Source organism: Bufo bufo, chromosome 6 (assembly GCF_905171765.1).
Source record: "Bufo bufo chromosome 6, aBufBuf1.1, whole genome shotgun sequence".
NCBI lineage: Eukaryota > Metazoa > Chordata > Amphibia > Anura > Bufonidae > Bufo > Bufo bufo.
In genome coordinates, this window is record NC_053394.1 from 320,616,768 (window position 1) to 320,688,856 (window position 72,089).

At 45.6% G+C, this 72,089-nt stretch overlaps 1 protein-coding gene across 1 annotated transcript; it reads left to right on the forward strand.

Annotated features, from left to right (window-relative positions):
- The first annotated feature begins 38,794 nt into the window (after positions 1-38,794).
- LOC121004356 lies at positions 38,795-43,002 on the forward strand. Its single transcript, XM_040436541.1, has 2 exons — positions 38,795-41,354; positions 42,277-43,002. The coding sequence occupies exons 1-2, from the start codon at positions 39,642-39,644 to the stop codon at positions 42,292-42,294; spliced, it is 1,731 nt and encodes a 576-aa protein (XP_040292475.1). The 5' UTR covers positions 38,795-39,641; the 3' UTR covers positions 42,295-43,002.
- Positions 43,003-72,089: the final 29,087 nt, after the last annotated feature.

Here is a 72,089-nt window from a genome sequence, read left to right on the forward strand (position 1 = left end):
TGGTAATTTACAATGCTATTGCTATCATCCCTGGTAAATGACTCTTTATCAATCTGTATTACAAAGATGTTTCACAAAGTTGTATTACGAAAAAATCAACAGATTTTAAATCTATCACTATAAATCCAAAGGGATAATTGATTATGCTACTGTCAATTTTCTAACCAACTCAAACCCAATTACACAGTTTTTTATGTACTACCAAAAATACATAAAAACTTGGAAAATCCCCCATATTGGCCTCCACAAATTCAATTCTTTCACCATTATCTATTAAAAAAAAAAAAAATCCTGACTCTATGCCTTAATTCAACACCATACGGGCATTCAAGTGGTAAATAGGGTACTATACTCCATGATATGCATACAGAGGTAATCAGCCTCTGCCTAGAATTACTTGAACTTGTACTATCCAATAACTTTTTCCTATTTCAGGATGTCTTTTACATACAAAGACAGGGAACCGTTATGGGGTCCAACGTGGCCCCCCCCTTATGTGAATTGTTACATGGATTACTTTGAAAATACTTACCTATACACAAACCCAGCTTACTGCAACCATGTTATCACATGGAAACGATACATTGATGATATTTTCTGCATCTGGCAAGGAACACGCTAATCACTTATGAGCTTCCATAATTTCCTCAATTAGTTTTACCCAGAATTACAATTCACCATTCACCATGACCATACATCAATCAACTTTTTAGATACTATTGTTATAAGGAACAAAAACCTGCAACCTTACTACAGATCTTTACAGAAAACCCACAGACCGCAATAACTTATTATATTACACAAGTTTCCATCCACCCAGTACCAAGAAATCCCTATCAGGCTCACAACTACACAGGGTCCATAGAATCGTACAACATATCTCCACACAGTCACAAAGACTAGAAGAAATGAAGGCCAGATTTCTCGATCGTGGCTACCCATCACATATACTGAATCAACTAATCAAACCAAAACCCACACAACAAATACAATGCATACCATTTGTACACACGTACCCCCCATGTGCCTGTAAAATTCTGAACATCATCCGAGGCCATTGGCACATCTTACAAAGCGTTTACCCACAGATACCAGAATTCATAGCACCCTTTTTACCTTGTAATCGATGGCCTAAGAATCTACGGGACTTACTCGTATGAGCAGATGAAGGACCCTCAATTATAGCACCCAGGCAAACATTCCTACATACACAAAGACGAGGTACATTTCCATGCCTTCACTGCATACAATGCTCACATGTTCTTAAGGGCTCCAAGGCCTTCCATCCATACACGGCAATTCAATCCCAATACGAGAGTTTTTTTTACATGCAACTCTGATTATGTAGTATATTTTCTAAAATGCCCATGTGAACGGATCTGCCAACATAAATTCACGATTAGAAGAAAAAACCTTCTTTTACCTGTCCTGGCCCACTTCGATCATGCTAGACACAATATTGCTCAACTTAAATTTCAAATGGTGGAACACGTTCCCCCCCTTAGACGAGGAGGTGACAGAGCTAAACAGCTAAAAATACGCAAAGCGTACTGGATTCACAGGCTACAGAGCCTAACACCTAAGGGTCTTAACTGGGAATACGAGATACAGAGTTTTCTCTAATCACTGTACATCTGTTTTTATAGCTGCATAAAGAATTTGATTCCCTTTTCTTAAATTTTTCAGGCCTATTAACCATTTGAACGCTTCTATTGCCGCAGCATTATATCCTTTTTAATCACTTCCTATTCCTTGAAGAGGGCACTGGCTATTTGTTCAGTCCCACTAGCTCAACCATCATCCTACCCCCAACCCCACATCCTAACCCAAGAAATAAACACACCACACCACTGCTTGGATTTAATCGGCCACAGCAGCCGTTTATTGAATACATACAAAATAAATAACATAAGTTAACCCCTGACGAGGGAGGTCCTAGAAGCCCCAATAACTCCATAAACACTGGAACACCTGCGTCTCCATCTTGCCCCCAGCCGTTGAACCCAGCTCGGAGGCAGCAACTGATGGAACGCGTAATTAGTTCCTACCAGCTCCTCAATGAGAGTCCAGCCCCTCCCGCGGGGCCCTCCCATCCTCAGGTACCACCATATTCCTCCACTTCAAGGACCTCCCCCGCCTCCACGACTGCCGCGACATATAACACAACAACGCTCTCCTCATTCCACCTCCACTAGGGTCGGGTGTGTGGGCGTTTGTCTCCCCTGGCCGCACTGACCTCACTTCCGCCTCCTTCCTCAGTCACTGCTCCGGCCACGCCCCCCGCCGCCCTGGCAACTCCCGCCTTTCCTCTTACACCGCCCCCACAAACAACTAACCCTTTCCTCACCAGTCCTTCACCGCCCGGCCTCTTCATGCGCGTCCTCCCCCACCGCTGCGCTCCAGTCCGGCCTGACTTGAAGAGGGCACTGGCTATTTGTTCAGTCCCACTAGCTCAACCATCATCCTACCCCCAACCCCACATCCTAACCCAAGAAATAAACACACCACACCACTGCTTGGATTTAATCGGCCACAGCAGCCGTTTATTGAATACATACAAAATAAATAACATAAGTTAACCCCTGACGAGGGAGGTCCTAGAAGCCCCAATAACTCCATAAACACTGGAACACCTGCGTCTCCATCTTGCCCCCAGCCGTTGAACCCAGCTCGGAGGCAGCAACTGATGGAACGCGTAATTAGTTCCTACCAGCTCCTCAATGAGAGTCCAGCCCCTCCCGCGGGGCCCTCCCATCCTCAGGTACCACCATATTCCTCCACTTCAAGGACCTCCCCCGCCTCCAAGAACGCGCAGCTTGACAACCTCAACCCTGCGCGTCCCTCCACACACGCAAAGCAATTTCAACACCACTCTGGAGCCCCAGAGCCCACAAATCCGTACCAACCGCATTCAGGTGCACTCCATCTGTTCTCCAAAATGCACCCTCACCTTTCTCCAACACCTCATGCCGCACCACCACACCGCCATTCCTTGCCATAAACCGGCCAACTGCTCTGTTCACCTTAATCCGCGCCTTATTAAGGCTCTCCACTGACCTCGCACCTCTCCACACCTTCCGCGGCACAATGTCTGACCAAACTGTTATGATCCCCGGAAACAACGCCCAAATCCTGAGCAAGTCAAACTTGACGTCACGGACCAATTCCCTAAAAGGACGCTTACCCAACTCATTCCCCCCTACATGTAAAACTAACACATCCGGAGGACGATCCAATCGCACAAAATGATGCACCTCCCGCAAAACTCCACCCCACAACATACCTCTAACCCCTAACCACCTGACCGTAGCGCACTCCGGACTAAAACCCAACTGTCGCCCACTCGGCCTTACATCTGCTCTGATCGCACCCCAGAACACATAGGAGTGCCCCAGAATCCATACCAAAGCCGCCTCCGTCCAACCTGTGAACACAAAAAAGAACAAATTAAAACCCACCTAACACCAACCGTACCACTACAATAACGCTGGCCTCACATATGATTTGAAACGCACCGACTCCCAACGCCCAATCCTCCTAATCACCTCCTCACTGGCGCCCCACCTGGCTGCCTCAGTTGCCGCGCCAATTCTGAACGAATGACCAGAATACTCCTTGACCAGCACGCCCAAAAGCTTCAAACATTTTTTAAAAACCGCCAGGAACTGAAACCTGGACAAAAAGGAGCCATCCTCATGCCTAAGGAAAGGAACCTCATTACGCGGTAGCCCCGCACCGTAAGACCCTGCACACCGCACCGGACACATACTACAACCTGGTACCTGGAACAACGTAAAACGCTGCCCCCTGCCCTCCTGATCAGTTTTTGATCTCCGAATCCGGACATACACCCTATCCCCTGCTAACTCAACATCTTCACTCCTAAGTCCACCTGCTCTCCTCACACTGTCACACACCAACTCCCCCAAGCGAAAAGCACCGAAAAACGCCAAAGCAAATGCAGCCCTGAACAGCACTAACTCCCAACCAGAACTACAAACACAACTCAACCTCTCACCCATTTTCACCAGCAACTCGAAGGACACCGGCCTCCGATAATCCGGCACCCTGCCTGCCCCCCTACGCCACCCTTTCAACACCTGCCTAACCAAAAAACCCTTAGTCAAATCCGGCAACCCCCGCAACTTAAAGCCAAACGCTACCCCCGCAATCAAGTGGTTCACCTTTGACACCGACCACCCTTCACCCTTCAACTGTCCTAACAACATCAACAACCTCACATCACCATCCCCTACACCAGCCCCCCAGGATCCGTTCCAAGATTCCCAAGTCGCCCACGCCTTACCATACTCCCTCCAGGTACCCGGGCTCAACGAATCCCTCAACATCCCCATCACTTCTCCTCCAGGATCCCCCACAGCCACGGCGGACACTCCAGACCTTCCGGTTCCGCCTCTGGCGCAAGAAGCCGAACCCGCTCCCACTGTAAACGAGAAAGAGAATCCGCCACTGAATTAGACACACCAGCCACATGTTCTGCCACCAACCACATGTTAATCGACAAACATCGTAATACCAGAAACTGTAACAGCCTAACCACCGGCGGGGAAGATGCGGACAAACTGTTGATAGCCTGAACCACCCCCAAATTGTCACAATGAAAACGCACCTTCCTGTTTTCAAATTTCTCACCCCACAATACCACCGCCATCACAATGGGAAAAAGTTCCAACAACGCCATGTTCCTCACCCAACCCCGACTTACCCACGAATCCGGCCATACCCCCGCACACCATTGTCCTTGGCAATAAGCCCCAAAACCCACTCCCCCCGACGCATCAGTGTACAACTCGAACTCCACACTATCACACAACTCCGCCATCACTAAAGACCTGCCATTGTACTGACCCAAAAACTCCGCCCACACCCTTAAATCCCCTTTCAACTCCTTGCGTAACCTGATAAAATGATACGGCGCAGACACCCCCGCCGTAGCCGCAGCCAGTCGTCTACAAAAAATTCTACCCATTGGCATAATTTGACAAGCGAAATTTAATTTACCCAACAATGACTGCAACTCCCTCAGCCTAATCTTCTCCCTGCCCAAGGCCCTATCAATCTCCAAACGCAAATCCACCAACTTATCCAGCGGAAGCCTGCACTCCATCCGCTCAGTATCTATGACAATCCCCAAAAAACACAACTCTGTCACCGGCCCAAACGTTTTCTCATGCGCCAATGGTACCCCAAAACGCGCAAAAACCGACTGCACCGTGTGCAGCAACAAAGAACACACCCGCGAATTCGCCGGCCCTAAACACAAAAAATAGTCTAAATAATGGATAACGGATGAACAACCTGAAACTTCCACCACTACCCATTCCAAAAACGAGCTGAAGGTCTCAAAATATGCACATGACAAAGAGCACCCCATCGGCAAACACCTATCCACAAAATATTCGCCATCCCAAAAACAACCCAACAAACCCATGCTCTCCACGTGTACCGGAAGCAACCGAAAGGCCGCCTCCACATCCACCTTAGCCATCAACGACCCCTGCCCCAACCGCCTCACCCATCTTACAGCCGCATCAAAGGAGGTATATACCACCGAACAAAGTTCAGGATCTATACCATCATTGACCGACGCACCTTTTGGATAAGACAAATGATGAATGAGCCGAAACTTATTCGGCTCCTTCTTAGGCACCACACCTAACGGGGACACCCTCAATCCCAGAATCGGCGGCTCCTTGAAAGGACCCGCCATCCGCCCCAACTCCACTTCCTTCTTTAACTTTTCCGCCACAACCCCTGCGTGAACAAGCGCGGACCTAAGATTCTTAAGAACCGTAGGCCCCGCCGTAACCACTGATGGAATACGAAAGCCAAACCTAAAACCATCCCCCAACAACCCGGCCGCAACCCGATCCGGATATCTATCTAGGAACACCTGCATCTCTTCCACCCGCACCGGCGTCCGTCCCTTTTCCAGCACCATCACCCCCCCTATTCTTACCCCCTTTGAAGCAACGGTTAGCTCCATGGGCTCCCCCACACCCCGTGCACTCGTGCTTAAATTTGCACTTGGCACCAAATCTGCAACTTCCTTCATTAAAAAGGAAGCACAACCCTTTTGCCGATGCTGCTGCCAACGCCCCAGGGGATGACCCCCCGGACTCCCCCCGAAAGGACTGCCCAGCCCTAGGAGGCGCCGTCACCCTCAACCACAACCCAATATCCTTATGATCCCACCGGATATCAGGCCTCACCGCCTTACGCTGCCGGAACTGCTCGTCATAACGGAGCCAGCCCACACCCCCATACACCCTATAAGCCTCCCCTATAGCGTCCTGGTAGCAAAAAAGCGCCGAACAGCATTCCGGCGCCCGTTCACCAATGACACTTGCTAATATGGCAAACGCCTGTAGCCAATTAGCAAAAGTACGTGGAATCAATCGATGCCTACGCTTATCCTCTTCCTCCTTTTTCCCTTCATCCTTCTTACCCCTATCCAGGTTAAACCTTTCCAACGGGAGCAGCGAGAATATCTCCACATACTCCCCCTTCCAGATCTTTTCTCTCACTTCCTGCTTTGAATGAGCCCCCAGCGGCCCCTCAAAGCACACGTACACCTCACCCCGAGCCCTATCATCCAACCTTTGCCCCTCCTCCTCCCCCCCCGCTTGCGTCTCCACTGACACCGACCCTGCCCCTGCCGTACCAACCTGCGTCCCTGACCCTAGCCCCGGCACCACTCCCCACCCCGGCAAAGGAGACCCAGCGCCAGCACCCATACCTGACAACCAACCCGCCAATCCCCCCAAAAACTGCCCCAAACCTTTACCAAATTCACCCATGTTTCCACCCCCCCCCACCCGGGAAACCCTGAGCTAAAACAGATCCCCAACCAATCTCACCAGGCACCACGGGCGCTGTGACTCCCGCTGCCGTAGATCCTGACTCCCGCCGTAATGCCACTTCACCATCAAAGCTCCTGGATGTCGACGGCTGCTCCTCCTGGACCATCTGCACGACCCTCTGCATCACGCTGGCTGGACGCCTGGACGAGACCGCAGCACCCACCACCGCAAGGGGATCTTCCTCCACACTGCTGGAATCTTCTCTGGGCCTGCCCTGGAACTCCTCTCCCCTCAGAGCAGCCCGAGGAACCCTGATGCTATCTGACTGCCGAGTGGACCGCCCGCTTAAGGAAGGCCTGGGCCGGTCCACCGTCCCTGGTCCCGCATCCGAGTCGACTGCTGCAGGGAACGGGGGAAGGGGCGTCCCGCTCCTACCAGGGCCCCGCCGAGAATCGGGATTCCTCCCACGGCGAGAGCGGCTCGCAGGAGGCTGAGCGGCCGCTCTCCGCCGCCGAGGGTCCACAGGGGGGCTCCCTATTCGGCGCCGGGCCCGGGGGGTGATTTCAGGGCTTAGGCGTGCCGGCGGTATACTCCGCCGCAGCCGGGCAGCCCTAGCAATGGGGGTAGCCACCGGAGCAGGCGATACAATGCAGGCGCCCACCTGCTCCTGTAGCCAGCCAGGCCCCCTCACCTCCGCTTCTCGCCTCAGCCTCTCCAGCATCTCCTCCACCGACATCCCTGGCGCCGACATCTTGAGGCCCGTCCTGCTCGTTTGTCTCCCCTGGCCGCACTGACCTCACTTCCGCCTCCTTCCTCAGTCACTGCTCCGGCCACGCCCCCCGCCGCCCTGGCAACTCCCGCCTTTCCTCTTACACCGCCCCCACAAACAACTAACCCTTTCCTCACCAGTCCTTCACCGCCCGGCCTCTTCATGCGCGTCCTCCCCCACCGCTGCGCTCCAGTCCGGCCTGACTGTCCTTGTAGTCTCTTTCTTTGTTTACCATATCTTTTTCCTAGTTTTTTCGCCAGTTTCCCCCCCCTTTTTGTCCCTAATTTCTTTTTTCTTTTTTCCCTTCTGATTTCTCTTTTGCTTTCTTTTTTTCCACTTCAATTAAATTTATGCTTTATTTCAATTCTTCTTTTTATTTCTCTTTACGTCATTTTTTTACGGTCCCCTCTCCCTAAATTTCTACTTCTATTTTTTTCCTTTATTCTTTAATCCTATTTATTTACAATTTATCTTTTCATTTTATATTCTTCATTTTTATCTTTTTTATTTTTCATTTTTTTACCTCCCCCCCTTTTGTCGCTCTTTATTTCCACCCCTTTGTCTCCGATACTTTCCTATATTCATCTCTACTACACTCTCCCATATTCTTTCTCATTCCTCTATCACTTGTTTCTTTTTTCATCATCTTTTTATACTTCCACTACTATATCATTCCCCCTTATTCCTCTGTCACTTTTCATCTTCCTCAGAACGCTGAAGTATCAGTAGAACCACAAACCTTCTCTGTGTGTTCCACAGTGCCGGCCGGTGGAACACACCCCTACTGCACATTACCTCCGTATACGCAGCGCATTACTCCAAGCCGCCCGCTCAGTGCGGCTTCTATATTAAGCTCTCAAATAGCGTACTTCTTTCCTAATATTATTATATCTCTCCTCTTCCACTCCAGCTCTTCTCTCCTATGCTTTCCACATGCCCCCAACTTCCGGGCCTGGTGGAACGCACACACAGGCGCACTGCAAATGGGGAGGTACTTGCCCCCTCTCCCCCTACATAAACAGGCAAGTGTTCTACCAAAGTTAGATGCTTCTCCTGAATACATATGACTTCACATATTTCCATTTGCACCGCGTCCTTCTTGTTCTACTTCATCACTGCGGCATAGGTAAGTACTCCAAATCCAATTAGGCAGAGATAACCATAATATACTTTGGACAATTCTTTGCATAGTGGGCACTTCTTCCTTATATATTATATACATACCTATATTGCAATCAAACATCTGTGAGGAAATGGAACCACACAATACGCATATCTTCCTTGGATTTTTCGTAATACAACTTTGTGAAACATCTTTGCAATATAGATTGAAAAAGAGTCATTTAATAGGATTGCTAGCTCTAGCGTTGTAAATTACCAATACAAATGGTAATGTTACACAAGAATTGGTGAATAATATTATATTATATGAAAAGTATGTTTTTCCCTATCTACTATGACTATATATATATTGTAAAGGGTCACCTTCTTTCAGGGGGTCACTCACCATCACAGATATCTTCACAGGCACCAGGATTAAGGTCCAAATTACGGTTTATTTTCACCAGCCCAAACATGCACAATACAAAATAAACACCTGCCCGTCTAGGCACTTGCTAATACAAACATCATGTCCCTGACTCACCTAAAGAACACAGTTTAGAGTCAGGGTCTCAGGCTCCAAGCCCTCGGTTCGCTCATCAACCAACAGTCCACACCTGGAAGAGATCAGGCTTCACAAAGCCTCGTGGACCCTCAGTCCTCCTGGCTGAGACCACTCAGAACCTCTGCAGGTCTCTGTTCCAAATCACTGTCTCCCCTAGACTGACATAGTGGGAGGTGCTTTATGCCAGCCAGATTACAGAAGGCCTCACCTGCGATCACCTCAGGTAGAAGGGAATATCCGTCCTGGAAGTGTGTGAATTGGCAGATCCCACTTCCAGTTCTATCTGCCAATCCAACTAAAATCCAGCCCAGAATTAATAAACAAAACTGTCTCAGCAAACTATGCTTTGCTGAGCCGACTGCCGCTCTCTGGATTTTAGCTGTCTCACCCAGTTGAGGTACCTGAGAGGGACATACACGCCTTCCAGCACTGTTCCCATTACTACAATGTATATATATATATATATATATATATATATATATATATAAAACAAAGAAAGTTTGCAGCACTCCTTGAAAGATAAAATGTGCTCTTTTATTCACACATATCAAGTGACAACGTTTCGGTTCTCTCACAGAACCTTTCTCAGTCACCTGACTTGAGAAAGGTTCTGTGAGAGAACCGAAACGTTGTCACTTGATATGTGTGAATAAAAGAGCACATTTTATCTTTCAAGGAGTGCTGCGAACTTTCTTTGTTGTCTTCCGTCCTGAGTCGAGGGACTATCGCTGGCACCCTACATCCTATACAGCTTTCAAGGGAGTGCTGCCACAGTTTTCTTATGGATATATATATATATATATATATATATATATATACAGTACAGACCAAAAGTTTGGACACACCTTCTCATTCAAAGAAATTTCTTTATTTTCATGACTATGAATTAACACATGTGGAATTATATACATAACAAACAAGTGTGAAACAACTGAAAATATGTCATATTCTAGGTTCTTCAAAGTAGCCACCTTTTGCTTTGATTACTGCTTTGCACACTCTTGGCATTCTCTTGATGAGCTTCAAGAGGTAGTCCCCTAAAATGCTTTTCACTTCACAGGTGTGCCCGGTCAGGTTTAATAAGTGGGATTTCTTGCCTTATAAATGGGGTTGGGACCATTAGTTACGTTGAGGAGAAGTCAGGTGGATACACAGCTGATAGTCCTACTGAATAGACTGTTAGAATTTGTATTATGGCAAGAAAAAAGCAGCTAAGTAAAGAAAAACGAGTGGCCATCATTACTTTAAGAAATGAAGGTCAGTCAGTCAGCCGAAAAATTGGGAAAACTTTCAAAGTAAGGGCTATTTGACTATGAAGGAGAGTGATGGGGTGCTGCGCCAGATGACCTGGCCTCCACAGTCACCGGACCTGAACCCAATCGAGATGGTTTGGGGTGAGCTGGACCGCAGAGTGAAGGCAAAAGGGCCAACAAATGCTAAGCATCTCTGGGAACTCCTTCAAGACTGTTGGAAGACCATTTCAGGTGACTACCTCTTGAAGCTCATCAAGAGAATGCCAAGAGTGTGCAAAGCAGTAATCAAAGCAAAAGGTAGCTACTTTGAAGAACCTAGAATATGACATATTTTCAGTTGTTTCACACTTGTTTGTTATGTATATAATTCCACATGTGTTAATTCATAGTTTTGATGCCTTCATAGTCAAGAAAATAAAGAAAACTCTTTGAATGAGAAGGTGTGTCCAAACTTTTGGTCTGTACTGTATATTGATGTGTATTCTGGTCAGTACTTTCCTTTCCTTATTTTTCTTTGTTACGGGCAGTGTCTGAGAAAGGCCTGCATGTCGAAACGTCACACACTTGAATATTGCCGTATGTAAAATAAAAATCTCAACTATCAAGATTCAAATCCTGATGCTGTAGTTGCATTTTTTACTATAAACAGGGTTGGAACCCTACTTACAGCAAATCATACAGAGTGCGACAAAGATTTATTGGAAAAATGAATCCAGCCAGCAAAGGAAGCAATATGGATAATAACAATATATTAGTAAGTGCTTTGTATTAACTTTCTCTACATGATAAATGCCACTTACTGAAGTGAGACAACCAATTTAATGATAGATACAATTAAACTGACTTAAATATTGCTGATCTACTGTGTCCTCAGCATAGGTTATCAACATCTGATAAGTGGGGGACTGACTCCCTGCACCCTCTCTGATCAGCCTTCATCAGCCTGTGACATCTCTTTACTTCGTCACATGCCTTTTGTTCAGCTCAGTCCTATTCAAGTGGATTGGATAGAGCTGCAATACCAAGCACAGCCGATATACAAGGTACACCACTATGCTTGATATACTATGAAGAAACCACAATACTCATCCTTTCCAACAGCTGATCAACAGGGGTGCTGGGAGTTAGACACCCACCTATCAGATATTGATGACCTATCCTGGGGACAGGGCTTCCATATTTACAGTAATTCTAAGATGACCACTGAAAGTGCAGCGATGGATGAAAGTTAAAAACCTATTCACTTTGGAGCCATATATGTTGGCCTGCTACTAAAGTCAATTTCAGCTATGAAACAAATGAAAATGCTTTTCTTCATGCACTACATCCAATAAACACTAAATTCAGTCTTGAAATCACAACTTCGAGCAAAGCAAGTCTGCACGTTGGGGTCACTGACTACGCCACTATATCCCTGTAATGTATTGAGTGCATCCATCAGCCATGTTGTTCCAGTGGGCGATATTGCTGGGATCTGGCATTAGTACTGGTTTCCCCCTGCTAGAATACTCACCCTTACTTCCTATGGTTTGTTCACTCCACATATTGTCTCAGCAGGAGACTACGGCAATTTTCCCTGACAACAAGTGTCTTTCCTAATTCCAGCTCCTGTCAATTTGGTCTTATTCAGTAATATATGCTTCTTTCATGGCTGGATATTTCCTGTATAGCATTGCATGATTTAGCTGCCTTGGAGCTAGTGAGCATGTTGTCTAATGCAAGGAGCTTACGAGATCTGAAGAGTGTAATTAATTAAAGCATGTAATTAGCTATCACCCCCATATACTTTACTGTCTAGTGGAGAAGACTTTGCTGTCAATCTTCAAAGCCCTGCAAATTGTTGTATTTTCTTTGTTGTACCTAGTTATCAACAGGGTAAATATCCATACAATCCCAGTCCTTAAATTTTGTGAAAACTCATTATATAGCTAGCACAGTGGAGGGTGACCAATGTAATGAAAGGCTTATTCCCATCTGGACATTTATGACATATCCACAAGATATCCAAAGTATGTGCCCATGAGGGTCCTGTCATACTCTACCTCCGTCATGTTTCCTTAGCATGTTGTGTTGGCCAACAGTGCTAAATACAGACAATGTTCTATTGGCTTTTTTAGTTGTTCCTCCATCCAATCAATGTTTTGCCCAGCAAACAAAGTGCATTAGGAAATAATGTTTAGCATGTCTTAACCCCTTAAGGACATGGCCATATTTCACCTTAAGGACCAGGCCATTTTTTTCAAATCTGAACAGTGTGACTTTAAGTGGTGATAACTTTAAAACGCTTTGACTTATCCAGGCCATTCTGAGATTGTTTTTTCGTCACATATTGTACTTCATGACACTGGTAAAAGGAAGTCAAAAGAATTCATTTTTATTTATAAAACAATACCAAATTTACCAAAAATATGAAAATAAAATTGCAAATTTCCAAGTTTCAATTTCTCTACTTCTATAATACATAGTAATGCCTCCAAAGATAGTTATTACTTTACATTCCCCATATGTCTACTTCATGTTTGGATCATTTTAGGAATGATATTTTATATTTTGGGGATGTTACAAGGCTTAGAAGTTTAGAAGCAAATCTTGAAATTTTTCTGAACTTTTCAAAAACCCAATTTTTAGGGACCAGTTTAGGTCTGAAGTCACTTTGTGAGGCTTACATAATAGAAACCACCCAAAAATGACCAGAAACTACACCCCTCAAGGTATTTTAAACTGATTTTACAAACGTCGTTAACCCTTTAGGTGTTGCACATGAGTTATTGGCAAATGGAGATGAAATTTGAGAATTTCAATTTTTTGGCAAATTTTCCATTTTAATCCATTTTTTCCAGTAACAAAGCAAGGGTTAACAGCCAAACAAAATTCTATATTTATTGTCCCGATTCTGTAGTTTGCAGAAACACCCCATATGTGGTCGTACACTACTGTACGGCCACACGGCGGGGCGTAGAGGGAAAGGAGCGCCGTGTGGTTTTTGGAAGGCAGATTTTGCTGGACTGGTTTATTTACACCATGTTCCATTTGAAGTCCCCCTGATGCACCCCTAGAGTAGAAACTCCATAAAAGTGACACCATCTAAGAAACTACACCCCTCAAGGTATTCAAAACTGGTTTAACAAACTTTGTTAACCCTTTAGGTGTTGCACAAGAGTTATTGGCAAATGGAGATGAAATTTGAGAATTTCAATTTTTTGGCAAATTTTCCATTTTAATCAATTTTTTCCAGTAACAAAGCAAGGGTTAACAGCCAAACAAAATGCTATATTTATTGCCCCAATTCTGTAGTTTGCAGAAACACCCCATATGTGGTCGTACACTACTGTACGGCCACACGGCGGGGCGTAGAGGGAAAAGAGCGTTGTGTGGTTTTTGGAGGGCTGATTTTTATGGACCGGTTTATTTACACAGTGTCCTGTTTCAAGCCCCCTCCTGGAGTAGAAACTCCCTAAAACTGACCCCATTTTGGAAACTACGGGATAAGGTGGCGCTTTTGTTGGGACTATTTTTAGGGTACATATGATTTTTGGTTGCTCTATATTTTATTTTTGTGAGGTATGGTTACCAAAATTGAAATTCTGAAATTTCATCTCCATTTGCCATTAACTGTTGAGGAACACCTAAAGGGTTAATAAAGTTTGTAAAATCAGTTTTGAATACCTTGAGGGGTGTAGTTTCTTAGATGGGGTCCCTTTTAGGGAGTTTCTACTCTAGGGGTGCATCAGGGGGGCTTCAAAAGGGACATGGTGTCAATAAAAAAGGCCATCAAAATCGGCCTTCCAGAAACCATGTTGGTCCTTTCCTTTTGCACTCTTCCTTTTACTGATACAGCAGTTTACGACCACAAATGTGGCGTTTCTGTAAACTGCAGTATCAGGGTAATAAATATAAAGTTTTGTTTGCTTGTTAACCCTTGCTTTGTTACCGGAAAAAACTGATTGAAATGGAAAAGTGCCAAAAATAGCTGTTTTGGCACCGTTTTAAATATTTTTTTTGGACCAGGTTAATCTGGGGGTTAGGTCATGGGGTATTTTTATAGAGGAGATTCTTATGGACCCGGCGATACCTAATAAGTAGGTTTTAGACTATATTATCCTTTTTGATACAGATTATTTTTTTTTATATCTCTAGTCATTTTTTATGATTTTTTTTTGCCGATTTTATTAGGTAGGGGCTCATTTTTTGCGGGATGAGGGGATGGTTTTAATGGCACTATTTTGGGGGCTATATGACTTTTTGATCGCTTGCTATTAAACTTTTTGTAATCTAAGGTGACAAAAAAATATATTTTTTTGCACCGTGTTTTTTTGACCGTGTTAATCTGGGGGGTTAGGTCATTATTACCGACCCGCGATACCTAATTTGTATACTTTTTTTAAATTATTTTAGTTTTACAAACTTTTTTAACAAATTTTTTTGGGTGTCTCAAGTCTGAGAACCATAGTTTTTATCGATTGTCAGTGGCTAAATGGAAAAGGGGATTATAAATTTAGTACACCTTGGAAGTGTGGTACTCCCTGAAGCAAACATCAATGCAGAGGCCCGGATGATTGGGGCACGTGTCACATTGAGTAGTGGTGTCCTTCCGTATCCCCCTCCTGTGACACACTCTGCACTTTTTTGGGGTCCGTCCCTTCTTTCCAGTATGGGGGACCACACCTGGAAAGTGTTGGCCAGGGACGATCTAGGCGCCTACAGTTCCCGAGGTACTCTGGCCTGCTCTTTCCTGGTCTGAAAAGATCAGGGCCTTGAGGACTGCCTCATAGAACTGGAGGAATTTCCCTGTGTTGCCAGCGCACTGGAACAGTACAAAAGAGTTGTACATGGCAACCTGCACCAAGTAGACCACAACTTTTTTGTACCATGTCCGCGTTTTGCGCATGGCGTTATATGGCTTGAGGACTTGATCAGAGAGATCAACTCCTCCCATATACCGATTGTAGTCGACGATACAATCGGGCATGTGGACCGTTGCCGGGGTACCTCGCACAGGGACACGGGTGATGCCGTTACCGTGATTTGTGGACAGTACAAGGACATCCCTCTTGTCCTTATATCTGACCAGCAGCAGGTTTCCACTGGTAAGGGCACGGGTCTCACCCATGGGGATAGGTACCTGGAGGGGGTGGGCAGGGAGGGCGCGTTGATTTTTCTGCACGGTCCCACAAGCGGACGTGGATCTGGCGGCGAGGGACCTGAACAAGGGGATACTAGTATAAAAGTTATCCACGTAAAGGTGGTAACCCTTATCTAGCAGTGGGTGCATAAGGTAGCACACAGGTTTCCCGCTAACACCCAGAGTAGGGGGACATTCTGGGGGTTCAATACGGGAATCTCACCCCTCGTACACACAAAACTTGTAAGTGTACCCAGAGGTACTCTCACAAAGTTTGTACAGCTTCACTCCATACTTCGCCCGCTTTGAGGGAACATACTGGCGGAAAATGAGTCTCCCCTTGAACGCAATGAGAGACTCATCAACCGCGACCTCCTTTCCAGGTACGTAGGCCTCCAAAAATTTGGCCCCAAAGTGATCGATGACCGTCCTGATTTTGTACAGGCAGTCATAGGCAGGATCACCTCGGGGGGGACATGCTGCATTATCTGCATGATGCAGGAATTTCCGGATGGCCTCAAACCGGGAGCGTGTCATGGCTGTACTGTAGAGTGAGGTCTGGTAGAGGACGTCCCCACTCCAGTACAGCCTGCCACTAGGTTTTTTGACTAGGCCCATGTGCAGCACGAGGCCCCAAAATTTCCTCATCTCGGCTGCACTGACCGGGGTCCAGCCACCGGGCCTAGCCAAAAAGGAGCCCGGGTTTTGAGCGACGAACTGTTGGGCGTACAGGTTCGTCTGCTCCACCATTAGATTTACCAGTTGGTCACTGAAAAAATGACTAAGGCTACTTTCACACTAGCGTTCGGAGCGGATCCGTCTGATGTTTCATCAGACGGATCCGCTCCGATAATGCAGACGTTTGCATCCGTTCAGAACGGATCCGTCTGCATTATTACTTAGAAAATTTTCTAAGTCTGAAAGTAGCCTGAGCGGATCCGTTCAGACTTTACATTGAAAGTCAATGGGGAACGGATCCGCTTGAAGATTGAGCCATATGGTGTCATCTTCAAGCGGATCCGTCCCCATTGACTTCCATTATAAGTCTGGACGGATCCGCTCGCCTCCGCACGGCCAGGCGGACACCCGAACGCTGCAAGCAGCGTTCAGGTGTCCGCTCACTGAGCGGAGCGGAGGCTGAGCGCTGGCAGGCGGATGCATTCTCAGTGGATCCGCCTCCACTGAGAATGCATTAGGGCCAGACGGATGCGTTCGGGGCCGCTCGTGAGCCCCTTCAAACGGAGCTCACGAGCGGACACCCGAATGCTAGTGTCAAAGTAGCCTAAAAAAGTCGTATTCAGTGAAGCCCACTGTGTAAATCTGGATTCCTGGTTGTCCAACAAAATCAGGAATCACAGGCTCAAATCGCTCTGGGGTACATCAGCCAAGTTCACCTGCAGGGGGCTCAGGTGGACTGACCTGGTGGGCCGGAAAACTAGTATGAGCCCCAGAGCTGCTCCAACTAGGGTGGGCCACAGGGTCCCTAGTATGGGGGTCCCCTCGATCCGCCGTGGAGGCTCATCATCGCTTGATGATGAGGAGGACGCGGATGACAAAAGGAACGTGGGGTCATCCTCCTCCTCACTGAGACTCTCGGACTCAGAGGCAAGGAGGGCGTATGCCTCCTCGGCCAAGAACGTCCAGCGGGCCATAGGGGAGTGTGTGTCTGCGTGTGTGTGTGTGTGTGCGTGCGTATAAATCTTTATAAGGTGTGCGTGTGTGTGGGGGCACGGGTGTTCCCGGACTTTTCCCTAAACCTAACAGGTAAAAATAGCAAAAAAAAACTAACAAAAAAAAAAAAAAGCCAAAAAAAAAGAGAAAAATTAAAAAAAATTCTAACTCGCAGATTAGCCGTCCGAAGCTGATCAGCGGTGGGGTGGGCGATGCACTAACAGTGGCTAAAGAGTGGCGGCCACTGTTAGTGTACGCAAAAAAATAAAAAATAAAGCTTGCGCCCCAAAAAATAGGGTGAAGGGGGGAGGGGCAAGGGGGCAAGCTGCAGCACCCCTGGGGGGTCTAGGGTCACACAGCTGTGCTGTAGACCCCAGACACCCTAAGAGAATGATGCAACACTAAAAACCTTAACTTTCCCTAAAGTCTCCCTGCCTGAACTAAGCCTTTCCCTACCCTGTCCCTAACCTACCTTTTAGTGCCAGATGACACTGTGGAGGATCGAAAGAGGGGGTGCTAGGCACAGATCAGGGGGTGCAGTCTGGAGATCGGGCAGCAGGCTCCTCTATCTGCGTAGTCCAACGGCCGAATAGAGGAGGAGAGGAGAGAACAGGGGAGTTAACCCCTGCCCGCCCGTGCAGCCAATCAGAAGAGATCCTGTGAGGTGATGTCACCATCACCTCACAGGATCTAAGGATGGTGATTGGTGGTGTATTATCACACCACCGATCACCATCCTGTTCCGGCTTATCAGGTCACCAGAGACGCAGCAAACTGCAGGTTTGAATTGACCTGCGGTTTGCTGTGATCGCCGATGCGGGGGGTCACAGGACCCCCCTAGGCATTGTGCCAGAGTGCCTGCCGAATGAATTCGGCAGGCACTCAGTTCCGATCACGGCCCGCGGCGGTGATCGGAACTACACAGGACGTACGGCTATGCCCTGTGTCCTTAAAGGGAACCTATCATGTGGATATTTGATTATAATCTAACTAATTATATACAATCATTAACTACTAAAAAGTACCTTATATGTATTCACTTACTGGTGTGACAGATGGTTACCTCATAATATACACACAAAGATGCCGCATGCCGCATGCTAATGAGCTGATTTGAATCCAGCGTGATGTCATTGAGTCCAGCGTATATTTAATTAACAGCTATAGCCACTCCCCTGCCCACCTGCTGCTGATTCATATGGAAAAAAAACTGTCATTTAGCAGCAGGTAGGCGGGGAGAGTCAGGAGCTCATGAATATTCAGGACTCATCATTATCAGCTGGAGCTTTTCAATACAAGATGTTGGCAGATTGACTGGTTCAATTAAAGAAAGTGACCCAGCATTTTGCTAGGAGAATCAGTCACTTATTTATGTTGCCCTTAGTTAGGACACTATAAAACTGGTGACAGGTTCCCTTTGAGTACCAGGACATCAGGGCGTACCTGTACTCCCTGTGTCCTTAAGGGGTTAAAGGGGTTTTCTGCAATTACTATGTTTTTTTTTTAACACATATGCTCATGTAGTTGGTGACCTCATCTTCCCCATGCTTTTTTTCAATTTGGACTCCTCTAACCAGTTTTCACTATATAGACAAATCACTCTGATTTGTATACATCTTATTTGTAGCACTTCCTGTTGCTGTATCAACCAGCCACAGCTCCAGCACCATCCCTAACAATGACCAGCTAGTTTATAGCTCCTCCCACCCAACTAATTACATAACCACTCCCCTATCACTACCTTGACACACCCATGGACAGGAAATTCGAAAGAGCTGCATGGACATGGTCATGTGACCGCAGGCCAGAATGGAAGATAGCAGCAATAAAGGTGAAAGAAATACAGTACAAAATTACAGCTACCTTTATAAGCTATTAATGTAAAGGATGCTGAAGCAAATGGGGAAACCCCTTTAAGGATTCCCTAATGACTAATTACAAATTATAAAAATGTCACCCTTTTCATTACATTTCTTACATTTCTTTGACTCTGTATGAACAGTACTGTATAAAACAAGAAAAAGCTCCCAGTAACTTGTGTTCCCCAAACTAATTATGTGTCTTCATACATTCCAGTGAGACTATGTCACCAGTTTCCAGGCCTGTTAAATATAGTAATTCATGTTCTATTTTTTTAACGGCTAAATCCACATCAATGCCAGTGTTATTCTGGAAATTACCATGTAAAGTGAGACTCTTGTATTTCAATATATGTTGAACATAAACCAATAAAGTAACCGCATTCATATTCCAGTCCTCAAAAGCACTTCCTGTCTCCCTCTGTCTGCGCTGCCATGTTCTGTGAGTCATTCATCTTTTCAGACTGGTTGTTATATTTTGTGACAGGCACCACTCGGTGATGTAAACATATTGGGTATGACTCAATATCTCAAGAAGGGGCAGGTCATCAATAGTAAACACCTTTACATATACTAAATATTTCATATATTAGTTTTATTAATTTGCTTCATTTGTGTTTAATGATTTTATTGGACATCAAAAGAAGACTACGAGGTGAGCTTAGCCTTTGGCCCTGGGATTAAGATACCCATACAGCTTTCATAGCTGTTGGCCAAATGTGGGAAGGAACTGCTAGTCAGTGAAGAAGACCGCTGCATTTACAGTATAGGGAGGAACAATCACTAATGCCATCGCTCATCCCCCCAGGAACCATTGTTTGTTGACAGCACCATCTGCTGCCAGCAAGCAATGATTTAGGTGTCCGCATGAAAGATTCTATTACCTGATAAACGAGCGCTTTGTTCGTTCAAAGGGTAATCGACGGCACCTTTACACCATTGGGCAGCAGTGTAAAGGGACCTTTAGTCAGAATAGAGGTAAGTAATCCACATCACTAACACTTTTAGGAAAGTGTCTACTATTGATTACTTTTGCCAGCTTTTAGCAAATGGGGACCCACACAAATACTGTCTCTTGATCTGAGTCCACCGTCTTCTCTTGCAAACACACCTATTAGCATTGAGATACATCTATTATATTCCAATACAATATTAACCTTGTTTGGCCGACTGCCATCCCCTCATACAGGTAGTAGAGAGAGGTGGAGGAAGCCACTGCCAGAGTCCTTTCTTCAAGAAAAAAAGAATTGGGCAGTAGAAAGCCCAACATGCCTGACGCTTTTCTCCCCCGACATCTGCTATCAGGAGGACCCTATACACATTAGATAGCTGACCGATCTTGGCAAAATGTGCAGGTTCAGCTCACATTCTTCTAAGGCCTCATGCACACGACCGTTCTGTTTTTTGCGGTCCGCAAGCCACGGATCCGCAAAAAACGGAAGCCGTTTGTATGCCTTCCGCAATTTGCGGAACGGAACGGGCAGCCCATTGTAGAAATGCCTATTCTTGTCCGCAAAACGGACAAGAATAGGACATGTTCTATTTTTTTTTGCGGGGCCACGGAACGGAGCAACGGATGCGGACAGCACATTGGAGTGAATGGGTCCGCATCCGAGCCGCAAAACCGGTGGCTCGGATGCGGACCCAAACAACGGCCTAATATGTATGGTCAGCTTAATACACCAGGGCCAGGAGCGCTAGGCAGAGGAGGTGGCCATCTAAAATGTCTTTTGGGGGGAAGTCAATTTATGAAGTTTATGGATATTTTTGAGGACATTCATTTTATAAAAGTTACCCACATTCACCAATCAGTGCTTTTTTGTAGAGGGAAGTGGCTGATTTACTAGCATATGCTTTAGGGATTCATAGGAAAAAAGATAGTAGGGAATGATTGTCCATCCGGTAGCTAGTAAATATCTGGACATCCGATACGTGAAACATCCGTGAATTTCACTATACTGGCCTGTTGTCACTGACAAACTAGAAGCATTATCATTATAAAAGGGTTAACATATGGTCACACTCAGCTTCATGGTTCTGTGCTGCTGAATGTTCATTTCCAGTAAGAGGTCTGAAGATGAGCTGCTGTTTTCAATTAAATCTGATTATTTTAATGCAATGTATCACAGCGCTCTCATTACAAGAACCAATGCACCCATTGCATATGGGGCGTCTATTAGAAGGTCAAAAGGTTATAGTGAAATGAAGAGGATCGTTGGTCTGCATGCAGATGACTGAGAAAATGGTCTGTGGACTTTGAAACAGATGGCAATACAATTGGGTAGGAAAAGTGCTTAAAATGAACTCGTACAATCAGTATGGCATCTATAATAAACTGCTTAAGTCACGATTCCTATAAGGATTTTGTTTACTGCACTTGTAACCAAGTGTTACAGAGAGAGAGATGGAACTTTTGAGCAATTTAAAGAATTATATAGGGAATTTTATAAATTGCAGGTTGTGATGGCAACCAAGCAGTCAAAAAAAAAATACAATATCCATGTAACTCCCTAGGGCCTCCAGCGCCTCATCTGTGCTCCTCATCCTTGAATATATGAGTTATTGTGGTAGAATGGAGGTGAGGCACTGCCGTGATGTGAACCAGTAATACGGAGGATCAGCAATATTGCTATGTTTCTCATCAAAGCGACGCACACCAGAGGTGTAGCTAGGCTTTCCAATACCCGGGGCAAGGATTCAGCATGATGCCCTCACTTGCCACTCAAATTTACACAAAGAGGGAAAAGTTCAGCAGCGCGCGTAAGAATTTTTTACACTAAGCCACTCCTCTAACTCCGCCCGATGCATAACTATACTCCCCCAGTCCCACTTACCTAATAAAACCTATCATAGGGTACATTGCGGTACCAATACACCTTGCAATAAATGAAGGAACTGACTGGTCCTAACGCATCCAGGGTTTTTCTGGTGTGTCGGAATGATGTCTACTGGATCCAGAACAAGGACTCTGTGGTGATAAAGCAAAAAGAATAATCACATAAGAAGGGATGGTAACTGCCCCTGTGAAATCCCCAGCAGGGGGCGCTGTGCTGACCCTGTAAGCCATCCCGATGTATAACAGAGTAATCTAGGGTATTGCTTTGCCTTTAGTGCTACTATACAGTACTAATGCCCACATTGTGCCCCTTCACAGTAGTTATGTTTACTTTTGTGCCCCCTGACAGTAGTTATGTCTTTCTTGTGACCCCTTCACAGTAGTTATGCCCACCTTTGTGCTCCCTCACAGTTATGCCCACCTGTGTGCCCCCTCACAGTAGTTATGCCCACCTTTGTGCCCCCTATCAGTAGTTATGTCCTGCTTGTGGTCCCTTCACAGTAGTCATGCCCACTCTTCTGTCCCCTCACTGTGGTTATGTCCTCATATACCCCCCTTTGGCCCCTAGCGTACTCGCCAGCTCCATAAAAAAAAACATAAAAACAAAATGCAAATACTTGTTTCCCTGATGATCGGGCACATCCTGTGTTCCCCAGCAGCAGCGGCAGCATGATGCGCTCACACACACACATCACACTGCTGGCTGTGCAGGAGGCTGATTCCTAGGTTTTCACTGCTCCTCCCATACAACCAGCAGTGAGATGTGCAGCTGCTGGGGAGTGCCGAAGACCAGCGGAAAGGTGAAGAAGGGAGCGGGCTGTAAACGAACTTCCCACCAGGTGCGCCCCCCCGCCAGCCTCTGCGCCCCGGATGTTCCCCCCTCACTGCGCCCCTGATGCACACCATGATGGAACCCTGACAGATCCCATTAAAAGTCAATGGATGTCCTCAAAGGTACTGTTGGTGTCCGTTATGTGACTATCCTGCAATGTGTCATGGCTTCTCATGTGAAGTGGGGAGCAAAAGTGGCATTTATGGAACAGAGCAATTTTTTTTTTCTTATGCCCCACCAGCTATATAGCACACACCTCAACTAACAGTATTTGACTCACAAACAGTGCATATGACCCCTTCATCGGACCACAAAATACATACAGACCACACACCAGACCCCCTAAATAAAAATATACACCTCAGGTCAGAACCCCACTGTATACAGACTCCTCTGTATACAGACCACCTCCTTGTATATACAAACCCCAGACCAGACCCCCATAGCAATGCCATGACAGCCAGATACTCATGATTATTGGAATCAACCCTCACCTTCAGTGCCAAAAGATTATTTGTCAATAAGGAGATTTGGGGCAAAATTAATGGCATAAACCCCCTCCCTCCCAACTAAACATTAATACCCCCTCCCTACAGAGCAGCTGAAATCATCTTAATTGGGGCAGACACCAAACAGTCAAATCGTCTAAAAAAATGGAAAAGGAGGCAGCTAATGAGCTCCTCTTCCACAAAAACATACCAATTGATGGTAGCTGAGGCAGTGGTGGGTGGTCAGGTATATTAGAAGAGGAGAGAAACACAGAAAATATAGTGGCAATTCTGGAGGAGCTGCCCAGCCCCTAACACTGTGGCGTGTCTTTCATTGGGGGAGCAGCCCGACCGCATGTGGACCGCAGCAAAATATGCATACAATGGAGGATGTCGGCGCGGTCCACATGCACCACAAGAGCAAACTACACAGAATGTAGCAAATAATCATATAAAACACAGAGAGAGAATGCACCAAACAGAAATGCTACTGACTATACTGGGAAGTCATAAATGCAGGTATTAAAAGCTGAGACTTTCGCCAATATATTCCAGTCAGGAAAATATCGGAGCCCATCATGCACCACGTCACGGTCCCTCAGCATGGCAGAGGGTCCTACCACTGCTCTAACTATGGTGTGAACAAGGTCTGAGGGTGATGTAATCAAGCTCACAGCCAAGCTTCCACACAACCGCCCAGCAAGAATACTGGTGCAATGTGAACAAATCCATACTGTGAGCCACACCCATATCAGACCATGTGATGGAGGTTAACAGCTGCAAAAGAGTGTTAGAATGCCAGGTAAAGGCACACACACTACATATTAAACAAGACAGAAACACAGAAATATAGTGGCAATTCTGGAGGAGCTGCCCAGCCCCTAACACTGTGGCGTGTCTTTCATTGGGGGAGCAGCCCGACCGCATGTGGACCGCAGTAATCGACTATCCCCAGCAAAATATGCATACAATGGAGGATGTCGGCGCGGTCCACATACACCACAAGAGCAAACTACACAGAATGTAGCAAATAATCATATAAAACACAGAGAGAGAATGCACCAAACAGAAATGCTACTGACTATACTGGGAAGTCCTAAATGCAGGTATTAAAAGCTGAGACTTTCGCCAATATATTCCAGTCAGGAAAATATCGGAGCCCATCATGCACCACGTCACGGTCACTCAGCATGGCAGAGGGTCCTACCACTGCTCTAACTATGGTGTGAACAAGGTCTGAGGGTGATGTAATCAAGCTCACAGCCAAGCTTCCACACAACCGCCCAGCAAGAATACTGGTGCAATGTGAACAAAGCCATACTGTGAGCCACACCCATATCAGACCATGTGATGGAGGTTAACAGCTGCAAAAGAGTGTTAGAATGCCAGGTAAAGGCACACACACTACATATTAAACAAGACAGAAACACAGAAAATATAGTGGCATTTCTGTTTGGTGCATTCTCTCTCTGTGTTTTATATGATTATTTGCTACATTCTGTGTAGTTTTCTCTTGTGGTGCATGTGGACCGCGCCGACATCCTCCATTGTATGCATATTTTGCTGGGGATAGTCGATTACTGCGGTCCACATGCGGTCGGGCTGCTCCCCCAATGAAAGACACGCCACAGTGTTAGGGACTGGGCAGCTCCTCCAGAATTCCCACTATATTTTCTGTGTTTCTGTCTTGTTTAATATGTAGTGTGTGTGCCTTTACCTGGCATTCTAACACTCTTTTGCACCTGTTAACCTCCATCACATGGTCTGATATGGGTGTGGCTCACAGTATGGCTTTGTTCACATTGCACCAGTATTCTTGCTGGGCGGTTGTGTGGAAGCTTGGCTGTGAGCTTGATTACATCACCCTCAGACCTTGTTCACACCATAGTTAGAGCAGTGGTAGGACCCTCTGCCATGCTGAGTGACCGTGACGTGGTGCATGATGGGCTCCGATATTTTCCTGACTGGAATATATTGGCGAAAGTCTCAGCTTTTAATACCTGCATTTATGACTTCCCAGTATAGTCAGTAGCATTTCTGTTTGGTGCATTCTCTCTCTGTGTTTTATATATTAGAAGAGGAGAAGGAGGGAATGGCAGGTAATCAGGCCCTGCAGTGGAAACTTAAGGTACTGCAGGAGGTTGCGCATTAAAAGCAATCTGTAAGCACATTGGCTCACATTTTAGGTACCCTAGTAACTAGAAACAAAACGTTACTGGTGCTACAAAGAGCAGTGTTGGATTTTTTTACAACCATGGCACTTTCACCCTATGGTTACAGGCATATATGTACCACAAAAAAAATCCACAGAAAAAACTAAGATAAAAACATCCTGCACGATATGATATACAAATGTGCGGATGTCCCTGGCCATATTATTGAAGAAAACCACAGAAATAGGATAATAATGCACTTAGTAAAGTAAATGCAAACATTATACATGGACAAAGTCCTCACTCTGATATAATAATATCTGAGACACTTAGTCAATATATTTTGATCAAAACACATCTAAGCCCGCCTACCAAGCGCAAGGTGGTCCCAGGTCAGGCGGGTCCTACGCTAAACCTACCTAAGCCATTGGGCTTCTATGTTCAGGAGCGCAGACGCCGCACATATGGTGTGCTGCTCCTAGTCACTTCCATGTGCATCAAGCAACCAATGGGAGGAGGTGCCAGCACACCTATATGTACCACCTAATCAAGGCGCTCTATTGGATAGGAAGGGCAAAAGTGCAGAGGAATGCTACTCCCAAGATAAAATAGGTGCGCATTCACACTTGAAGGTGCCACTCCCTCAAGCAAATACTACATAGACAAAAAAAATAAAATATATATATATATATATATATATATATATGTACCACAGGTTGAGAATAGGTGTTCTAGAGTCAGCTAGCATCTACAGGCCTGCAGGGAAATGTCAAAGCCCCCTGCAAAATAAAATAAAAACTATGATTTCTGTTGTAGTATTCCTTTAAGAGACAATGTATCAGAATTAACAAGAATGTCGCTAGTGGAACAATCCCCACTAATATGTCCAGGATACTGTGCCGTTCTCATTTCATTCATACGTTGCATGGAAATTCTAAGGGCTTTATCTAACACACATATTCTATTATTGGTGTGCTTGAATCATTGATGTTAGCAGACAAATATGTACTTTGTGCTTTCAATAAAAATGATCTTGTAAAACTCTCATTTGGCAACACCACAAAAGTGCGGTTGGTTTGAAATGATTCACCTCTGAGCAGCTAATCTAAAGTCCAGAAAGGAATGGTCGCATCCTCCTCTGTGTACCGAGGTCACTTCACTCCCCCCGCCTCCTGCAGACCATAGTGGAAGCGCTTACTAGTATTCATTTTATAAGATGCACTGCGTCTTATAAGGCAAAAAATACGGTAACTGGTATTGTGCCAAGGGCAAGGGGGCCCTGTGGATCAGGGGGCTTAGGGGCCTGGTCGCAACTGCGACCAATGCGACCCATATAGCTACGCCACTGGATGTAGTAGCTGGTCACTCTGCTGTAAACGCTGTAGCTTTTCTGATATCTGGGATTTTAGTATTCTTGCAGTCTCTCTGGAGTAGTAGTCTCACAGAACTGGAACAAGAACAGGTCCCTACGACCCTGGCAGTAGGAGCTCTAGTATGTGCTTCCTTACTCCTCACGGTCCTAGCTAAGACTCCCCCTCCTGACAGTTCCTGGGTTTACTTCATAGTGCTCCACAGCCACGACCCTTGTAATAGACCATTCTACATCACTTTGCTAGTGCGCAGGCAGACGTTCCAACCTGGTTTTGCAGCCGCTAATCCTCCTACATCACACATTGCATATTATAGCCACCTGCGCTCTGTACACTGGACTGAACAGGACACACTTGGTGGCTGGTTTTTACCAACTAGCTTTGCAGACACTCCTGTTGATGCTGCTTCTCTGTCCAGAACTCACATGTCACTTCCTAATGCACTGCCAGGCCTTGGGAATGCTCCCAAACCAGCTCGGGGCCATCCACTTATGGGCAGGGCTTACATGAGTCCCACACATTTTTGCCATAAGACAGCATGAATTTACTGGGGCCAACTCTGTGAATTAGAGACTGTCACTGAAAATGTGGGACTGTTGACAACAATGTAAAGGGCTAGAGCCTATACACATCAAAGGGTTTCTCCAGGAATTATTTAAATGTCTGCCATCAACCTGTCCTAGAATGTAAGCAGAACTGGTTGCTACCACCTGCAGAGGTGCCTACACTCACTACACCCTACACTCTGGAACATATAATATGTATTAGTGAGTTTCCCATCAGGCTGCTCAGCCATGATGGCATATCATAGGCAGGATCATATCATTACCTTCTATTGTAGAGCAGTGTAGTGAGGCCACGCCCCCTCATCCCCCTAAGAAACTCTGTAAGTGGTGGTAACCAGTCCTTCTCACATTCTTGAACAGGTGGCTAACCGCCATTTTAAATAATTCCCGGAGAACCCCTTTAACATAAATAACTATTATTATCAGGCATCTCTCCTATAGAGGGAGAAATCTAACAATGCAATATATAGCATAAATACATGTAAATTTCACACAATAAGGGCTCATGCACATGACCATATGTATTTTGCGGTCCGCAAAAAATATGGTTGACGATTGTGTGCATTCCGTATTTTGCGGAACGGAAAAGCTGGCCCCTAATAGAACAGTACAATCCTTGTCCGTAATGCGGACAATAATAGGACTATTTTTTGGCGGAACGGAAATATGGACATACGGAAACGGAATACACCTTCCGTTTTTTTTGCGGACCCATTGAAATGAATGGTTCCGCATACGGTCGGCAAAAAAAAACAACGGAACGGACATGGAAAGAAAATACGTTTGTGTGCATGAGCCCTTAGCGTAAAGTGAACTGTACAATTCCCCAACCTCACATGCACATAATATTTATCACAAGACAAATATTTAGCAGTCAAAAAGGTAGTTTTAATATTATTATTGGTTTCTGTCAAAGGAAGGTCCAACATCATGATAGTTTCTATTTTAGACTAGCCATCTTAATTATTCCTCTGTAGGGAAGTATTTCCTAATCATTCTCTATTTTCTATTGATCATACCCTTCAGTGATATAGATCTCAGAACTTTTGACCTTATACTGGTGTTCCCTACAAAAATATATTCTTAAAATTGATGTGATATGGTATGTGAAATAACAGATTTCTGTAGAATGTATTAGGGAGTTGCCTTTCTACTTTTAGCAAGGAGTCCACATCTTGAAGAGTTTGTCCAAATGATTTGCTAATTAAGACATGTTCTTCCTGCCTTTAATCTGCCTGATATCCCCTTAGGGAGAAGAATATCCATAGTATACCACGGGGAACCAGCTGTAAGTCACCTTCTATATCACTAATGACTTTCTGGCATTTGCTCAGCTTTCTATAGTGGACAGTTTATGTCTATCCTGATATCAATGATACTGTGCAAACTCAGCATATACATATATACATACACAATGAAAGCTGGATCTGCTTGGTATGGCAAACTATATTTACTGCTAGCTAACCTGAAACATTTATACTCAAAATTGATGGGAGTTTAAAACATAATACTTGCACTTGTCATTAGCATGTCATTAGTATGACCCTGTACAGCACATAATATGTGAGATTTATGGCAGTGTTTGTTGTATCAAATCATAATCTAGAGATAGTTGGATAGAACAGACCTATAGGACTTGAATGGAAGCAATTACTGTTGATTGAGTTTCAACATTTGGAGCATGCCTACTAGTGTCAATGTGACTGCACCTAACAAATGCAAGCCCTTTTGGTGGTCTACAATCACTACCATATTGGCAGGAATAGGGGTGGACTAAGCTGTCTGTTATTACATAATGTTCAAAGACTGGGAGATCCTTCTTCCACTATAAATAGACAATGGAGCCCAATTGTGGACCCCAACTGAAAGCCCTTTACACAATACCAAATAAAAAACAAGTAGCCTAGGGACCAGTTCACATTAATGGCTGCTACACTGAAATGGGACAGGTTAAGGGCTCTTTCAGATGGCCATATGCTGTCCGCAAAAATTCTGATCCGTTTTTTTTGCGGACAGTTCAGCATGTCTGCAAAAAAACGGATTGCATTCTGCATTTTTGCGAACCCATAGACTTCAATGGGGCCACATCCTGATATTTACTGACAAGTATAGGACATGTTTTATTTGTTTTGCAGAGCCGTAGAACAGAAGAAAATGGACCCATAGGAGTGAATAGGTCTGCATCTAATCCGCAAAAAAATGTAGACAAATCATTCTAGTTGCGTCTCTGTTCACACTGCCTACAAGGTGGCCCAGCAGAAGATGTCTCTTCCGGATTGAAAGAAACCTTACTTTGCTAAAAGGAAACACAGAGCATGCAGCAGCACATAGTGAGGACCTGCCGATCCGCGTAAGGTTTTATTGTACTTACAAGCAAATAAAATAAATGCACATTCTTCTTATTCTTCTTATGGGGAGTGATTCGTCTACCCTGGTAGATTCCTGTTTTTTGGCCAATGATAAGTGACTTTCTTCTCTATTTATCCAGTACAATGAGCAGTGTTTCATTAAATGGGCGTATTTCATTAAAAAAAGAATAATATATTCAAACTGCACTGCTTAATTTTTACCTGCTGAAAGCGTATAAGGGCATTTTTCTTTAACCAATAGAAAAATATATACGCACCCAGTGGCGTGCCCAGGGTGTCTGGCACCCAGGGCGGGTCATTTCTCTGGCAACCCCCCCCTCCAAATACTTTACATCCAGGGACATCTCCTGTCAAGTAGACCTTCTCTTTCCTCTTCTCCGTTAGACCGCCATGACAAATTCTTTCAGCCACATCTAATCTCTACAGAGTTTGTAACACAGACACATTAGATTTCTAAATTTTTCCATCAACCTCCCCATCCTGGTGTCCCCACAGTGTCATCATGATGCCACCCGCAATAATGTGCCCGTTGTTCCCCCCCAATGCCCCAGGTACTATACTGCTGAAAAAATAGTGACCCCAGTAGACATAATTGGGGTTATTTATCAAACTGGTGTAAAGTAGAACTGCAAATGTGATCGCACACTACATCCAGCATTCTGCCCTGCCTCCATGCTGGATGAGACATTGGTGTACATTTTGGCCAAAGCGTAATAAGCCACTCACCGCATCAAGGTCGTCTCATTTGAGTGGTCCCTAACTCTTGTTCCTACCTGTTTATGGGCCATGACAGCCAGTATATGGTGGGCTCAGCATGCATGTTGGTACTTGCATCCCTGGATCCGATGAAAGCTGTAATGGCACCGGACGGGGTTAAAAGCAGAGTGTACTTGGCTTGCATGCTGACCTGCATTCCCTGGACTTTATGTGGCTGTCATGGCCCATAAACAGGTAGGAACAAGAGTTAGGGACCACTCAAATGAGACGACCTTGACGCGGTGAGTGGCTTATTACGCTTTGGCCAAAATGTACACCAATGTCTCATCCAGCATGGAGGCAGGGCAGAATGCTGGATGTAGTGTGCGATCACATTTGCATTTTCTGTTTGTATATGTATTTCGCCATAGTGATATGCACCTACAGGCGGGTTGTGCGGACTCAACCCCCCACATTTTTTCTTTGTAAAGTAGAACTGGATTTCCAAAAGAGCTGTCAAATATGAAAGGTGGAATCTGATTGCCAGTTTGATAAATTACCCCAAATGTCCCTATAGTGTCTACGACAGCTATAATGTCCCCTAGAGAGCCCCCCGTAATAACACCCTATATTGTGCTACAGGTAATAATCCCTGTATAGTGTCTCCAGAAATAATAGAATTGCCCATACAGTGCCTTCCCAATAGCAGTAATTTCCCCCACACTGCCTCCATACAGTAATTTCCCCCACACTGCCCCCACACAGTAGTGTCCCCCACACTGCCCCCACACAGTAGTGTCCCCCACACTGCCACCCACACAGTAGTGTCCCCCACACTTCCACCCACACAGTAGTGTCCCCCACACTGCCCCCCACGCAGTAGTGTCCCCCACACTGCCCCCCACACAGTAGTGTTCCCCACACTGCCCCCACACAGTAGTGTTCCCCATACTGCCCCCATACAGTAGTGTCCCCACACTGCCCCCATACAGTAGTGTTCCCCACACTGCCCCCATACAGTAGTGTCCCCCACACTGCCCCCCATACAGTAGTGTCCCCCACACTGCCCCCCATACAGTAGTGTCCCCCACACTGCCCCCCATACAGTAGTGTCCCCCACACTGCCCCCACACAGTAGTGTTCCCCATACTGCCCCCATACAGTAGTATCCCCACACTGCCCCCATACAGTAGTGTCCCCCACACTGCCCCCATACAGTAGTGTCCCCCACACTGCCCCCCATACAGTAGTGTCCCCCACACTGCCCCCCATACAGTAGTGTCCCCCACACTGCCCCCCATACAGTAGTGTCCCCCACACTGCCCCCATACAGTAGTGTCCCCCACACTGCCCCCATACAGTAGTGTCCCCCACACTGCCCCATATTGTAGTGCCCCCCAGACAGTAGTTTCCCCCACATTTCCCATATAGTAATTTTCCCCCCACATAGTAATCCCTCCCATAATAATTTGCCCCCACACAGTATCCCACCATATCCCCCCCACATCCTCCTGTGTGCACCCCCTCACGTCCCCCAAAGTTGGCACATAACAACATTTTTTGCCCCAGACAGTATTCCACCATATTTTCCCCCCACACGTCCTACTGTGTGCACCCCGGCCCCTCTCACTGTGAACTGCCGTGCTGCGCCGGAGCTCCGCCCCCATCCCCATTATAGTCAATGGGAACGGAGCGGCGGTCCGGCGGCATCGCGAAATAGCAGCTGGACGGGTCCGACAGGATGAACAGCCTGTCGGAACCGTCCTGCCGCTAGTGTGAAAGTACCCTTAACCAAAAGAAAAATATATATGCACCTCACTGCTTATTTTTTACCGGTTGAAAGCGTTTGCAGGCCTATTTCAGTAACATAAAGAAAAATCCATATGCACTTCACTACTTAATTTTTCCTGGTGAAATCGTATAGGGGCATTTTTCTTTAACAACAAGAAAAATATATATGCACCTTACTGCTTAATTTTTACCGGTTGAAAGCGTTTGCTGGCCTATTTCAGTAACAGAAAGAAAAATCTATACACACTTCAGTGCTCAATTTTTCATGGTGAAATCCTATAGGGGCATTTTTTTTAACCAAAAGAAAAATATATACGCACCTTACTGCTTAATTTTTACCGATTGAAAGCGTTTGCTAGCCTATTTCAGTAACAGAAAGACAAATCTATACACACTTAAATGCTTAATTTTTCCTGGTGAAATCGTATAAGGGCAGTTTTCTTTAACCAAACGAAAAATCTATACACACTTCACTGCTTAATATTTTCTCGGTGAACGCTTATACAGGTGTATTTAATTAACAACAATGAAAATATATTCTCGTCTGCAATTATTTTTGGGTCAAATCGTATAGTGCCCTATTTCAGTACAACAAGAAAAATATATTCTTCGCTTTTAGAGTGGTTTTAATTTGCTTTTAATTTATTTAGTTCAGCTAAAAGTATGTCAGGCAGAGAAGTGCCAGGCCATGCACAGAGGAGTGGCAAAGGCCTAACTGTCGCAGCAGAGTAAGGGGTCGTGGCAGCAGGAGTTGCAGCGAGCGGCCTGAGGTCCCGGTGTCATCTAGCGGGCGTGTCTTGACCAGCAACCCAGCGGTTCTTGATTTGTTAATTCGGTCATCCACGTCATCCCAAGTGACCTCAGACACCCTCAGCCAACAGTCGTTGTGTTTGTTAGACACAACCCTTATTTGGCATGACCCGGGAGCAGACCCTGTGTCCTCACCTGTCCTCAACCTGCCTCTGTCCTTTGCTGTGCCATCACCCACAGAAGTATTGCATGCTGTGGGCTCAGCAGGGCACGGCGGTGTCACGCTGTTCTGCACCTAGTTTGCCTTGGCGAATGGAGTTACACAGGGGTAAAGTGTAGTGGGGAGCGGGGGAGCAGTATACTTACCGTCCGTGCGGCTCCCGGGGCGCTTCAGAGTGACGTCAGGGCGCCCCACGCGCATGGATGACGTGATCGCATGGATCACGTCATCCATGGCATGGGGCGCCCTGACGTCATTCTGGAGCGCCCCGGGAGCCGCACGGACGGTAAGTATACTGCTCCTCCGCTCCCCACTACTACTATGGCAACCAGGACTTTAATAGCGTCCTGGGCGCCATAGTAACACTGAAAGCATTTTGAAGATGGATCCGTCTTCAAATGCTTTCAGTTCACTTGCGGTGTTACGGATCCGGCGGGCACTTCCGGCAAATGGAGTACACAACGGATCCGGACAACGCAAGTGTGAAAGAGGCCTTACTAATGCCATCAGTTGACATAAGTTTTGCCGGATCCGACAGGCAGTTCCGGCGACGGAGCTGCTTGCTGGATCACTCTGCCGCAAGTGTGAAAGTATTCTTAGTTTTATTGCTGTAAAGAAGCTTGTATTGGATATGGGCAACAATTTTGACAACGGACTGTTCTTTTCATCTGGTCCACCGTCCAGTGATAAAAGAATGATATATGTGCTGCATATTTATATATTCATGAAACAAAGCCCAAACTATGTATTGGTAAGTATTGGCATAGACTTTCCAATAAATAAAAAATACATAATAAAAAATATACAAGGGATAACAATGTCAGAAACAATAACCTTAATGTTGTACTGAGTTACTGGCCACTGGCCTTACAACCCCTGATTGTATATAATATAAATAATATATAATATGTCCAAAAAAGATTACAGGGGAGACCAGGTAGTAGTACACATATTATGTGGACATGTTATCTATTCTTTTCAGAGGTTGTAACAGCAGTGGCCAGTGATTCAGTACAACATTAAGGTTATTGTCACCAATTTCTATCCCTTGTATATTTTTTATGTATTTTTTATTTTGCTGAATAAATTAGTATTAGTTTTTTACACATTTGGGCATGTTGCTTTTGTTCTTTTTGGGAACATATCTGGTCATATCCATTTCTCTGCTGTAATATAATTATTACAGGACTCCTATTTTTTTTTCACATAGAACCTGTTTATTTAAATATCTGCTAAAAACACTTATAAAATGACTCCATGCCAAGAGGTCTTATGCAGACTCCCAAACATTTGGCATGGTTCCCAGTTTAATATGCATTTTTCTTCTAACAAAATAATGGCATAAACTTCATCTTAGACAGATAATACATGAAAAGTGGGCCTTGTGACAAACAACATACAGATCTTGTTCATGCATGTGAAATAAAACAAGATAAGGATAGAATTTCGATGTTATTAACGATAATCATGTACCGAATGTGAGTGCATATTTTTGCACCTTTATTGTCTATCCTTTTCTGTTTTCCTGTAATTTTATAACATTGGAAATGAAAATAAAAGACACTTTATAAAAAAATAAAATAAAATATATAGTAGTTTATATATATATATATTGTAACGGAACGCCTAGCACCCCGACCGGGTACCTCCGTTGATAGATGCTCCTAGTGCTTCCAGAGGACTCCAAGCACTCCACTTGACACCGTCAGCACTGCAGACCCCACGAACCGCCGAAGCTTGGTGGAGGTCTCACCGTCTCCTACCCACCCTGGACCTACGACAAGGCTCCAGACTCCAGTGGGTGAACCTCTCCTAAATACAGAGAGCAGGAACCAGGAACAAGCTCTTACAAGAGCTTATACTCAGGGGAGTATTGTGATATAGCAATCCCCAAGAGTGTAATTATCCCATGCCCCAAACATGAGCCAAAACTTTATGAAGGTATAAAAACAGGAACTCTCTTTATTTGAACACACAAGCATTGATTTATACGCATCTTCCAGCAAGGTTACCACCCACAGGGTTTTGTAAAAACAGCCAATCACATGCATTTACAATATTCAAACCTTCCTAGCAATTGTGCACAAAATCCCCTTCCCTCTGTCTGTAACGCAATCAACAAAATACAATGAGCATTGTCTGAGACGCAATTAACTAACACGCTGGCATTGTCTGAGACGCAATCAACAAAATACAATTACCAAACGTAATGGGCTAACTTAATCACTCACAGACAGAAAACACAAATTTTTCCCAAAACACAGAAAACACCCCAAAACCCCACATATCCCCATAATGTATACATCCATGGATAGCTCTGATCTGGGTGAACAACATATCCAAAAATCACCCAGATCCGAGCAGGGGTTCCCGAATTCCATGGAAGTCACATTTGGCCGGCCGCAAGCATGGCTTTCCTGCCCAAAACAGTTCCACAGATTTAAGCTGTGCGGCCGGTCTGTCTTCTCCTTCAAAGATAGAATGGGCCATAATCCTGGGGCAAGAGGCTAGTAGCCAGGCCCCTCCAAAACCCAGTGTGAGGTTGGTTTCGCCACACATGTAGGACTGTCTATTTCTTCCAGAGAACTGACCCAGATCGTTGTCAGCAGCAGATGAGAATGATAGAACTGACTTTATGTATATTAAAATATATATATATATATATATATATATATATATATATATATATATATATATATATATACAGTGGATATAAAAAGTCTACACACCCCTGTCAAAATGTCAGGTTACTGTGATGTAAAAAAATGATACAAAGATAAATAATTTCAGAACTTTTTCCACCTTTAATGTGACCTATAAACTGTACAACTCAATTGAAAAACAAACTGAAATCTTTTAGGCAGAGGGATGAAAAAATATTAAAATAATATAATATGGTTGCATAAGTGTGCACACCCTTAAACTAATACTTTGCTGAAGCACCTTTTGATTTTATTACAGCACTCAGTCTTTTTGGGAAGATTTGCCCACCCTTCTTTGCAAAAACACTCCAAATCTGTCAGATTGCGAGGGGATCTCCTGGGCAGATTAGAAGAAAAGCACGGAGGACTCGTGTCAGGCCCGGGTAACGTATTGCAATATGGTTCAAGAAAATCCAGCTCCACTTCGGTAAAGGAAAATTTATTTTGCTTGAGGTAAAATCACATCCAGACAGTTACAAAGTCGTTGTCTACGCGTTTCGGGCTACTGAAGACAATTCGCGCCCTTACTCATGACACAGTACAACATTAAAAAGTGGCAGTGTTTATAGAGGGACTGCACCTGTTTTCACAGATTGTGGTCACATGACTGCAGACAACCTCTAGAACATGCCACACCTATGAACAAGACTTCTCATGAGAAAAAAAGAGACAAAAAAAAGAAAAAAAAACCACAATGAACAAAAAAGCCTATACAAAAAGTGCACAATATATGTACTGGCTATGGGAAACAAAATTAAAGGAGAGAGTTTTTAAAAGTTTTTGGGCTTTTATGAGGGACGGCTGTGAAGTGCAGGAACAATAACATGATGGATTTATTGTTGCAAGATTAGGTCTAGACGTCTGTTCAGACTATCGGGTTGCCGCGTGTTCAATGCGAAAATCCAAAAGGATTCTCTATTTAATAAATTTTCTTTTGTAATTCCGTCCTCTTTTTGGCAAAAAAAACCTTTCTATACCCTGTACCACTAGATCCGATGTATCACCACCATGGCAGACCGCAAAATGCAGACTAGCTGCAGATATATTGCGGCTGCCATGGTGGGGCACATCGGAAATCTGCCTGCGTGTCCTGTTTTTTATGGCATTAGTGGTGCAACCTACATATTGCAGTTTGCATTTTCTGCATGTTATTAAATCAACTGCAAAGGTTATGTTGCAATTAAGGTATGTTTTCATTTGAAAAATCCTGCCAGTTGAAGCTGAAACAAAGGTATTAGAAATCGACATATGGGCGCAACATATGCACCTATAATGTCCGTATCTATAGCTTCCTTTGTTCGTAAGCCAGACAGGCTGCGATTTTTTCTTGTCCTGATACAGGCTAGGACTGACATAGTTAGCTATAGTGGGTGCTCTTCTGGCTGCACATTTAACCCCATCTGCAACTACGTCCGTCCATTCTCTATCATATGCCAGGACAGGAAAATGCCTTTTTACAATGTGGCAGATTAGTGTGAACTCCGTGCTGTATCGTGTAATAAACAGATTTCTTTTGTTGTTTCCATTACTTTTAAAGTTTTTTTTTTTAGTTTTGTTTCTGTTGGCAACCACAGCACTGAGTTCACTATCCCTAGACACACTCTCCTGCTCTGCATGAACCAGAGACCCTCTTTCAATCTCGGACACCTGCCGTATTACATCTTCAACCTGACTTCTGGCATAAGCTCTCTTGTGTAATCTGTGGGCGATATTTTCAGCTTCAATCAAGTGAGGCCGGACGAAGCGGCACGCTTCAGGGGAGGCCGGCATGAGGGGTTTTGTGAGCAAGGGTCAGGGAAGGTAAGGGTTAAGTGGATGAGTGCAGGAAAAGGGGGGAGGAGCTAGAAAGGGGCGGGGAGCGGCAGGCTGAAGTAGTGGTGAGGCAGGTCAGCGCCCGCCATTTTAGGAGCAGAGAGCCAGCATCTGGCAGAGAGCCAACATCTTCTGAACTGCAGCATCGGATTCAGCAATGGCAGAAGCAGTGGAGGTGATGCTGCGGCGCTTGAGGGAAGCGGCGGACACCAGGGGCAGCGACTGGCTGGAGCAGCAGGTGACCGCATTGCTAGGGGGGGCGGAGGTGGGTACGTCTAGCCCTACTCCAGCAGCTACACGGCCGCGGCGGGTACGGCCGCCGGCGCGCCTGAGCCCTGATTTACCCCCCCGGGTCCGGCGCCGTGTCAGGAGCCCCACAAGGGACCCTCCACGCCGGGAGCATTCTAAGGCTACTGCGACCTCCCGGCGTGGGAGGAATCCATATGTCCGGCGGGACCCTCCAGAGGCTGTGGGGCCTTCCCCTCAGCCCATCGCGGCAGCAACAGGGGAGTCAGGACCTGGTTCTGCAGGATCCCCTCCTGTCCCCAGGAGTCGGAGGCCTGCTCAGCGTGGGAGAGGTAGTGGCAGCAGAGGCAGCAGCGGGGCTGCGCGGTCGGCCAGGGCGGCCCGGCGCAGGCCCTTACAGGATGAGCCCCTTTCAGTGGCACACGAGGCTGCGCCTGTAGGTGCCAGGGACGGGCGCAGGCCTTGCCATGATGCGCTTCTTACAGAGGAGGAGGACGAGGCTGTTCTGGACGGCTCCCCGCCCCAGAGCAGGCCTCTTGGGCATGAAGACAGGCGTGCAGATGCTTATATGGAGGACAGGGAGTTGCGCAGGCCATTTCCTGAGGGCGGACAGTTTGCTACGGGTCCTGACACCGTGGAAGACAGAGTGCGTCCCAGAGCCATTCCTAACGCACCCAGCAGTGATCCGCCTGGGGTGCTGCCGTCGAACAGCGCAAGTACCCATCAAAGGAACGTCGTGGATCCAGGAGTCGTCCGTCAGGAATCAGGACCTGCGGCTGCCGGGTTCACAGCACCCGGGCAGTTAGGTGAGACATCACTGGGAACACTGTTATCTATATTTAATGTGGCGCCTGGGGCGGGGGGGAGCAATAGTGCTATTATCGGTGGTTTGGGGCGCTTGCTGTGTGGTTTAGCTGGGGTTAGTCAGGATAGGGGGGCAATGGGGGCTACCCCCTTAGCAGCGTGGGGGTTGGGGGCAGAAAATAGCAATGTACCGGCGACCGCTAACAATAGTAATGTAGCAGTGGCCAATAGCACAGGTGTAGCCGAATCAGTGTCAGTGCAGACGCAGGCGGGAGGTGAGGAGGATAGGCCCAGATTAGATGACGCCGCAAAAGGGGAGGTGTATGTTTGCTTTGAGGGTCCCCTGGGAGCGCATTTGAAAACGGAGGTGCGTGAGAAAATTTGGAAGGGAGAGTATATAGAAATTTTTTCGCTGCTTCCGTTGGAGCGGTTCAACCTTGATGTGGTAAAAAAGGACGGAGTAAGAAAGGAGGATGATGATAAGCGTCGCTATCGCCTTATCCCTAGGTCATTTAGTAATTGGCTACAGGCCTTTGCTATTTTGGCAAGTGTGATTGGGGAGAAGAGTCCGGAATGCTGTTCCCCTTTATTTTGCTATCTGGATGCTATTGGGGAAGCCTATAGAGTGTATGGGGGTTCCGGGTGGTTACGGTATGACGAGCAGTTTCGTCAGAGGAAAGCAGTCCGTCCTAATATGAGATGGGACCATAAGGACATTGCGTTATGGATGAGGGTGACAGCGCCAGGTAGGAGTGGTCAGTCCTTTCGGAGTGAGTCAGGGGTTGGGGTACAGCAAGGTACAGGGACGCCCCCAGTTGGAAGAGGATACTGCTTCCTTTTCAATGAGGGAAGTTGCAAATTCGGCCAAAAATGCAAATTTAGGCATGAATGTTCCGTGTGTGGCGGGGGCCATGGGGCTAGCAGATGTTTTAGAGGGGGTAGACAAAGGGGGGGGGATAGTTTTGCAAAAGGGGCAGACCCCAGTGCGAGTGGAAAGGATGGTGGGGCATCTAAATAGATATCCGAACCAGGAGTTAGCTGAATTTTTGTATTCAGGGTTTAAGTTCGGTTTTCATATACCTTCACACCCGTTACCAGTCTTAGAGAAGCGGAAGAATTTGCGCTCGGCATTGCAGTTCCCGGACATAGTGACAGGAAAGTTAGCTAAAGAGGTTTCCCTAGGGAGGATGGATGGTCCGTTTGTTACATCACCCATCAGTAACTTGCGAGTTTCCCCTTTGGGTTTGATCCCTAAGAAGGAGCCTAATAAATTTAGGCTCATCCACCATTTATCATTCCCTAAGGGTGCGTCGGTCAATGAGGGCATTGACCCGGAACTTTGTTCTGTGGTTTATGCTTCCTTTGATGCGGCTGTGGAATGGGTAAGGAAGCTGGGTCCGGGTACCCTGTTGGCAAAATGTGACATTGAAGCGGCATTTCGGTTGTTGCCAGTTCACCCGGATAGTTTGTATTTACTGGGTTGTTTTTGGAATGGCGCATATTTTGTGGATAGGTGTTTGCCAATGGGCTGTTCAATATCGTGTGCATATTTTGAGCGTTTTAGTTCTTTTCTGGAGTGGGTGGTGGTTCAGGAATCAGGTTGTCACTCTGTCATTCATTATTTGGATGATTTCCTGTGTTTGGGGCCGGGGGGATCTAGGGTTTGTTCGTTGTTGTTATCCACATTACAGTCTGTTTTTGAGTGTTTTGGAGTCCCGTTAGCGGTGGACAAAACGGTGGGGCCGGCTACTGAGCTAAGCTTTTTGGGTATTGTCATAGATACACAGCGGATGGAGTGTAGGCTACCAGTAGACAAAGTGTCAGATTTAAGAACAGAGGTGGCGGCGGCATTGACAGCAAAAAAGATTCGTCTGCGGGACCTGCAGTCTTTGTTGGGCAAATTAAATTTTGCATGCAGAATCCTACCTATGGGCCGCATTTTTAGTAGGAGGTTGGCTTCGGCGACAGGAGGGGTGGTGTCTCCCCACCATTTTATTAGACTAGGCAGTGAGTTGAAAGGGGATTTGAAAGTTTGGGATTCCTTTTTAAAACAGTTTAATGGCAGAGCATTAGTTATGGGGGGGGTGGTTGATGCGTTTGATTTCGAATTGTTTACGGATGCTGCGGGTGGAGCGGGTTTTGGGGCGTACTGTGAAGGGCAGTGGTGTGCGGGTCGGTGGCCTGAGTCCTGGGTACGAAAAGGGTGGGTAAAAAACGTGGCATTGTTGGAACTCTTCCCCATTGTGTTGGCAGTCACGCTCTGGGGGGAGAAGTTTCGGCACAAGAAGGTTCGGTTCCATTGTGACAACTTGGGAGTTGTGCAAGCCATCAACAGTGTAACGGCTTCTTCCCCCCCAGTTATTTGCCTATTGCAGCAGTTGGTTCTCCGGTGCTTGTCCCTTAATGCTTGGGTGTTTGCGGTGCATGTGCCTGGTTCCTCTAACTGTATAGCTGACGCACTTTCTCGTTTTCAGTGGGAGCGGTTTCGCCAGCTGGCCCCGGAGGCGAGTCAGGTCGGATTGGTGTGTCCAGAGTCGTTGTGGGAGATCCTGGAGGTACCGTAGCTTGTCTGTTGCAGGCATCATTGAGTGAAGGCACGTGGAGGATGTACGATAGGGCTTGGAGTAGGTGGCAGCAGTGGTGTAATGACCTAGGGGTCGAGGTACTGGACGGGGAAATTCCGTTGTTACTGTTCATTGGCCACGTGAAGGATCAAGGTTGGTCGGTTGCCAAGATCAATGGTTGCATGGCGGGCTTGGCTTTCGGATTCAAGTTGCGGAATTCCCCGGACATTACTAAGTCCTTTTTGGTCCGACAAATTTTGAAGGGTTATAGAAGGTTTCAGCGTGTCAAAGATTCCCGCCTACCGGTGTCCTTTTCGTTATTGTTACAGTTAGGGGAGCAGGTAGCTGGAGTGTGTCGCTCGGCTTGGGAGGTGAGCTTATTTAGACTAGCCTTTGCTCTGGCTTTTTTCGGAGCCTTTCGTTTAGGGGAGTTAGTGTGTGCAAGTGTGCAGCGGGAAGGGGGTCTGAGGAGTGAGGATGTAACGTTATATGACGACAGGGTGCTGATTTATCTGAGATTTTCAAAGACGGATCAGGAGGGGAGGGGTCATTTAGTCTCATTGTTTGAGGTGCCGGGATGTCTAGTGTGTCCAGTACGGTGTTTGCGTGATTTTCAAGGAAGGGCAGGGGTCGCGGCAGGCCCGATTCTCAGACATGAGGATGGCTCCTTTTTATCGCGATTTCAATTTATAGCGGTATTCAAGAAATGTTTGCGTAATCTAGGAATGGACTCTGGCAAGTTTACGGGTCATTCCTTCAGGATAGGTGCTGCCACGGAGGCTGCTCGCTTGGGGGTGCGAGATGAAGTGATTAAGCGTATTGGGAGGTGGGAGTCGGAGCGTTTTCGGCTGTATGTGCGTTTAGGGGCAGTTTAAGGCTGTGTCTAACCATGTTTGTCTCGTTCTTTTTTCAGGTGATGCCCCGTTATTAGTTTGGATCCTGGGCCATTCGTTCGTGTTCTGGGGGGCATTACGAGCGGATGTTCGGCAGAATGGGCGGCAGCTGGGGTTTGATCGGGGGACAGCCATAGTAAGATGGATCGGACGCAGAGGTATGGTGTGGGGTAGTGTTTTGCAGGAGGTTCATCGGCAAGCCAGGTTAGATAGAGTCCCAGATATCTTGGTGTTGCATGTTGGGGGAAATGACCTAGGGGTCCGACCTTGCAGAGAGTTGATCAGGGATATACGTTTTGATTTTTTGCGTTTGTGGTCCCTCTTCCCGTCAGTTGTCACTGTGTGGTCGGATATTGTCCCCAGGAAGGTCTGGAGGGAGGCGAGATCGGTTGAAAGGCTGAATAAGGCTAGGATTAAGCTGAACAGGGTGATTGGGCGGTTCTGTGCCAAACATGGGGCGGTGGTGGTGAGGCACCCCGAGTTGGAAGCAGGAACAGGAGGCTTTTGGAGACAGGATGGAGTCCACCTCAATGCGGTGGGCATTGATTTGTGGTCACTGGACTTGCAGGGAGGTATTGAAACAGCCCTCCGGGTGTGGCGGAACGCGCGAGCTTAAGGGCTGTCAAGCTGCGCGTTGTTGGCGGGGGGAGGTCATAGAAGCTGGGGCTACTGGATGGTAACGGTGAATGAGAGGGCCTCAATGGTGGGGCTGGACTCTCAGAGTTGGGGCACCTGGTTGGCTTGGTATGGCGTCCGTCAGTTGGTGTCCCCGAGCTTGTGGTACGCGGCTGGGGGCAAGATGGAATTGCCGTGGTGGTTTGTGGTCGTTTAAGGTGCAGTTAGGCGGCTTCTAGGACCTCCCTCGTCAGTTAGACATGTATATATTTATATATATATGTCATTGTTATATCAAGTGTTATGTTTATTCATGTTATTTATATTATTTAATAAAAGACGGCTGCTGTGGCCGATTTAATCCAAACAGTGGCTGTGTGTGGTTATTGGGAGAGGAAATGGGGAAGGTTAGTTAGCTAAATGATGGGGTAGTGGACCCGAGCGTAGCCAATAACCCTACTCAAGTGAGGCCGGACGAAGCGGCACGCTTCAGGGGAGGCCGGCATGAGGGGTTTTGTGAGCAAGGGTCAGGGAAGGTAAGGGTTAAGTGGATGAGTGCAGGAAAAGGGGGGAGGAGCTAGAAAGGGGCGGGGAGCGGCAGGCTGAAGTAGTGGTGAGGCAGGTCAGCGCCCGCCATTTTAGGAGCAGAGAGCCAGCATCTCCCTCCCTCCCTCCCGTAGTGTGTACTTGGATGTTTCAGGGCGGCAACGGTATATTATAGAGGGGATGCATATAAAAAAAAAAAAAAAAAAAATGTGTATTTTATAAATAAATAAATGTATAAAAAAAAAAAAAAAAAAAAAATGGACAAGGGGTGGTGGACGGAGTGTGTCGTTAAGTGTTGCGTTTGTCGCAGCAGTCGTGGCGGGGGGAGGTCATAGAAGCTGGGGCTACTGGATGGTAACGGTGAATGAGAGGGCCTCAATGGTGGGGCTGGACTCTCAGAGTTGGGGCACCTGGTTGGCTTGGTATGGCGTCCGTCAGTTGGTGTCCCCGAGCTTGTGGTACGCGGCTGGGGGCAAGATGGAATTGCCGTGGTGGTTTGTGGTCGTTTAAGGTGCAGTTAGGCGGCTTCTAGGACCTCCCTCGTCAGTTAGACATGTATATATTTATATATATATGTCATTGTTATATCAAGTGTTATGTTTATTCATGTTATTTATATTATTTAATAAAAGACGGCTGCTGTGGCCGATTTAATCCAAACAGTGGCTGTGTGTGGTTATTGGGAGAGGAAATGGGGAAGGTTAGTTAGCTAAATGATGGGGTAGTGGACCCGAGCGTAGCCAATAACCCTACTCATGAAGCTATCATCATCCGTGCAGTTCCTCCTTGCACGTATTATCTCACCCCTCTGTATATTTGCTATGACATGTTTCGGATGGCAGGATGTAGCGTGCAGGGTCGTATTTCCTGCTAAGAAACAATACTCTTCTCCTTGACCTGTCCTCTGCCTTCGACACTGTTGACCACTCCCTTCTGTTGCAAACTCTCTCATCTCTTGGCATCACTGACCTGGCCCTTTCCTGGATCACATCATACCGCACCACCTCCTCGTCTCATTCCCTCTCTGTTGGTGTCCCACAAGGCTCTGTCCTAGGACCCCTGCTCTTCCTCTATCTACACTTTTGGCCTGGGACAGCTCATAGAGTCCCATGGCTTTCAGTATCACTCCTACGCTGACAACACACAAATCTACCTCTCTGGTCCAGACATCACCACCTTACTATCCAGAATCCCACAATGTCAATCTTCTATATCATCCTTCTTCTCCTCTCGCTTTCTAAAACTTAACATGGATAAAACAGAGTTCATCCTCTTTCCCCCATCTTGCTCAACCCCCCCAACAGACCTATCTATCACGATCAATGGCTGCACACTCTCCCTGGTCAACCAAGTCCGCTGCCTTGGAGTTACCTTGGATTCTGCCCTCTCCTTCAGACCGCACATCCAAGCACTTTCCACCACCTGCCGCCTCTAACTCAAAAACATCTCCCGCATCCGTGCTTTCCTTAACTTTGAATCTGCGAAAATGCTTGCACATGCCCTCATCATCTCCCGCCTAGACTACTGCAACACTCTCCTCTGTGGCCTTCCATCTAGCACTCTCGGACCCCTCCAATCTATCCTCAACTCTGCTGCCCGACTAAGCCACCTCTCACCCTATTACTCCTCTGCCTCTCCCCTCTGCCAATCCCTTCACTGGCTCCCCATTGCCCAGCGAATTCACTTCAAAGTACTAACAAATACATACAAGGCAATCCATAACCTGTCCCCTCCCTACATCTCTGAGCTACTTTCCCGATACACCCCCACACGCAATCTCCGATCCTCACAAGACCTCCTTCTCTCCTCTCCTCTTATCGCCTCTTCCCACAATCGCCTCCAAGATTTCTCCCGTGCATCCCCAATACTCTGGAACTCGCTACCCCAACATATCAGACTCTTACCTACAGTGGAATCCTTCAAAAGAAACCTGAAAACCCACCTCTTCAGACAAGCCTACAACCAGTGACCCTGCTGCCTCTATACCGCCATGAACAGCTTCACCCTCACCTACTTTGTCCTTCTCCTATACCATGTAGATTGTAAGCCCTCACGGGTAAAGTCCTCCCTCCTTCTGTACAGGTTTGTAACTCGTCTTGTTCATGCTTAGTGCAATTGTCTGTATTATGTATGTATACCTCTTCTCATATGTACAGCGCTATGGAATGAATGGCGCTTTAATAATAAATAATAATAATGTGTGGATTTTTCCGGTGGAGGGGTCCCCCCTCAGGCGCAAATCCAAAAAATAAATATCCTGCATGTCATGGTGGACACTAAATGAAATAGTATCCACACAGGAGTTGATATAGCAACCAAAAGCTGGTATGGCCGTCACATCACCCGTCCAAACCAGGATCAGGTCATTGATGTAACGGCCATACCACCTGATGCATTGCCAAAAAGGATGGGTGTCGATGAGGAGGAAGCTCCTCTCCCACCATGCCATAAAAATATTAGCTATGGAGGGAGAGAACTTAGCCCCTATCGACACACCTGATACTTGCAGAAAAAACTTATTGTTGAACATGAAGAAATTGCGCCTGAGGAGGAAATCCACCACCAGAAGTACATATTCCTGCAACCCTGCGGTAATGTTACCATAGGTTCTAGGGAACCAGGCTAGTGATTTAATAGCCAGTTCATGCGGGATATTGGTGTATAAAGACTCAACGTCCGCTGTCATCCATGTATAATTTTATGACCATTCAATGTTCTCAATTATTTGTAAAACGGATGCTGTGTCTTTAAGAAAACCTGGTATGAGCGGTATTAGCGGTTGAAGTATAGAATCGACCCACTGGGAAATTCGTTCTAAAAATGAACCAATACCTGCTACAATAGGCCTGAGGGGAGGTGGAAAGATGTTTTTGTGTGTCTTGGGGAGTGCATGAAAAACTGGGATGACTGGAGATAAAACATATATGTATTCAGATTCCCTATTAGTCAAAAAACCAGATTTTACTCCCAAATCCAAAATATTTTTCCGTTCCCTCTGAAAAGAGGGGAGGGGGTTGTCGCTAAGGGTGATATACACAGTGGTGTCACTTAGCATAGATTGAATTTGGGTCTTGTATAGACCACTATCTAATACGACAACTCCACCCCCCTTGTCAGATTGTTTGATAACAATGTCATCCCTCAGTTTCATATCCTGCAAGGCCTTCATTTCATGTTTGGTTATATTTTTAGTACCAGCCGTGTTCACATTAATTTGATCATGTAACAGGACTAGATCTCGCTCTACCAGCTCCTGGTAACGATCCAGTGCTGGGGATCTGGATTGAATGGGATAAAAATCCCGATTTTTTTGTGTGAAAATACAAGGACCTATTATTCAAATCCAGATCACGCAGGACTGTGTTGGATTCCTGTAACTCACATGAATGCATCATTTCAAGAAAGCGCATATTGCCTGTATTGTGAGAGCTTGCGTTATCATAAACAAGGGGATCGCTCATGGGTGCCACAGGGTGATCCGCGATCCCCATCTCCGCAACACAACCATCGTGGTCGCCCACCCGGAAATGTCGCCGGAGAGTGAGAGAGCGGGCCAGCCTGTTGACATTCAGGAGCGTCCTATACAAATTAAACTGACAGGTGGGAGAAAAAGTTAAACCTCTTTTAAGCACATTAATGTCATCTAATGATAAAATAGAAGCGGACAAATTGATCACTTGGAGTTCATCTTGTTCTTTTTGTATCTCACTGGATACCGGCGGTTTTCGATGATTCCGACCCGCCCTCCGTTTTTTGAAGCCGCTTTGTGTGAATCAGTCTCTTTCACTTGAGAAGTATGTGCAGGTGAAGAGGTAGGTTCCTGCTCTGAATCAATGGAATCCAGATCCGTCGAACTAAATGAAACCCTCTGGGAGTTTTTTTCGATTCTTTTTACTACGCAACTTTTTCAGAATCGAACGGGGTGTGTGTTGTTTAGAAACCGTCCATGTATATACTTGGTTCGACTCATAGTCAAGCAGATCTCGATTAGATTTCATCTGTTTAAACTTTATAAGATCATCTTCCATTTTTTGCAGATCTTCCTTTAGTTTGTTATCCAGTTTGATGAATTCAGGATTATTTATATATACACCTAGAGTTTCTTGTGTCTTCTTGATATTATCTCTGAACTCCATCAACGCTTGACTTTCATTACGTATAATGAGATCCATTAATTTCATGGAACATTCTGATAGAATTGCCTCCCACTCCTTTATCCGAATATACGGTAGTTGGTTTTTTCTTAAGTCTGAGCCCTCTGGGAATCATCCCTTTATCTGTGTACTTTTTCAGTGAGGTAAGATCCCACCATGTACGGAGCTCTCTAGACATTAATTTCTCAAGCGAGGACATTGACACAGTTAATTGTAAATTCTCCTGGATGGATTTGTCAGGTGTGTCATAAATGGCATTCATTCGCTGTAGTCTGTCCTGATCATCCTCTAGTCTAGAGGACGCAGCGAAACATGGGCCATACGCAGCAAAACATGTGCCATGACGCACCCTTATGAAAAAAACGCTTATGCAGACAGGGGCAAGGAGTCCTGACAGGTTCAATAGAAGAAAAGAAAGTTCAGCAGCTCTCACCTGCCCCACCTTCACCTGTGAGCACGGAGGACCCGTGTCAGGCCCGGGTAACGTATTGCAATATGGTTCAAGAAAATCCAACTCCACTTCGGTAAAGGAAAATTTATTTTGCTTGCGGTAAAATCACATCCAGACAGTTACAAAGTCGTTGTCTACGCGTTTCGGGCTACTGAAGACAATTCGCGCCCTTACTCATGACACAGTACAACATTAAAAAGTGGCAGTGTTTATAGAGGGACTGCACCTGTTTTCACAGATTGTGGTCACATGACTGCAGACAACCTCTAGAACATGCCACACCTATGAACAAGACTTCTCATGAGAAAAAAAGAGAAAAAAAAAGAAAAAAAACACACAATGAACAAAAAAGCCTATACAAAAAGTGCACAATATATGTACTGGCTATGGGAAGCTAAATTAAAGGAGAGAGTTTTTAAAAGTTTTTGGGCTTTTATGAGGGACGGCTGTGAAGTGCAGGACTCCTATTTTTTTTTCCACATAGAACCTGTTTATTTAAATATCTGCTAAAAACACTTATAAAATTACTCCATGCCAAGAGGTCTTATGCAGACTCCCAAACATTTGGCATGGTTCCCAGTTTAATATGCATTTTTCTTCTAACAAAATAATGGCATAAACTTAGACAGATAATACATGAAAAGTGGGCCTTGTGACAAACAACATACAGATCTTGTTCATGCATGCTCCTGTTGAATATTTGCAACTGAATTGAATGTAGGACTGTCTATTTCTTCCAGTGAACTGACCCAGATCATTGTCAGCAGCAGATGAGAATGATAGAACTGACTTTATGTATATTAAAAAAAAAAAAAATATATATATATATATATATATATATATATATACACACAGTGGATATAAAAAGTCTACACACCCCTGTCAAAATGTCAGGTTACTGTGATGTAAAAAAATGAGACAAAGATAAATAATTTCAGAACTTTTTCTACCTTTAATGTGACCTATAAACTGTACAACTCAATTGAAAAACAAACTGAAATCTTTTAGGTAGAGGGAAGAAAAAATATAAAAATAAAATAATATGGTTGCATAAGTGTGCACACCCTTAAACTAATACTTTGCTGAAGCACATTTTGATTTTATTACAGCACTCAGTCTTTTTGGGTATGAGTCTATCAGCAGGGCACATTTTGACTTGGCAAGATTTGCCCACTCTTCTTTGCAAAAACACTCCAAACTGTCAGATTGCGAGGGGATGTCCTGGGCAGATTGTGCTGTGTTAGCAGCGATCTGCTGCCTAGAAATAACAAATCTAAATGAGGATGATCATCCCCATACAGTGGAAGTAATTGCTACATGTAAATGCAGCTCTTTCCTTCACTGATGATCAGACAGTTATTGGGAGGGAACAATCTTTTGCCGATAATTGTGTAGTGCCCTATACAATTTATGCTGTTGTGTGCACTTATACTGTCTCATATTGTTGAACTGCATTTATATGTTTATTATAAAATATTCTGTTCATTTGCAATGTTATTACATTATATCTGCACCACCCTGTGGAAAGAGCTAATGCACAACCAGCTTAGGCTACTTTCACACTAGCGTTCGGGGCTCCGCTTGTGAGTTCCGTTTGAAGGCTCTCACAAGCGGCCCCGAACGGATCCGTCCAGTCCTAATGCATTCTGAGTGGAGGCGGATCCGCTCAGAATGCATCAGTCTGGCAGCGTTTGTCCTCCGCTCCGCTCAGCAGACGGACACCTGAACGCTGGTGTCCGCCTGGCCGTGCGGAGGCAAACGGATCCGTCCAGACTTACAATGTAAGTCAATGGGGACGGATCCGTTTGAAGTTGACACAGTATGGCTCAATTTTCAAACGGATCCGTCCCCCATTGACTTTCAATGTAAAGTCAAAACGGATCCGTTTGCATTATCATGAACAAAAAAAAATATATATATATATATATATATTTTCTTTTTTGTTCATGGTAATGCAAACGGATCCGTTCTGAACGGATCTAAGCGTTTGCATTATAGGAGCGGATCCGTCTGTGCAGATACCAGACGGACCCGCTCCGAACGCTAGTGTGAAAGTAGCCTTATACTGAGAGACTTATGACTTTCTACCTATCCAAGTATTGGAGGGAATAAAACAGACACACTGACCTTCTGACTATTTGGTTTAGTTCTGTTGTTTATGTCTGGAAAAACGACTTTCATTCCCATAGACTTGCACTGAAGCTCTATACAAGTCTATGATAGACAGACATTGTAACAATGTTTCTCTTTAGGCTGTACTTTTTTCCATCCCTCCCAATAAAAAGGTTCTAGTTCAGCTGGAAATTGTGTATAAGGTGAGCAGTCAGAGACCCTAGTTGTCTGCTGATAGGGACCAATTTTTAGTAGGAAAGACTCTGCCAAACTGCGTGAGTGATAAGAAGAAGATGCTGAGTTGGGGATACTCTGCCACAGATCCTCGGTCACCCGCTCTGTGACCAGCGAGCCAGCAAGATGATTGAGCAGCAAACCCTGAGTTACCAGCCTTTGGCCAGGGAACCAGCCTTCTAAGAGAGGGACAGCTAGCTCAGGCCTTTCCTCAGCATGAAACCTTCTTCTGCCATAGAGGAGACTGATGTAGCCAGCTCAGTGCATTGCCTGTATTGTTTTGCACTTCAGTTCCTCCAATAAAGAAGCACACTGGTTCACTGCAGACCCTGACTCTCTAGACTTATTTCCCATTAGAGTTCACCATGCCTTACAAACTCCTCCGGAGAGCAGCAACATGTGTTGACACTTTGAAGATGTCCAGAGAACCCAGAGTAGCATTGGGGTCACCCCAAACCCAGGCATTGCAATTACCTGCTCGGTCAGAGAATGTGCCTTTAGTAAACCCTTTGGAAGTACCTTTTATCTAAGTCACAATTATAGACAAATGCAATCTAACTGAAGTAATAACACACAATTGCCCTGTTCCTTGCAGTTTGTAGAGTCTTATGTAGGTCTTTTGCTGTTAGGCTTCATGCACAAGACTGTATCATTCATTTCTACTGTCCTGCAAAAACAATGCGGACAGCTCATAGATGTCATCCGGGTTCTGTCCACATCCGTGTGGCTCATCTGCAAATTATAGAACATGTCCTACTCTTGTCCGCTTCAGACAAGAATAGGCCTTTTTATAATAGGGACTGAGGAAAGTGTAGAATGGACACAGCCGGTGTCCGTATTTTTACGGATTCATGGTTTGCAGACCATTAAACAGCTACGGCATGAGGCCTTATCCTTGAGTTCTTTTTAATCTTGTTCATGACTGACCGTGGCCTTGAAGACATCTTTACAAGATATCCACTCCTAGAAAGAGTAGCAAGAGCCCTATGTTTTCTCCAGTTGTAAATAATTTGTCTAACCATTGATTGATGTACAATGCTTTTGTAGCCTTTTCCAACTTCATCTCTGTAAGGTCTTCTGAAAGTTGTTTGCATGGTTCACACTAATCAATCTTTCTTGAAAAGAAGAAACTTACTCAGTGTTTTCAATAAAATACATGAACAAAACTGTTTCTGTGTTATTAGTTTAGTTGCTGTCTATGTGTCTATGTGTCTATAACTGTAATTTAGATAACAATCAGACCATATTTTATTAGTAATCAATGCAGAAATCCATGTAATCAAATGGTTCACATACTTTTACTTGCAACACAAGTCTGAAGCCCACATAGTAATCTACTCTGGAGCTCAGGTCACCAGATGTACACTACATTTAGAAGCAATGTTTAATGTTTGCTATAGTTAGCCACAAAATTACCCCATGGCTTATAGTTCTGCATGTGACTTGGTTTATGGGTTTAATTTTACACGTAAATTTTTTAGAAATCATTGGAATTGAAAGCCATCATAACCAGATCACAGCTCCATTTGATTAGCATATTATAGTCTCATAGTGATGGAATTGCCAGTTATCACTACAGAGCAGGGCATGGGAAGAAAGAACCGAGTAATTACAAGTGGCCCTTTCTAATCTGTAGTAGTATGGTGGTGGTGGACCCATGCTGGGTGGATCTGTTTAGACTTTTTGGTGACCATTGATTGCTCTGTGTATGACTCTGACAGAGCAATATTTGAGTTAAGCCTGTATTACACTGCGCGATTTTTCGGCAGATAACGTTGGTTAGTGATAATCTGGCAGTGTAATACTGCCGCCGATTGCTCGATTATCGGGTGATCCAAATCTTTTAACATGTTAAAAAATTATTGTTTGCAGGCGGCAGACCATGGTGTGTAATAACAATCTGCCACTGGTAAACCACTAGAATGGGGAACGAGCAATGGTATAGCGATCGCTCCTCCCCTTGCAGCTGAGGAGATCGGTGCATGTAATAGCAGCGGTCTCCTCTGCTAGTGAGCAGGCGATTGCCTTAGAGGGCCAACATGAATTTTCTAGTGTTAGGCTCAAAATCAAATCAAATTGGCTTTGAGTAGCATAATGTGTTACTATTGGATCAGTTCATAGGCGAAAAGCAGATAAAAGACTGGCAGCCAGACAAGATCAGAGCCTCGTGTGACAGAAAACACCCTTTGTTTTTGCAACCTGCATACCAGCCAGCTAATTAAGTATTACAATCAATGAAGCAGAGCTCTCCACCGTGGTCCTCTCAGTTACACTTGTCACTGGGGTCTGCAAACACCTAGATAAATAACACTTTGTCAGTTACCAAAATAAACATCACAGGCAAAAAAAATAAACTGGAAAAAACTGCAATGTTTGTTAATAAAGTTTCTGTGTTACTCGGTTTACTTTGCTTTATTTAGGTTTCATGACGGCAGATTCACGTGGTACAGTTTTGGATACCAGGATTGAATACAGAAAGAGAAAAAGGTTTTCTTTTTACTTTTACTGGGTGTAAAAACACAAACATTGTACCAACTGCCCTGGGTGAATTTGGCCCTTTTCTTTGCTTTCTTTACCACTGGATGATTAACCAGGGAGGAAAGCACTAAAATTAACCAAAGTCTACCTGAATTTCCAGGTTTTCAGAAATATTAGCTGGGAGAGGAGGAAGGCATTCTTGCTAACTCACTGAACCATTCTGGAGGCTCCAGGAAAAAAATTGGAGATCTCCTAGACTCAAATGCAAATCTCCCAGGAGCTGGATAGGCCTCCAGATACATCCTGGAAACTAGCCCTAACTGCATGAGATGCTGGGATGCAGTGGTATCAGACATGTGCTATACTCTCTAACCTTCCAGAATCCACCTCTGACATGTTGTCAAGAATGGGTATAGATAGTGTATGTCAGTTGCACCCGACCCCTGATACTTGAGGGGGCACAAAAGCCCCTCTCTCACATAAGAAGTGGTACAGGTGCAGATCCCAGGAGTTGGCTATCCCCATCTGGATTAGCTTACTTGGCTACTTTTGGAAGCCAAGTAGAAGTGAATAGAGAGAGCTGTGCATGTACAACCACCCCTCTATTCCAGGTGGCACGAGACAGAGCCCGTTCTCAAGATAGGAGCAGATCCCAGAGGTGGGACTCACACCTATCAACCATCTATGGCATAACCTGTGGATATGCCATAAATGTCCAGATGGGACAACATATTTGAAGAGAATATGAATATGTTTAATTTCCTTATCTTTCACAGCTGGTAACATCAGGATTTAGAGAAGCTCTTGCTTTGGGGCCACTTCACCTGCATGTTCACTGCATAAAGAAACTATGTAAACTATGTAAACTAGTTTAAGGGGTTACCTCTAGTGATGATCGAGCATGCTCGAGTCTCCGCCCCGCAGCCAATAAACGTGCAGGTAAGTACTTCCCTCACAGTAATGCCGTAGCCATGTTGGCTGATGGCATTACAGTGATTGGTTGGCCGGAATGCGTCATTGGGTGCTATATAGTACCCGATGACGCATGTTCGGCTCATTCTTAGTCAGGGAGAGCTGTGCTGAGGAAGGGGCCGACAGTGTAGGGAGTGATTTAAGAATATTATTACCACCAAAACTTTTCAGAGACCCAAAAGTCCTTCTAAGGACTATTGTGTGTGGCAGCAATATCTATTTTTAGCGCATCCTGCGCTAAATAGCGTACAATAGTTAGGCCGCTGGAGACAGCGACATTAGCTGCGCCACATCTCCAGTGTGAAGTGTGCGCATCCAAAAAATATCTGACATCCAGTGTACTTTTTCCGTAGACGGTGTCTGCTGCGGACAGTGACATTAGCTGCGCAACATCTCCGGTGTAAAGGGTGCGCATCCAAAAGATATCTGTGACTCACTTTTTTCAATAGATGGTGTCCGCTGCGGACAGTGACATTAGCTGTGCCACATCTGCAGTGTAACGTGTGGGCTTCAAAAATGTATCTGTGACATACAGTGTACTTTTTCAATTGACGGTGTCTGCTGCGGACAGTGACATTAGCTGTGCCACATCTCCAGTGTAAAGTGTGTGCATCCAAAAAATATCTGTGACATACAGTGTACTTTTTCCGTAGACGGTGTCCGCTACGGACAGTGACATTAGCTGCATCACATAGCCAGTGTAAAGTGTCCGCATCCAAAAAATATCTGACATCCAGTGTACTTTTTTCGTAGACGGTGTCCGCTGCGGACAGTGACATTAGCTGTGCCACATCTCCTGTGTAAAGTGTCCGCATCCAAAAAATATCTGACATGCAGTGTACTTTTTCCGTAGACGGTGTCTGCTGCGGACAGAGACATGACCAGCGCCACATCTGCAGTGTAACGTGTGCGTTTCTAAAATGTATCTGTGACATACAGTGTACTTTTTCCGTAGACGGTGTCTGCTGCGGACAGTGACATTACCAGCACCACATCTATAGTGTAAAGTGTGTGCTTCTAAAATTTATCTGTGCCATACAGTGTACTTTTTCCGTAGAAGGTGTCTGCTGCGGACAGAGACATTACCAGCGCCACATCTGCAGTGTAACGCGTGCGCTTCAAAAATTTATCTGTGACATACAGAGTACTTTTTTGCGTAGACGCTGCATACAGTGACATTACCGGTGGTACCTCTCCTGTATAACGTTTCCTCATCCCAAATACCTGTGACATTCCCTGTAATTTTTCATTAGCCGCTGGTGACAGCATTGACATTATTTGCGGGATATCTCCTGTGTGACGTTTCCACATCCCAAATACTTTTTTAAATTTGTTTGCGCATACACTTTCAAATCCTACACTACTGTACGTGTGACAGACTTACAATCATATATAACATTTAATATGAAGAAGGAGAGCAGTAAGGGACGGCGCAGTGGCTGTGATGCTGATGGTGCACGCAGAGGCAGTGGCCCTGGGCGCGGTGAAACTGTGCCTGCTGCCAGAGCACAAGAAAAACAATCATCCACAATACCTAGCTTCATGTCCCAGTTTGCAGGGCAGCGCAGGACACCACTCTTGAAGTCAGACCAGTGCGATCAGGTGGTCAGTTGGATTGCAGCAGATAATGCTTCCAGTCGGTTAAGCACCACCCTGTCTTCCACCAAGTCCAGTCTCAGTAGCCAAGAGTCTGCTCAACCCAATCCTCACCCCGATCCTCCTTTCTCCCACCATGGAGAGTCTGGGCAAACAAGTGATCCCACTCTCGGATATTCTGAGGAGCTCTTTTTAGCGCCATTCATTGATTTGGCCCTCTCGCCAAGCACGCTTGAAGAGGGACAGATCTTGTGCCCTGATTACCAAACTCTTGAGCATCCACAATCACAAGAAGATGACGGTGGGGAACGGAAATTATTGTTTAATGAGGTGGATGATGATGAGACACAGTAGCCAATAACTCAATGGCAATTACTGTCTCAAGAGGATGAGGAAGAGGATGAGACACAGTTGTCAATCACTGAGGAAGTGGTTAGGTCAACAAGTCAGGAGGATGAGCAGAGTGAGGAAGTGGAAGAGGAGGAAGTGGACGATGAAGTCACTGACCCAACCTCGGAAGGTGGAAAGCCGAGCGAGGACAGCAGTACAGAGGGGGAGGGATCTGCTGCACCGCAACAGGCTGGAAGAGGCAATGGGGTGGCAAAAGGGAGAAGGCAGGCCACAGCAAACAGGCCCGCAACTGTTCCCCGGAGCACCCCATTGCGGAAATCTCCCTTGCCAAGGGGTAGGTGTTCCACAGTCTGGCGCTTTTTTGAGGAAAGGGCGGCCGACAAAAGAATTGTAATTTTCAACCTGTGCCATACAAAAATGAGCAGAAACATGAACACTAGCAACCTCACGACCACCAACATGATCCGCCACATGGCATCAAAGCACCATAATAGGTGGGCCGAACGCCTTGGTCCCGCGTTACGCAGTCCCCAGCTGCCACTATTTTTCAAGGTGTGCCGTGCCCGCCTTACACCAACATATGTCCCGTAACATGACACGTGCATTGACCAACGCAGTTACTGGGAAGTTCCACTTAACCACGGACACATGGACAAGTGCATTCGGCCAGGGACATTACATTTCCCTGACGGCAAACTGGGTGAATGTTGTGGAGGCCGGGAGCGAGTCGTACCCTGGGATGGCACAGGTGCTACCGACGCCAAGGATTGCGGGCCCTACTTCGATCAGGGTTTCCGCCAGCACCTACGTTAGTGGCTCCAACCCCCACTTCTCCTCCTCCGCTTCCACCGCCGAATTATCCGAGTGCAGCACCAGTCAGTCATCAGTCGGTAGCTGGAAGCAGTGTTGCACTGCAGTAGGGAAGCGGCAACAGGCCGTGCTGAAGCTGATATGCTTAGGGAACAAACAGCACACTGCTGCAGAGCTGCGGCAGGGGATAAGAGACTAGACTGAGCTGTGGCTCTCGCCACTCAACCTAGAACCAGGCATGGTTGTGTCTGATAATGACCGTAACTTGGTGACGACAGCGAAGTCTTGCCTGTTGGTACTCTGGCACACATGGCTGACTTCATGTTAGGCTGCCTTTTCCGCGACCCGCGCGTTATACGCATTTTAGACAACACGGATTACTGGTTGTTCACCCTTCTCGACTCCTTCTACAAAGAGAACTTCTCATCTCTCGTTCCTCTGGTGGAGAGGACGAGCAAAACGGTGCAATACCAGAAGATCCTTGTTGAAAAAATTTTCCAAAAATTTCCATCTGACAACGCTGGCAGCAGAGTCCGTAGTTCCTTGGCCAACCGAGGAGGGGAGACAAGGGGAACACACAGCAGTTCCAACAGCAGCAGGGGAACATTCTCCAAAGCCTGGGACAGTTTCATGACACCTCGCCAGCACCCTCACCCTGATGCGCGGCCTAGTGTCACAAGGAGGGAAACAATTTGGAAGATTGTGAAGGAGTACATAGCAGACCGGGTCAGCGTCCGCAATGATCCCTCAGTGCCTTACAACTACTGGGTGTCCAAGCTGGACACGTGGTACGAACTGGCGCTCTACTACTTGGGGGTGCTGGCCTGCCCTGCCACCAGCGTTTTGTCTGAGCGGGTATTTAGTGCTACTGGTGGCATTATAACAAATAAGCGTATCCGCCTGTCAACTGAAAATGCTGACAGGTTAACTCTTATAAAATTGAACAAGGCCTGGATTGCCCCTGACTTATCTACTCCACCAGAGGAAGGCGGCTGAACATAAAGGCACTTTACATGTGGCTTTTAGGGTGTATTGAATACACTGTATTCCCATGCACCCCTTACACCACAAACAAGGGTATATGGTTGAATCTTCCTTTTCTCATCCTCCTCCTCCTCCTCTTCCATTATATCAACATGCTTATTCGTCGCATAAAATGCCCTCGCATATAATCCCCTAGCATATATGCCCTTTGCATATAATGTTTAACAGGATCAGCTCAGCTCCAGGCCCTCGCATATAATTTTTTAGAGGTTCAGCTCACCAGCAGGCCCTTACCTACAATGTTTTACAGGGTCAGCTCAGCTGCAGACCCTCGCATATAATTTTTTAGAGGGTCAGCTCACCAGCAGGCCCTCACCTACAATGTTTTATAGGGTCAGCTCAGCTGCAGACCCTCGCATATAATTTTTTAGAGGGTCAGTTCACCAGCAGGCCCTTACCTACAATGTTTTTCAGGGTCAGCTCAGCTGCAGACCCTCGCATATAATTTTTTAGAGGGTCAGCTCACCAGCAGGCCCTTACCTACAATGTTTTACAGGGTCAGCTCAGCTGCAGACCCTCGCATATAATTTTTTAGAGGGTCAGCTCACCAGCAGGCCCTCACCTACAATGTTTTATAGGGTCAGCACAGCTGCAGGCCCTCGCATATAATTTTTTAGAGGGTCATCTCACTAGCAGGCCCTCACCTACAATGTTTTACAGGGTCAGCTCACCAGCAGGCCCTCACATATAATTTTTTAGAGGGTCAGATCACCAGCAGGCCCTCATCTACAATGTTTTACAGGGTCAACTCACCAGCAAGCCCACGCATATAATTTTTTAGAGGGACAGCTCACCAGCAGGCCCGCACCTAAAATGTTTTACAGGGTCAGCTCACCAGCAGGCCTTCGCATTTAATGTTTTACAGGGTCAGTTCACCAGTAGGGCCGCACCTAAAATATTTTACAGGGTCAGCACAGCAGCAGGCCCACGCATATAATATTTTATAGGGTCAGCTCACCTGCAGGCCTGCACCTAAAATCTTTTACAGGGTCAGCTCACCAGCAGGCCAGCACCTAAAATCTTTTACAGGGTCAGCTCACCTGCAGGCCCATGCATATAATGTTTTACACGGTCAGCTTACCTGCAGGCCCTCGCATATAATTTTTTAGATGGTCAGCTCACCAGCAGGCCCTCACCTACAATCTTTTACAGGGTCAGCTTACCTGCAGGCCCTCACCTACAATCTTTTAGAGGGTCAGCTCACCAGCAGGCCCTCACCTACAATCTTTTACAGGGTCAGCTCACCTGTAGGCACTCACCTAATTATACCTAATAGGTAATTTGCGTGCATGCTGCCTTGCTTGGAAGTGGTAGCCATAGCTATTTCTCAGGCTCCCTCCCTGGAATCAAACCCTGATTCCCCGTTACCCATGGTCACCGTGGTTTGCTCTTAAAATAACATCGAAAGTTGATAGGGTAGACATCCATATGAATCGTCGCCGTCATGGGAATGTGCGATCAGGCTCAGGTTATAGAGTCACCAAAGCAGCAGCAGGCCCTCGCCCTTAATGTTTTATATGGTCAGATCAGCAGGCCCTTGCTCCTAATGTTTTTGAGGGTCACCAGTAGGCCATCAATCATAATTTTCTCAAGGCTGTGTATGATGCCCTCCTTTATATGTAACAAAGGGTGTATTGGAGTGCCGGTTCCTTGTAATTTTTGGCAGCCCTTTACTTAGTGCATACGCTTTATGAGTGTAGGAGTCCCACTACCTGAACAATTGTACCACAATATGAATGAGGCCCTCCTTCATGTGATATACGGGTTGTATCGGAGTACCTCTTCCTTGTAATTTTTGGCAGCACTTGCACTTTATATACAAGTAAATATACAGGAAAGAATGTTTCCTAACAATTTTTCCTCTAAAATCGATTTTATCTTCGGTTTTGTGCATATTATTGTCAGTCTGTAAAAGTGGCGTACTACTCGGACAACATCGTTCTCAGCAGTGACCTGGGAGTCCAAGATGCATCCAGACATCCTCCCCATGCTGTTCCCAAACAATTTAGGTGGTGTTTCCATCATTTTCTGACCTTTTCCTATGAACCAGGCACCCTCCCCTCTTCAGAGCAGGGGGTACCTGGTTTAATGCTCGGGTTCTCCCATTGACTTCCATTATACTCGGGTGGTCGGTAGAGCACCCGAGCATCCCGATGTGTTCGGCCTGAGCACCCGAGCACTATGGTGCTCGATCAACACTAGTTACCTCATGAACATAACCATTTTCTATATGTGCTATTAAGGCTTATTGCACACGACAGTATATTTTCACGGTCCGCAAAACGGGGTCCCGTTTTTCCGTGATCCGTGACCGTTTTTTCGTCCGTGGGTCTTCCTTGATTTTTGGAGGATCCTCGGACATGAAAAAAAAGTCGTTTTGGTGTCCGCCTGACCGTGCAGAGCCAAACGGATCCGTCCTGAATTACAATGCAAGTCAATGGGGACGGATCCGTTTGACGTTGACACAATATGGTGCCATTTCAAACGGATCCGTCCCCATTGACTTTCAATGTAAAGTCTGGAGTCCCTTTTATACCATCGGATCGGAGTTTTCTCCAATCCGATGGTATATTTTAACTTGAAGCGTCCCCATCACCATGGGATCGCCTCTATGTTAGAATATACTGTCGGATATGAGTTAGATCGTGAAACCTCATTTCCGACAGTATATTCTAACACAGAGGCGTTCCCATGGTGATGGGGACGCTTCTAGTTAGAATATACTACAAACTGTGTACATGACTGCCCCCTGCTGCCTAGCAGCATCTGATCTCTTACAGGGGGCCGTGATCAGCACAATTAACCCCTCAGGTGCCGCACCTGAAGGGGTTAATTGTACTATCATATCCCCCTGTAAGAGATCAGGGCTGCCAGGCAGCAGGGGGCAGACCCCCCCCCTCCCCAGTTTGAATATCATTGGTGGCCAGTGCGGCCTCCCTCTATTGTAATAATTCGTTGGTGGCACAGTGTGCGCCCCCCCCCCCCCTTCCTCCCTCTATTGTAATAATTCGTTGGTGGCACAGTGTGCGCCCCCCCCCCTTCCTCCCTCTATTGTAATAAATCGTTGGTGGCACAGTGTGCGCCCCCCCCTTCCTCCCTCTATTGTAATAAATCGTTGGTGGCACAGTGTGCGCCCCCCCCCCCTTCCTCCCTCTATTGTAATAAATCGTTGGTGGCACAGTGTGCGCCCCCCATCGGCCCCCCCTCCCTCTATAGCATTAACAACATTGGTGGCCAGTGTGCGGCCTCCCATCTCCCCCCCCGATCATTGGTGGCAGCGGGTTACTAGCAATAGTACAATAGTAAAAGATTCATACTTACCTGGGAGCTGCGATGTTCGTGTCCGGCCGGGAGCTCCTCCTACTGGTAAGTGACAGTTCATTTAGCAATGCGCCGCACAGACCCTGTCACTTACCAGTAGGTGGAGCTCCCGGCCGGACACGAACATCGCAGCAGCCACCAGCAGGTAAGTATGAATCTTCTACTATTGTACTATTGCTAAGTAACCATGGCAACCAGGACTGTAGTAGCGTCCTGGTTGCCATGGTTACCGATCGGAGCCCCAGCGATTAAACTGGGACTCCGATCGGAACTCTGCTTCCACCAATGATGGGGGGGAGATGGGAGGCCGCACACTGGCCACCAATGTTGTTAATGCTATAGAGGGAGGGGGGGCCGATGGGGGGCGCACACTGTGCCACCAACGAATAATTACAATAGAGGGAGGGGGGGGGGCCGCACTGGCCACCAACCTATTATTACAATAGAGGGGGGGGGCCGCACTGGCCACCAATGATATTCAAACTGGGGAGGGGGGGAGGGTCTGCCCCCTGCTGCCTGGCAGCTCTGATCTCTTACAGGGGGATATGATAGTACAATTAACCCATTCAGGTGCCGCACCTGAAGGGGTTAATTGTGCTGATCACGGCCCCCTGTAAGAGATCGGGTGCTGCCAGGCAGCAGGGGGCAGTCTTGTACACAGTTTGTAGTGTATTCTAACTAGAAGCGTCCCCATCACCATGGGAACGCTTCTGTGTTAGAATATACTGTCGGTTCTGAGTTTTCACGAAGTGAAAACTCAGCTATGAAAAAGCTTTTATGCAGACGGATCTTCGGATCCGTCTGTATAAAAAGTAACCTACGGCCACGGATCACGGACACGGATGCCAATCTTGTGTGCATCCGTGTTCTTTCATGGACCCATTGACTTGAATGGGTCCGTGAACCGTTGGCCGTGAAAAAAATAGGACAGGTCATATTTTTTTCACGGCCAGGAAACACGGATCTCGGATGCGGCTGCAAAACGGTGCATTTTCCGTTTTTTCCACGGACCCATTGAAAGTCATGGGGTCCGCGAAAAAAAACGGAAAACGGCACAACGGCCACGGGTGCACACAACGGTCGTGTGAAAGAGGCCTAAGGTATAAGAACACAATAGCTTTGTACTCCCTCCTCCCTAGCTAAGAGCCAGCAGAAACAGTGGTCTTTTTGGTGGACCCAGCCATACATGCATATAACACAACATTTCCACAATGTATAGCCAGCTGCAGTTCACATTAAAAAGGGGTAGTCTTCAGGGGAGAACGTCATTACATCTTTCAGATTTTTCCTGTATGACAGCCTTCTTAGATATTTGTTTCCAGAGGTTATACTGTATTACGCATTACAGCATCCATTCTTAATAAGGAAAGAAACATTCAACATATGGAAACAATCTGTTCTATGAAACTGCAGGCAGAGGATCCAAGCTGAGAAGCTCTGTTTATACCCAGCAGACAGCCGGGATGACTTATTGTATAATGCTCCCTGAGTGGCCCTCTCCTCCCTTGCCGAATATAAATATTTCTGTGGGCTGTATCTACTCTTAATACCTCTGCAGTCTTGGAAAAAGTCCATTATGAATTCCAGGCTTAAAGAAGGGGTAAAGCAGATGGAATTGACTAATTCAGCAGAACACATCTGTGGCACATTAAAGATGGACCTCTGGATGCTTCCTGCTGTAAGATTTAATCATTCAAAGGTCATGGGATAATGTATATGTAGGAATATATTATACAGTATAAACAAAGGCATAACCTGAAATTTGAGGGACCCAACACTAAATTTTAGGCTAAACCTACCATATGCCATTTATAAAGCTGGTGTCTTCCCAGGACTGACAACTCATGGGTCCCCCAGGCAATAGGAGATTATGGGGCCCCTGTGTACTTGCCCACCTTCAAGCCACACCCACCCACATATTGCGCCACCAACATCACCTACACTTGGTACAGAATTTCTCTTCACTATGTTCATAAATAAATGTTTACTAATTTTAAAAAAAATCGCGCATGCAAGACTTTATAGAGATGCTTTGAATCAATGCATTTTTATGAGGAGTGTTTAGCGTGAATGCCAGTGTTGTACGTTGTGCAACACTGGACTAGGAAGCACCTCTAGTGGTTGTCTGATGAGTGGCCACTAGAGGTGTTCCTTGGCAGTAAATGTAAATACTGCCTTTTTTTCTGAAAAGGCAGTGTTTACATTAAAAAGCTTGCAGAGACATGCTATAGACACCAGAACTACTACGTTTAGCTGTTGTGGTTCTGGTGACTATAGTGTCCCTTAATATAGAGGGGAAAAAAGAATCAGCACAAAAGTATCAAATAAAATGGCTGTATCATTAATCTAAAAATTAAAAAAGCAAAACTTCTGACACAAATACATAGTATTTTGCAGATTACTTTTTTTACAATGTGCAGATAGTACTGTACTACTAACCCCTCCCTCCCCCTTCTCCATCCACCCACCGCCTTATCCAACCACCCAGCACCCTTAGGGCTTGTTCACACGACCGTGTGAAACCTGTGCCCGTGCTATGGACCGCAAATTGCAGTCCACAACGCACGGGCACCGACCGTGGCCCAGCCGCATGGGGATCGCGGACCCATTCACTTGAATGAGTCCGCGATCCGTCCGTTCCACAAAAAGATAGAGCAAGTTCTATATTTTTGTGGTGCGGAGGCACGGAACGGAACCCCAGGAAGCACCCCATTCTGCATCTCCGGATTTGCGGACCCATTCAAGTGACGTACCATGGACGTACCTTCACATGCAGTTAATTTTGTTGCAGAAATTTCTGTGACTGAAAAATCTGTTCCTTTTATCTGGATAGAGCTTGTAAAAATCCATGTGCTTGATAGCAAAACAATCCAACCAAATCTGTACAGTATTCTCAATTGGTCATATTGATATCTCTTACATTGTCACATACACTGTTGGAACACAAGGATCTGGAGTTTATGTTGAGAAGATGGGGGGGATGATGGAAAACTGAGGAATCTTTAAGATGTGGCAAACTCCGCAGAGATGAGACATGGCTGAAAGAAGCAATCATAGTGGTCTGCTGCAAATATAGAAGTTGAGTGAAGACAACATCTACATCAGAGGAGACATCACTCGATGTTGTCTCCTCTGAGAGACCTCACTGGAGACATCACTCTTGGTAGCTTTGAAAGGCCAGACAGCATGTTGAAGGTAGGGCTGGTTCTGTGAGGTGACCTGTGTGTTTAGCCCCCTAAGAAAAGCTTTTGCAGTGATATTGATTGATTGATTCTACTAGCGCTGTGTATTAGGCCTAGTTCACACAAACATTTTTTTTGCAAGTGTACGGGCCGTTTTTTTGTGTTGCGTATACGGTCCGTATACGGAACCATTCATTTCAATGGTTCCGCATTAAAAACAGAATGTGTTCCGTAAGCATTCCGTTTCCGTATTTCCGTTTTTCCGTTCCGTTGAAAGATAGAACATGTCCTATTATTGCCCGCAAATCACGTACCGTGGCTCCATTCAAGTCAATGTGTCCGCAAAAAAAAAAACGGAACACATACGGAAATGCATGCGTATGTCTTCCGTATCCGTTCCGTTTTTGCTGAATCATCTATCGAAAATGTTATGCCGAGCCCAATTTTTTCTATGTAATTACTGTATACTGTATATGCCATACGGAAAAACGGAACGGAAAAACGGAACATAAATGGAAACACAACGGAAACAAAAAACGGAACAACGGATCCGTGAAAAACGGACCGCAAAAAACTATAAAAGCCATACGTTCGTGTGAACTAGGCCTTATGCTGCAGTATGGTATTTAATTCTGCTGGGACAGTATATTGTGCTGAACTGTAGTCTGTAGTATTTGGTTCTGATGGGGCAGTATATTGTGCTGCTCTGTAGTATATGGTTCTGATGGGACAGTATATTGTGCTGCTCTGTAGTATATGGTTCTGATGGGACAGTATATTGTGCTGCTCTGTAGTATATGGTTCTGATGGGACAGTATATTGTGCTACACTGTAGTATTTGGTTCTGATGGGACAGTATATTGTGCTGCTCTGTAGTATATGGTTCTGATGGGACAGTATATTGTGCTGCTCTGTAGTATATGGTTCTGATGGGGCAGTATATTGTGCTACACTGTAGTATTTGGTTCTGATGGGACAGTTAATTGTGCTGCTCTGTAGTATATGGTTCTGATGGGACAGTATATTGTGCTGCTCTGTAGTATATGGTTCTGATGGGACAGTATATTGTGCTGCTCTGTAGTATATGGTTCTGATGGGACAGTATATTGTGCTACACTGTAGTATTTGGTTCTGATGGGACAGTATATTGTGCTACACTGTAGTATTTGGTTCTGATGGGACAGTATATTGTGCTGCTCTGTAGTATATGGTTCTGATGGGACAGTATATTGTGCTGCTCTGTAGTATATGGTTCTGATGGGACAGTATATTGTGCTGCTCTGTAGTATATGGTTCTGATGGGACAGTATATTGTGCTGCTCTGTAGTATATGGTTCTGATGGGACAGTATATTGTGCTGCTCTGTAGTATATGGTTCTGATGGAACAGTATATTGTGCTGCTCTGTAGTATATGGTTCTGATGGGACAGTATATTGTGCTGCTCTGTAGTATTTGGTTCTGATGGGGCAGTATATTGTGCTACACTGTAGTATTTGGTTCTGATGGGACAGTATATTGTGCTGCTCTGTAGTATATGGTTCTGATGGGACAGTATATTGTGCTGCACTGTAGTATTCGGTTCTGCTGGGGTCAATGAATATGCTGCACTGTGCTATTTCATTCCGCTGGTGCGGTACTCTGTGCTGCAATATGGTATTTGGTTCTGATGGAGCAGTATATTGAGCTTTATTGTGGTACTTGGACCTGCTGGGGCAGTACATTGTGCTGTACTGTGGTGATTGGTTCTGCTGGGGCAGTATTTTGTGCTGCAATTTGGTATTTGGTTCTGATCGAGCAGTATATTATGCTGCACTGTGGTATTTGGTTCTGCTGGGGTGGAATTTTGGGCTGCACTATGGTATTGCTGACCCCACCTACTTGTGTTGGACTGACCTATTTGTGTTGGCCCCACCATATTTCAACATGGGGACATTTTTAGTTATTTTGCAGTGCCACTTTAATTTCCAAGTCCACCCCTGGGCCACACAGAACTGTTTGATAATAGAGTTAAAGCACCGAGGAACATGTTAGAACTATATAAGGCCCCATTCACATGACCCTATTTTTGCCCTGCATTATTTGCGGATCTGATGCGTACCCATTTGCGTGCTGTCTGCATTTGTATGTCTATTCTGCAGTCCCGCAAAAAAGACAAAACATGTCCCATTGTTGTCTGTTTTGCGGACAAGAATAGGTATTGTTACAATGGGTCTGCAAAAAAAACGGATGCAACATGGACGTCACACGGACTTCAACAGTTTTTTTTGCAGATCCATGTTTTGCAGACACATACGGTCATGTGAATGCACCCTTAGTGAGTAAAATAAAAATAAACAACTGTTTCCTGGAAAAATCAGAAAGCCACATAAGAATCAGTTTGCAAGTCACACTGGCCACATGGTGCCACAGATTTTCGCTGTGTCAGTGCTGCCCTCTGTGGCGCTACCATCATTGTTACATCTAGAGAAGGAATATTTGCCCAATCATATCCACCTTACATAGATGCAGGGCTTGTTAACAAACGAACAACACCTCACCCACCAATGTCATTTTGCAGGAAAATCATGCGGCTATGGCTACATGCACACGACCGTGGTGTGTTTTGCAGTCCGCAAATTGCGGATCCGCAAAACACGTATGGCGTCCATGCGCGTTCCGCAGTATAACTGCCTATTCTTGTCCGCAAAGCACAGACAAGAATAGGACATGTTATATTTTTTTGCAGGGCCACGGAACGGAGCAACGGATGCGGACAGCGGAGTGTTTTGCGTCACCATTGAAGTGAATGGGTCCGCATCCAAGCCGCCAAAACTGCGGCTCGGATGCGGACCAAAACAAGGGCCGTGTGCATGAGGCCTATCTGTCACAGCGGGTTGGTGAGTTTCAGATTAATGTGGCAACCCGACCTTTTTTTAATATAATCAAAGCCTTTAACAAAACCTTTGCCTGTTTAACCCAATCATTACAGGTCTTTCAATTGTGGATGTCATAAATCTCACCAGGGTAGATTTATTAAAACTGGTGCAAAGGAAAACTGGCTTAGTTGCTCATAACAACCAATCAGATTCCACCATTTATTTTTCAGAGTGCCTTTGGAAAATGAAAGGTGGAATCTGATTGCATGCTCTGGGCAACTAAGGATGGGTTCACATCTGCGTTCTGGATTCCATTATGGCTTTCTGTTATAACAAGTTATAACGGAGAATAACAGAATCCATGAGACGGACGTCAAAACGGAAGCCTTTAAGAGGCATTCCATTTTGATCCGTCTTAATAAAAGTCTATTGGAATCATAACGGATCCGTCTGGTTCCCGTTATGCAAGACAGAAAACAAAGTCCTGTCGACAGGACTTTTTTCTCCGTTCTGCATAACGGAAACGTTATGATTCCCATAGACTTCTATTAGGACGGAGAGCAAAATGGAATGCCTTATAAAGGCTTCCGTTTTGACTTCCGTCCTAATACAAGTCTATGGGGAGCAGAACGGATCCGTCCTGGTTTTTGACGTCTGTCTCATGGATTCCGTTATTTTCCGTTATAATCATGTTATAACGGAAAACCATAACGGAATCCAGAATGCAGATGTGAACCCACCCTAAGCCAGTTTTCCTTTACACCAGTTTGATGAATCTCCCCCACTCTGCCTTCTCTATGATAGACAGAAATCAAGTAGACATGCATCACAATGTGACTGTAAATATATTGCCACATAGAAGAGTTCCGGAGAACATGAAGTCATAGTATAACTGTCCAAGAAGGAAGTATTCTCTGCACAAAAAAAACTGGAAAAACAACTTTTTTTTCTAGATAAAATATGCCTTCTACTTAAAAACAAGTCTCATTTCGATACCACTTCTGAAATGTTCCTTTCCTACAAAAAGTTGGTGTTTGGACGCACTGACTCACACACCTTATAGAATTCTAAGCAAAATAACAAGTACAACATAAGGACCATCAAGTGAGAACATCTGTGCTCCTTATTGCAGATGTGGGCATCATGTACTTTGCTCGAGGGTGTAAGGACAGGGTTAAGAACCACAGATGGAAAGTAATCAGGAACTTCCAAAGACATCACAATATGTTTCCGTTTTCCTTTTCATGCGAGGGTTCTGGAGTGCAAAAGGAAGCTACCGTCACTACAAGATACCTTCTCCAGGAAATAAATATCCGGGCCCACCTCATTGTCGTCAAGTTTGTGAATGGTGGTCTCATGATTTCTGTTTTACTAATCAGGAAGATATGTAAGAGGTATTAATTTCATGTGATCAGGAAATGCGGCCAAAAATAATCCTTAAACTGGTTCTCTGTGATTTTTGTCTGCTGTAGCACTTAATGCACTGTCTGATAGGTACTTTCAGGAGGTTAAAAGCAAATCCGTCTGAAGGCTGAGAAGTAACACAGTCACAAGACTCTCATGTAAAAGGGAATGCAAATGAGCTCTTTGCAAGCTCTGCCTCTAATGCCACCAGATGTAAGGCAGCTATCCTATAAGTCAATGTTTAATCTTTCAAACAGGCCTTGAGACATGACTTGGATAATAATTAAGCCAGCACCTCATCTGCAGACAGCTGTTTCAGGGTGATTGCCCCTCATCAGTGCAGAGCAGAGAGTACTGGCTTAACTGGGTGACATGCCTAGGTCAGTATTCGGGGGATACTATATCTCCTGATGGCGAGCACATAAACAGCGCGAGGAGTCTTATAGGCTACGCAACTGTCCTCTGGAATTCTGAAAAGAGAGTACGCAAATAAGCCCTTAGCAAGCTCTGCCTCTCATGCCAGCAGATGTAAGGTAGCTATCCCATAAGTCAAAGTTCGACCTTTTATAGAGGCCTTGAGAAATGACTTGGATAATAATTAAAGGGGTTGTATCACTTCAGCAAATTACATTCATCATGTAGAGAAAGTTAATAGAAGACACTTACAATGTATTGTGAATCTCCATATAGTCTCCTTTACTGGCTGGATTTAATTTTCTGTCACATTGTACACTGCTTGTTTCCGGGGTTACGACCACCCTGCAATGCAGCAGCGGTGGCCGTGCTTGCACATTCTAGGAAAAAGTGCTGGGCTCTCTTTTGGCCGGGACCGTGGGAATGGGCATAGGCCAATACCTTTTCCTATAGTGTGCAAGCTCGGCCACTGCTGATGCATTGCAGGGTGGTCATAACCCCTCGATATGAGCAGTGTGTAATGCAATGGAAAAATGAATTAAGCCAGCAAAGGAGACAATATGGACAATCACAATACATTAGCAATAGTGATGTGCGAAGCTAACATTGGATGCTACATCTGAAGTCGCTTAAGTGAAAACTTCAGATTAAGGCTACATGCACACGACCGTATGTGTTTTGCGATCCGCAAAAAAAACACGGATGCCATCCGTATGCCATCCGTTTTTTTTGCGGATCCATTGTAACAATGCCTAAAACGTGCAAGAATAGGATATGTTCTATTTTTTTTTGCGGGGCTACGGAACGGACATACTGATGCGGACAACACACGGTGTATTGTCCACATTTTTGCGGACCCATTGAAATGAATGGGTCCGCATCCTATCTGCAAAAAAAACTGTGCGGACACGGAAACAAACAACGTTCGTGTGCATGTAGCCTAAAATGTACTGGCTCAGATGAGCTGGTCAGTTATTCATGAAAAATCAACTACCAAATTTATTCAAGGAAGTCTCGTGTTTTTTCGTCACATATTGTACTTCATGACACTGGTAAAATGAAGTTAAAAAAAATCATTTTTATTTATAAAAAATACCAAATTTACCAAAAATTGCTAAAAAATTGCTAATTTCCAAGTTTCAATTTCTCTACCTCTATAATACATAGTAATACCTACAAAAATAGTTATTACTTTACATTCCCCATATGTCTACTTAATGTTTGGATCATTTTAAGAATGATATTTAATATTTTGGGGATGTTACAAGGCTTAGAAGTTTGAAAGCAAATGTTGAAATTTTTCAGAAATTTTCAAAAACCCAATTTTTAGGGACCAGTCCAGGTCTGAAGTCACTTTGTGAGGCTTATATAATAAAAACCACCCAAAACCCATTTTTTCCACAAGAGTTATTGGCAAATGGGGATGAAATTAGAAAATTTATTTTTTTTTGCCAAATTTTCGATTTTAATCCATTTTTTCCACTAGCAAAGCAAGGGTTAACAGCCAAACAAGACTGTATCTTTATTGCCCTGACTCTGCTGTTTACAGAAACACCCCATATGCGGCCTTTAACTACTGTACGGGCACACAGTAGGGCGTAGAGGGAAAGGTGCGCCATATGGTTTTTGGAAGGCAGATTTTGCTGGACTGGTTTATTTACACCATGTACTATTTGAAGCCCCCCTGATGCACCCCTAGAGTAGAAACTCCATAAAAGTGACCCCATCTAAGAAACTACACCCCTCAAGGTATTCAAAACTAATTTTACAAACTTTATTAACCCTTTAGGTTTTCCTCAACAGGAACACCTAACACCGTGTTAATCTGGGGGGTTAGGTCATGGTATTTTTATAGAGGAGATTCTTACGGACGCGGCGATACCTAATAAGTCTACCTTTTTACAATTATTTAGGTTTTAGACTATATTATCCTTTTTGATACAAATTATTTTTTTCTGTATATCTAAAGTCTAAGAGTCATCTTTTTTTTTTTTTTTTGCCCATTATCTTATGTAGGGGCTCATTTTTTGCGGGATGAGAGGACGGTTTTATTCACACTATTTTGGGGGCTATATGACTTTTTGATCGCTTGCTATTAAAATGTTTGTTATGTAAGGTGACAGTTTTTTTTTTTGGACCATGTTAATCTGGGGGGTTAGGTCATGGGGTATTTTTATAGAGGAGATTATTACCGACGCAGCGATACCTAATTTGTATACTTTTTTTAAATTATTTTAGTTTTTACAATTTTTGTCAAGTCTGAGAACCAGTTTTTTTATCCGATAGTCAGTGGCTAAATTGGGATAGAAATTTAGTACTCCATGGAAGTGTGGTACTCCCTGAAGCAACAGTCAATGCGTCGCACTGAGTAGTGGTGTCCTTCCGTATCCCCCTTTTGCGACACACTCTGCACTTTTTTTGGGTTCGTCCCTTCTTTCCAGTATGGTAGACCACACCTGGAAAGTGTTGGCCAGGGACGATCCGGGCGCCTCCAGTTCCCGAAGTACTCCGGCCTGCTCTTTCCCGGTCCGAAAAGATCAGGGTCTTGAGGACTGCCTCATAGAACTGAAGGCATGTCCCTGTGTTGCTAGCACTCCGGGACAGCACAAAAGAGTTGTACAAGGCAACCTGCACCAAGTAGACCGCAACTTTTTTGTACCATGCCCGGGTTTTGCGCATGGCTTTATATGGCTTGAGGACTTGATCAGAGAGATAAAATCCTCCCATATACCGATTGTAGTCGACGATACAATTGGGCTTGAGGACCGTTGCCGTGGTACCTCGCACAGGGACAGGGGTGATGCCCTTACCATGAATTGTGGACAGTACAAGGACATCCCTCTTGTCCTTATATCTGACCAGCAACAGGTTTTCACTGGTAAGGGCACGGGTCTCACCCCTGGGGATAGGTACCTGGAGGGGGCGGGCAGGGAGGCCGCGTTGATTTTTCCTGCACGGTCCCACAAGCGGACGTGGATCTGGCGGCGAGGGACTGGAACAAGGGGATACTAGTTTAAAAGTTATCCACGTAAAGGTGGTAACCCTTATCTAGCAGTGGGTGCATAAGGTCCCACACAAGTTTCCCGCTAACACCCAGAGTGGGGGGACATTCTGGGGGTTGAATACGGGAATCTCGCCCCTCGTACACACGAAACTTGTAAGTGTACCCTGAGGTACTCTCACAAAGTTTGTACAGCTTCATGCCATACCTCGCCCGCTTTGAGGGAACATACTGACGGAAAATGAGTCTCCCCTTGAACGCAATGAAATACTCATCAACCGCGACCTCCCTT

Coding starts and splice junctions, on each gene's coding strand:
- LOC121004356 (XM_040436541.1), top strand. CDS start 39,642: ATGAGGGAAGTTGCAAATTCGGCCAAAAATGCAAATTTAGGCATGAAT.